This window comes from Eulemur rufifrons, chromosome 28 (assembly GCF_041146395.1).
Source record: "Eulemur rufifrons isolate Redbay chromosome 28, OSU_ERuf_1, whole genome shotgun sequence".
Classification (NCBI taxonomy): Eukaryota; Metazoa; Chordata; class Mammalia; order Primates; family Lemuridae; genus Eulemur; species Eulemur rufifrons.
In genome coordinates, this window is record NC_091010.1 from 3,109,273 (window position 1) to 3,181,361 (window position 72,089).

Genomic DNA, 72,089 nt, shown 5'->3' on the forward strand with positions numbered 1-72,089 from the left:
TTTTGCATCATTATGTTAGGGCACTTACAAAGCCTGCTAATTAATGGCGGAGTGGAAGAAGAGTACTAGAAGAGAGTCCCTGCACCACAAAGTAAACTGTGATGGTTCTCTGAGGAGCAGGGCAGCAGTACAGTGAGGAAAAGAACTAGGCCACACTGCAGGACTTGTTCAATTTGAATTTCACTTCCTGTGTTGGCACTTTTCTTTCTTTGCTGCAATTTCATCTTTTTTTTGGCCAATTCTCTCTTAGAATTATTCATTTTTTGTACATTTAAGTGTGACTTTTATATACTAGAGAGTCTGATAACATATTTGACAGTTGACTACTTTTTTTTTTTTTTGAGACAGAGTCTCACTCTGTTGCCCGGGCTAGAGTACCGTGGCATCAGCCTAGCTCACAGCAACCTCAAACTCCTGGGCTCAAGCAATCCTTCTGCCTCAGCCTCCTGAGTAGCTGGGACTACAGGCATGCGCCACCATACCCGGCTAAGTTTTTCTGTACATATTTTTAGTTGTCCAGCTAATTACTTTCTATTTTTAGTAGAGACGGGATCTCGCTCTTGCTCAGGTACTGGTCTTGAACTCCTGAGCTTGAGTGATCAGCCCACCTCGGCCTCCCAGAGTGCTAGGATTACAGGCGTGAGCCACTGCGTGCCCGGCCTGACATTTGACTACTGACAGCTCTCAAGTCCCACGTGTGGGCAGCTGTTTTGAAAACCCAGGTGCTTCCTCTTTTGACCCTAAAGGGAAGTTCAAGCCACACAGGCCCTGGCATGTGCACTGGAGACCTCACTTCCACCCCACCCCTTAACCATAACAACACCTGGAAGCCAGACTCTTTTCCCTGCTCTCAAGTCATTTCTTTTTTTTTTTTTTCTTAAAGTCCAGTCTTATCAAGTCATTTTTGAACTTGTTTGGGAGCCATCACTTTTCTCCTCAGCCTCATCTTGTGAGTCATAAACCGTTACATATTCTCTTTGTGCGTGTAGGACCGTCATCAGATTTGAAAATCCAACCAAGTTTTGGGTGGGGAATCCAGATCATATCTTCAGGGTAATATCGAAGATAAACACAGTGGACATTAGTAAAAGTGGTGAAACATTTTATTCAGTAACCCCTAACAGTACAGGAAAGAGCTGAGCTCCATTCCAGTTTGTGCAGAGGTTATTGGGTATTTTTTTCTGTGTGTGTGATTAGGCATTTTAAAGGGAGAATGAAGGAGTAGGGAGAGGAAGTGAAAAATTCCAGAGGGTCAGTATAAATGTGATTAGGCCAGCTGTGTTTGCCTGTTGGCAGTTATCAAAGTTAGGATTCTATCCTTCCACAGAGACTGGGAGACAGGCCTTATCTTTCCTCATGATGTAATTCCAAAGGAATGTCTCTCATGTCCTTGAGAAAAATACTTCTGAGTTGTAGGAGATATGTGTGTACACACACACACATATGCGTCACATATGCCTCTCAAAGCGACGGGAAGGATTCATAATTGTAAGTCATTTTTAGTAAATGCTCCAAGAAACAAAGATGCCAGGGACCTATGGTCGGGTGTTGGCTAGAACAAACATTAAGTTATCCTGGCAGCATTGAACTTTCTCAGGCAGGCATTTTAACAGCGCACTGGAATCATCCGAGGGACACAGGCTCTGCTGCTGGCAGCCATGCCAGAGTTTCTTTCAGTGCACTGGTTTCAGAGGGAGTTATACGGAGAGAGATCTGCAGCTCTCAGTAACCACAACAGTGTATCAACGGGAGACAAGAAGTCCATACAATTGACTTGTTGCTGTCTCTGTGTGAATTGAATAACGGATTTACAGTGACCAATCAACAGATTTTGAAAGAAGAGATGTGGCTGGTCACTGATCATGATGTGCCTTTGTAATTAATGTAGTGAAGTGTAGACTGAAGAGCTAGAGTTTGTACTTAATGGGATTACTCATGGTTAATATACCGTGGTAACTGAAATTTGAATCATGTTGGGGGACTGGTGCAATTTAACTAAACCATGGTGACTGAAATTCATGCATATCAGAACCATGCTAAACAAAGGCTACCTGTTGAGTATAGTGCTGTCACATTTTCTGGGAATTTAAATCATGCACGTTTAAAAATGTGAATATTTGAAAGTTGTATGTTATACACAAAGATTGAAGTAATGCAATCCATTTAATATTTAAAAAAATCAGGAATCAAAGAATTTTGAAACACTCTTGAACAGTAAGTTGAGGGCAGTGTTATCATTATACTTAGTCGCCTTTCACTAGCACATAAAATTTAACTTCCTCACTTGTCAGTCTCCTATAAATGCTGTGTATTTGCTTTGAAACTTTTGTGCATGGTCTGCTGACTTGTGCTGCTATTCTAATATTCAGTGTTGTTAAAGTAAAAATCTTTTTTAACCAACTAACCCAAGCATTCATTTAGTATGGTATTAATGCTTATGCTGTAAAATATGCCTGAAAATTGATAACTGGAATATTTTGATTTTTAATAAAATTTGATGTACTTGTGCAGTTAAATGGGTAGAAAATAGTCTCTGAAATGCTGAGAAAATACAAAGCAGAATTAAAACAAAAATTCTCTACCCTAATTGTAGATTTATACTAACGATGCCTTCCATTTGCACTATTCCAATGGGAAAATTAGTACTTGATTATGGAGGGAGTGAATCTTACCAAGTCTTCACTTACACATTGCTCACATCACTGCAGTGCATTGTAATATGTGGGTTTTGTTTGTTGCATCTTGGTTAAAAAACAGCTTCACATTCCAGCCTGAGCGATAGAGGGGAACCTGTCTCTTAAAAAAAAAAAAAAAAAAAAAAATAAAGAAAGAAAGAAAAGGAAGAAACAGAAAAGCTTGGAACATCTTAAAACCTCTATGATAGATATTCTTGGGATAACTGAGGAAATCTGAATGTGGACTTGATAATAGATGGCTTTTATGGAATCATGGTTAAATTTTATGGGTGTGACAATGGTATTGTTACTATGAGGAGTCTGTTCTTTTTTTTTTTTTTTTTTGAGACAGAGTCTCATTCTGTTGCCCAGGCTAGAGTGCCCTGGCATCAGCCTAGTTCATAGCAACCTCAAACTCCTGGGCTCAAGCAATCCGCCTCAGCCTCCCGAGTAGCTGGGACTACAGGCATGCGCCACCATGCCCGGCTAATTTTTTCTATATATATTTTTAGTTGTCCCTATAATTTCTTCCTATTTTTAGTAGAGACAGGGTCTCGCTCTTGCTCAGGTTGGTGTCGAACTCCTGAGCTCAAAGGATCCACCCGCCTCGGCCTCCCAAAGTGCTAGGATTACAGGTGTGAGCCACCGCGCCCGGCCCCCTGCAATTTACTTTAAAATGATTTAGCACAAATAAATACACATAGGTAATGTGAATATGGCAAAATATCAATAGCTGAGCTGTTGATTTTAAGTGAGGTCCATTTATTGAATCTTTTCAAATTTTCCATTTGACATTTTCAGTAAGAGAGCTGGCAAATATATAATACACCAAGAGAAGGTTTATATTGTTTATTGAAAATATGCTATAGTTATCCCGTTTTTGTAAAAGTCATTTCTCTAAGGGAGGTAAGGCTATGTGCGATAGTTGCTTTCTTCTTTTAGTTTGTGTGTGCTTTATTGACAAATTTTCTGTACTGCAAGTGATTTTGGGAAGTTAGCAGTATCACAGCTTACTGTCATTACTACTACGACCAAGACCACAAGCGCCAAAAATGCTTCGCTGCCCTAGGACAAACAAACCCTGCCGCCACGGGCTTCGCTTTCCTTTTCAAGGTTTGCCTCGCGGGCTTCCTCTCTGGTCTTTCGCCGGGGTCCTGGTCTGTGCTCGCAGGGACATCTGCAGCGCCCCCTCCCGGCGCGGAGGACGCCGTTCGGGGTGAGGCTCCCGCCGCGCAGCCCGACGGGAAACTGCCACTCCGGGTCGCCGGTGAGCGCCTCGCCCGAGGCCGCAACAAGCGTCCGACGCATGCGCGGCCTCGGTCCTGGCGCGCCCGGAGCGGGGCGCGGTTGGGGCGCCGCCCGGGCCAAAGAGCTAGCCGAGCCTGCGGGAGGTTGTCAGACGCCTCGGTTCTCTGCTCTCCGGCAGCTGCGGCCCTTCGCCATGTAGGAGAGGGCGCGAGAGGCGGGCAGCCGGCCCTGGCAGCTCTCCAGTGAGCTGCCGCAGGGGCGTTTGCCGCCCTCGTGCCGAGGCCGCTGCGCGTCCTAGTGGGGACTGCGGGGACTCCTGGCGCTCCGCGAGGGAGGTGGGCGCTGCCCGGCTCTGACACAGCCCGGAAGGTGGGCGTGGGCACACCGCTCCGCCTGCTCCCTAGAATCTGATGGCGCCGAAGTCCAGCGTTGTCACAGCACTGAACCCTAGGACATTGTTGTCAAGTGTAGTGTGGGCTGCATTTTATCTTGGCACACTCATAGTTCTGGGCTTGTGGTGTGTTTTCAGGGCTCTTGGGTCACGCTGCATAATGGAGGGCTCTGGGCCTGGCCTGAACTATGCAGCCATTGTGTCCTTAGTGGTCCTGACTTGGGTTTTTTGAAGGACCAACCCTAGATTCTGGGGCATAGGAAGTTCCAAGACTTGGGCCCCGATGTAAGTTTCAACTAAAATGATTTTCTCCCCTCGGCCCCGATCCTGGCTCCTAAGAGCAAAGCTGCTTTTGTGAGGTACAGAGCAGTCCCACCTGGAGGATGGCCCGTCTGAGCCAGAGCTCTCACTTCCTCTGAACAAAGGAAGACAAGGCTGAGAAAGACCTAGATTTGTACGGCTAGAAGAAGTGTGTGATCCTTGTGCTCCACAAGCCACCCTAAACTGTGAGACAACGGGAGGTGTGTGGTAGATTTCAGAAGAGAGGTGAGCTGGGGCTAAGGCAACGGGCAGGTCTGCCCAGGAAATGTCACTTCATCTGCAGGATTGAGAGAGTCTGGTCTAGGGCAAGAAATACCACCTATTGCTGAGAAAATTGTTTTAAACCCCCCAACAGCCTTTGACTTTTTTCAAATTCTCCATTCTTTCAGATCCTAAGGGACCCTCACATCATGCTCCTTACCACAGGTGGCCTTGAGAAATGTGGGTGCTTTCTCCATCCCGGTGTACACACTCAGAAAGCAGTGCAGGAAAGAACTTCCTGGAGTACCAGCTTTTGTCTAACATGAAAGATGAAAAACATGGAGCTCTGGAGGGTGAGTGTCCAGGTCATCCCATTCATTAGTATCCTAGACAATAGTCAGAATTCCTGACATAAGTTAAAATCAGTTTCTGTCAAAAGACTGAGAAACTACTGCCAAGGTAGTTAAGGGCCAAAGGGCATTCTCCTACAGGAGCACATTTTATCCAGCGGTGTGTAGAGCTTTATAGGCAGGAGAAATTCAGGAGGCTCAGGGCAGGTCAGATCTCTTGTGATCCATTCTTTCTTTCTTTCACAGCTCTACCTTCCTAGTTCTTTAAGTGTTTCCTAGCACAGCAGAAAATGATCAGATCTCAGATGAGTTGTTTATTTTTTGTTCCCTACTTGATTTACAATGTCTTAGATTAGAATGGAAATGTAGAAATAGATGAAAATCAACTTCAGGGAAAATGCACAAGAGTTGATCAATATTAGAACAAAGCGATATGCGGAATTATGTAGATTCAATGATTTTACAGCAAATTTGTTTGATCTTTCTGATGGTCATAGCAAAAATGCTGTTCTCTGTTATATGATTTCATTGGCTATTAAAAGAAATCAAGAATTCTGCATGAGATATGAACAGTTCTTGGCATTGAAGTCCAAAAAATGTTCTTTTCCTGGTTTTCCTGTAGGTAACATAGTAAATAGTCTTTTTTTTTTTTTTTTTCCGAGACAGAGTCTCACTTTGTTGCCCAGGCTAGAGTGAGTGCCGTGGCGTCAGCCTAGCTCACAGCAACCTCAAACTCCTGGGCTCAAGCAATCCTCCTGCCTCAGCCTCCCGAGTAGCTGGGACTACAGGCATGCGCCACCATGCCCGGCTAATTTTTTCTATATATATATTTAGCTGTCTATATAATTTCTTTCTATTTTTAGTAGAGATGGGGTCTCGCTCTTGCTCAGGCTGGTCTCAAACTCCTGAGCTCAAACGATCCGCCCACCTCGGCCTCCCAGGGTGCTAGGATTACAGGCGTGAGCCACCGCGCCCGGCGGTAAATAGTCTTTCAATGAGTACCGGAAATCAATGCAGCCTGCTGCCTGTGATCGTGCCTGAGGGGAAGCAGAGCACTTTGTGCTAGTGGAGTTCTCAGTCAGTACATGTTTCTAAGGGTCTGCGTGTGTCCCTTAGACCTTTTACTGATGGTTCCTGCTTGATCTAGGTGTGGAACCTGGGGTATGTGCAAGAGAGAATGGATTATATCACCTTCAGATAAACTCCTTAAATATTATGTATAGATTGGACAGCAGGTAGGTTAAAGTTGTATTTTCTAGCAAATGTCTCACCTTTTTCCTTTTGTATTTCAAACTGCCTGACTGGCTGGATCTGTCTGGTAAGGGATACCAGTGACCTTATTATGGCAAATGTCATGGATACTTTAGTGCTTGCCTGTTTTTTTTGACAGAGTCTTACTCTGTTGCCTTGGCTAGAGTGCTGTGGCGTCAGCCTAGCTCACAGCAACCTCTGACTCCTGGGCTCAAGCAATCCTTCTGCCTCAGCCTCCCAAGTAGCTGGGACTACAGGCATGCGCCACCGTGCCTGGCTAATTTTTTCTATATATATTTTTAGCTGTCCATATAATTTCTTTCTATTTTTAGTAGAGATGGGGTCTTGCTCTTGCTCAGGCTGGTATTGAACTCCTGAGCTCAAACAATCCTCCCACCTTGGCCTCCCAGAGTGCTAGGATTACAGGCGTGAGCCACTGCGCCCGGCCTAGTGCTTGCCTTAATTGAGCATTCTGTCCAGTTGATGCTCATGTCATCTCTCCCAGAATGTCTTATTGTTTGGTTTCTGATCTGGTCCTCCTTCTGTGATTATTTCTTTTCTGTCGTCCATAGAGTCTTCTTCCTCTTCCTGCTTCTTGTTATTACTGCATCTAGGGGTCCATTCTTGATCTCTTTCTATCCTCACTCTCCTGGTCTTGCTGATATGTGTCCTCTCCTTTCTGAGGTCGCACCATCTGCTGAGATGCTTGGCTCTGGGTCTCTAGCCTAGACTTCTCTACCTTAGACTCTAATGGCCAATTAGAGTGCTCGTCATCTCTGTGTAGCTCATCCAAAGGCCCCTCAAGCTCCACAGATCCAAAGAGAAAGTTGTTATTTATAGTCTCTAGTCTTCTCCTTTCTTTCCCATAGAACGTCAGCCAGTTCATCATACAAATGACAAACATTTATCTTCACTGCTGTCCTTTACCTACTACCTGCACATTGAGTCAGTGATCAAGTCTTATGACTTTCAAGTTGTTAATCTTTCTTTCTTGTTTTGAAGTTGAGGCAAAGTGCACAAATCTTAAGTGCACAACTTGATGAATTTTCATATGCCACACACCTGGATAACTGTCACCCAGCTCAAGATGAGGGGCATTTCGTTTTCTGCACTGTGGAAGGCTGCCTTGTGTTCTCTCCAAGATTGTACTTGTCCACTCTCACCTAAGAGTAACTGTTATTTTGACCTCTATCATCTGTTGAAAATCAGGGACCATATATGTGAGTATCTCTTTTTGAATTCTCAGTTGTGTTGCAGTTGTCTCTTTATCAAGCCTTGTGCTGATACCACCCTGCCCTTATTATTGTAGCATTATAAAAAGTGTTCATATCTGCGGGTATAAGTTCTCTACCTTTGTTCTTCAAGATTGTCTTGGCTACTTTAGGTCCTTTGTTTTTCAGTATAAACTTTATAATCACCTTGTCAATCCGCTTGCCTCCCCACAGCCTTAATCTGCTGGACTTCAGTATTGTATTACATCTATAGATCGATTTGGGAGAATGGTCATGTTAATACTAACTTTTTCCTTTCATGAACATGACATTCCTCTCAGTTTACTTAGGTCTTCTTTGATTTTTCTCAGCAGTGTTTGGCACTTTTCCATGTGGATGTCTTGTACTTCTTTTGTTAGCTTTATCCTAGGTATTTGAAAATTTTTTCCCCATTTGGGTGTTGCTAGTATGTAATTGGTTTTGTATATTGAACTTGTACTTAGTGATCTTACCATTTATTAACTCTAACATTTTATCTGTAGATTATTTTAGATTTTCTACCTACACATTTATTTTATATGAAAATGTCTTCCTTCTTCATCTTTAAACTTTTATTTATTTTTCTTTCTATATTGCAGTAGCCCTAGCTCTAATGTTCAATGAAATTGAGGTAGTACATGCTTATTTTCTTCCCAGTCTCAAGGGAAAATTTTCAATGTTTTATCATTTAGTATATGTTTACTATCAGTTTTTTGGTAGGTATTTTTTTGGCATTATTATTGAGATGATTATATGGTTTTCTCCTTTATTCTTTCAGTGGATTGATTGCTATTAACCTATTGATTGAGATAATTCTGTTAATGTTTTGACTTTCAAATGTTAAATCAGTCTGTTTTGGGGGGCGGGGAATCACACTTGGGGTCGATGTTCTTTCCTTTTAAAATATATTTTATGATAAATTGTTAGGGATTTTGGTGTCTTCGTTCTTGAGATAGATTATTTTCCTTTATTTCTATTTTTTTTTTTTTTTTTTTTACAAACAGGGTTTCAGTCTGTTTCCTGGGGTAGAATGTAGTGCTGTGATCATAGCTCACTGCAGCCTCAAACTTTGGGGCTCAAGTGACCCTCCTGCCTCAGCCTCCTGAGTAGCCGGGACTACAGGTGCATGCTGCCTAGACTGGCTAATTTTTCTTTTTTCTTTTTTTTTTTTTTTTTTCCACCTGAAGAAAAGCAGCAGGTATAATTTTTCTATCTTTTGTAGAGATAGGGTATTGCTATTGCCCAGGCTGGTCTTGAACTTCTGGACTCCAGTGGTCCTCCTGCCTTGGCCTTCCAAAGTACTCGTATTACAGGCATGAGCCACTGTGCCCAGCCCTAGCTAATTTTTAAAAAATTTTTTTTATAGTTATAGGGTCTTGCTATGTTGTCCAGGATGGTCCTCAGCTCCTGGCCTCAAGCAGTCCTCCTGCCTCAGCCTCTCAAAGTGCTAGGATTATAGGCATGAGCCACCACACTGCCTTCTTATAATGTCTTTGTCAGGTTTTATATCAATTTTATGCTGGCCTCAAAAAACATGTTAAGTGTTTCCTCTTTGTCTTTTCTTTGGAAATGATTGTGTAAGATGGGTGTTATTTATTCCTTAATTGCTTTTTAAAATTCAACAGCAAATTTATCTAGGTTCTGGATTTTCTTTATGGAAAGTTTTTAAATTATAGGTTTTATTTCTTTATATTAGGGAAATTATCCTTCAGATCATGATATGAGTTGTTTCTTCCTAGTTTGTCACTTATCATCATCAGGGGGGTGGCAGGTGGCATTTGTTCCAGGGCAAAGCTACACCTGACACGTACCAGTTCAGATAACCTCAGTCACACTGATCAGATACTTTGCTTTCTGTCTCTGTATCTCCAAGGCTGATCTCCAGGGAAGGAGCCAGACATCAGCATCTTGATAAGAACTTAAAGCCTTCACCCTGTCTCACCTCTTAATGTTTTAAGTCAAGGTCAACAGTGCCCTCCAGTGGTGAAGTCCTAGTCTTCCTCTTACACGACCTTTTAGCTGCATTTGGCTCTATTGATTATAGGCATATCTTGTTTTATTGGGCTTTGCAGATAATTTTTTTTTTGTAAGTTGAAGGTTTGTGGCAACCATGCTTTGATGAAGCCTGTGGATATCAATTTTCTAACAGCATGTGCCCACTTTGTGTCTCTGTGTCACGTCTTGGTAATTCTCACAATATTTCAAACTCCATTATATCTGTTATGGTGATCTGTGATCGGTGATCGTTGATGTTACTATTGTAATTGTACTACACCCATATAAGATGGCGAACTTAAGCGATAAATGTTGTGTGTGTTCTGACTGTTCCACCAACCAGCTGTTGCAGTCTCTCTCCCTTTCCTCGGTCCTCCCTATTCCCTGAGACACAATATTGAAATTAGGTCAATTAATTACCCTACAATAGCCTCTAAGTGTTCAAATGAAAGGAAGAGTTGCTTGTCTCCTAACTCTTTCAAGCTTTAAATCAAAAGTGAGGAAGGCATATTGAGAGCCAAGATAGGTCAAAAGTTAGGCTTGCCTCAAACAGGCAAGTTATAAATGCAAAGGGAAGGTTCTTGAGGAATGATAAGAAAGTGAAACGGCCTCATTTCTGATATGGAGAAAGTTTTAGTGGATGGGATAGAAGATCCAGCCAGCTACAACAACATTCCTTTAAGCCAAAGCCTAATCCAGAGCAAGGCCCTATCACTCTTCAATTCTTTGAAGGCTGAGGAAGCTACAGAAGAAAAGCTTGAAGATAGAGGGAATTGGTTTGTGAGGTTTAAGGGAAGAAGCTATTTTCATAATGTAAAAGTGCGAGATGGGCTGGGCGTAGTGGCTCATGCTCTTAGTACTTTGGGATGCTGAGGCAGGAGGATGACTTGAGCCCAGGAGTTGGAAGTTGCAGTGGGCTATGGACAAGAGTACCACTGCAGTCTAGCCTGGGCAAGAGATTGAGACCCTGTCTCAAAAAAAAAAAAAAAAAAAAAAAGTGCAAGTGCAAGATGAAGCAGCAAGTGCTGATGTAGAAGCTAAGATCATTGATGAAGGTGACTACACTAAACAACAGATTTTCAGTGTAGACAGAAAGGCCGCCTTCTGTTGGATGAAGATGCCATATAGGACTTTCATAGCTAGAGAAGAGAAGTCAATGCCAGAGTTCAAAGAGTCAAAGGACAGGCTGGCTGTCTTGTTAGGGACTAATACAGCTCATGACTTTAAGTGCAAGCCAATGCTCATTTACAATTCTGAATATCTTAGGGCCCTTAACAATTATGCTAAAACCTGTGTTCTGTAAATGGAACCACAAAGCCTAGATGACAGCTGATCTGCCTCAGCATGGTACACTGAATATTTTAAGCCCACTGTTGAGACCTACTGCTTAGAAGAAAAGATTGCTTTGCAAATATTACTACTCATTGGCAGTACACCTGGTTACCAAAGAGCTCTGATGGAGATGTCCAAGGAGATTAATGTTGTTTTCATGCTGGCTAGCATGGCTTCATTCTGCAGCCAGTTACTCCATGGATCAAGGAGTAATTTTGGCTTTCAAATCTTATTATTTAAGAAATATATTTATAAGGCTACAGCTGCTGTAGGTAGTGATTCCTCTGATGGATCTGGGCAACATAAATTGAAAACCTGAAAAGGATTCACCATTCTAGGTGCCATTAAGAACATTCATGATTCATGGGAAGAGGTGCTTTGTAATCCCAGCTATTTGGGAGGCTGAGGCAAGGAGGATCACTTGAGGCTGCAGTGAGCTATGATGGTGCCACTGCACTCCAGCCTGGGTGACAAAGCAAGATCCTGTCTTTAAAATGAATGAATAAATAAAACCATCTACATTAGCAGGAGTTTGGAAGAAATTGATTCCAACCCTTGTGGATGACTTTCAGGGGTTCAAGACTTCAGTGGACAAATTCACTGCAGATGTGATGGAAATGGCAAGAGAACTAGAATTAGAAGTACGGTCTGAAGATGTGACTGAATTGATGAAATCTCATGATAAAACTTGGATGGATGAGGAGTTGCTTCTTATGGATGAACCAAGAGAGTGGTTTCTTGAGGTGGAATCTACTCCTGGTGAAGATCCTGTGAACATTGTTGAGACAACAAAGGATTTAGATATATAAACTTAGTAAAGAAGCAGCAAAGTTTGAGAGGTTCGACTCCAATTTTGAAAGAAGTTCTACTGTGGGTAAAATGCTATCAAACAGCATCTCATGCTACAGACTACAGAGAAATCTTCTGTGAAAGGAAGAGTTAACTGATGCAGCTGACTTCATTAAGAAATTGCCACAGCCATCGCCACCTTTAGCAGCCACCACCCTGATCGGTCAGCAGTCATCAACATTGAGGCAAGACCCTGCACCGACAAAAAGATTACAACTTGCTGAAGGCTCAGATGGCCATTAACATTTTTTTTTAGCAATAAAGTATTTTTTTTCTTTCTTAATTTCTTTTTTTTCTTTAAGTCAAAACGTGTTGCCTTCATAAGGTATTTTTTTAATTAGGATTTGTACATTGGTTTTTTACATGCAATGCTGTTGTATACTTAATAGACTAACAGTAAAGTGTAAATATAACTTTTGTATGCACTGGGAAACCAAAATATCTGCATGACTCACCTTACTCCAATATTCACTTCATTGCGGTGGTCTGGTGTGCCTGTACTCTTTTCTTGTGATTGACTTTATTCATTTGGTTTATAGGACACCACATTCTTTTAACTTTCCTTCGCTCTCATTGTTTGCTGGTTTCTCCTTTTCATCCTACCTCTGAATGTTCATGTGCAGTCCTTGGTCCTTGTCCTTTCTCTAAGGTCCTTCCCCTTGGTGATGTTGTTTGCTTTCATCAGTACTTTCCTGATAACTCCTGGGGCCTGGTCATTCCCGATAATATCTCTAGCTCAGATTTCTTTTTGCACTTAGGCTGCATATATCTAACTGTCCACTCTGCGTCTCTACTGGAGTGTTTTATAGACCCAAGCTCAACATGACTAAAACTGGCTTCCTGGGCGGGGCGTGGTGGCTCACACCTGTAATCCTAGCACTCTGGGAGACCGAGGCAGGAGGACCACTCGAGGTCAGGAGTTCAAGACTAGCCTGAGCAAGAGCGAGACCCTGAATAGAAAAATAGAAAGAAATTAGCTGGACAACTAGAAATATATATAAAAAAAATTAGCCGGGCATGGTGGCGCATGCCTATAGTCCCAGCTACTCAGGAGGCTGAGGCAGAAAGATTGCTTGATCCTGGGAGTTTGAGGTTGCTGTGAGCTAGACTGACGCCACGGCACTCTAGCCTGGGGAACAGAGTGAGACTCTGTCTCAAAAAACAAAAAAACAAACTGGCTTCCTGGATTCCACCTACCAAACGTTCACCCTCTAGAGCCTTCCTTCCCCTTTTTGATAGCAGACCCCTTGGAATTGTCTTTGACCTGTTTTTCTCAATGTGCCACATCTTACTTGTCAGCAGAACTCTGGGCCATACATCCTGAATATATCCACAGAATGTGACGCCTCTTCTGGTCCTCTCTGTGACATCTCTTACCTGGATTACAGAAGAGTCACACAGCAGTTTCTCTGCTGCTCAGTCCTGGCCCCTGCCATAGCATCCCGAGTGCCCTCGAAGGACGGGAGTTGAGTTACTCTACCTTCGTCCTGTGCCTAACTTTTACATAAAAGCCAAAGTTCCCGTAGGGCTTATGTGGCCCATTACTTTTCTGACTTCACCTCTTGATCACTCTGCTCCAGCCTGACTTGCCTTTTTGCTGTACATACTAGGCACAACGCCACCTTTGTCCTTGCACCAAACGTGCCCTCTTCCTGGTATGCTTGCCCAGCCACAGGGCTCCCTCTCCCCACCTCAGGACCGTGTGTCCTCTACACAAACTCCCACCCCCTTTCCTTGGTCCACTTTGTATTTTTAACACAGCACTTCTCATCTAGCATACTCTGCAGTTTTCTTCTTATACGGTTTATTGTTTATTTTCCCCCTCTTGGGTGAATATGATCCTCCTGCAGGCTTTGTTTTTCACTGTTGTCTCCCAAGTGCCTAGCGTAGTGACTGGCACATAAAAAGTATTCAAAAGTCATTAAATGAGTGAACTTTTATGTATGTTTAGTTTTAGGCATCTCCTTTGTAAGTACCATGTAGTAATAGCTGAAGTTTTAAAATCTAATTTAAGATTTTCTACCTTTTTATAACAGGGTTAATATATTATTGCATGAGTGTTGCCTTGTTTTGTGTTTTTTATATACTGAAATACATATTTTTTAAGAGACAGAGTCTCACTCTTACCCAGGCTGGAGTGCAGTGGCACCATCATAGCTTGTCATCACCTTGCATTCCTGGGGTCAAATGATCTTCCTGCCTCAGCCTCCCAAGTAGCTGGGACTATGGATACGCACCATCATGCCCGGCTAATTTTTTTCATTTGTAGAGACAGGGTCTTGCGATGTTACACAGGCTGATCTCAAACTCCTGGCCTCAAGTGATCCTCCTGTCTCAGCCTCTCAAAGTGCTGGGATTATAGGCATGAGTCACCATACCCAGCCAGAAATGCATTTTTATATAGTGAGGTCTAGGGTTTTTTTTTAATGACAGATTACCTCATTTATAATTATGTCAACCTCATTTAATAAGTTGATCATCCTTTGCCTCATGAAATTGAAATTGTGACCTTACCATTTATTAAGAGACTCTTTCTATATATTTGAATCTATTTCTCAAGTTCTTCCTTTCTTCTGATACATTTTTCTTAGGATTAGAGGAGCTTCTTTGTAATAAATAGTAATATCTAGCAAGGCAAGCTCCCTTTATAGTTTTTGTTTTGCATATACCTTTTTTCTTCTTTGAATTAAAAATAATATCCAGTGGATCTTCTCCACCTGTTATAATAACAATTGAAAAACAACCACCAAAAATGTTGGCTTACTAAATGAAATTTCCTTAAAATTTTATGTCAATTTTGGTGGTTTGATATTTTGATAAATAAATCTTACCTCTTAGGAGCATTGTTTTACGTTCTTCCAAAACATTTTTTAAAATAACAGCTTTACTGAGTCATATACCATATAACTTACCCTTTTAAAGTATACATTTCAGTGGTTTTTAGTATGTTATATTCACAGAATATTTTCTTTGCCTCTAAGAGAAGCCCTGTACTCATTGGCAGTCCTTTCTCATTCTCCCCTCCTCCAGCCCTTGGCAATATTAACCTACTTTTTGTCTCTACATATTTGCCTATTCTGGAAATTTCATATAAATGGAACCATACAATGTGTGCCTTTTGTGACTGGCTTCTTTCACTTAGCATACACGGTTTTCAAAGTTTGTCCATGCTGTAGCATGTTTCAGTCCATCATTCTTCTTTACTGCTGAATAATATTCCATTGTGTGAATATGCCACATTTTGTCTATCCAATTATCAGTTAATGGACATTTGGGTTATTTTCACTTTTTTTTGGCTATTATTAGTAATGCTACTATGAACATTTGTGTACAAGGTTTTGTGTAGACCTATGCTTTCAGCTCTCTTGAGTTCCTAAAAGTGGAATTGCTGGGTTGTTTGGTAACTATTTTTAGCTTTTGAGGAACTATTTTCCATGGTGGCCGCACTTTGACATTTCCACCAGCAATATATGAAGATTCCAATTTCTCCACATCCTTGCCAACACTTGTCTATTCTTTTGATTGTAGACATCCTAGGGACTGTGAAGTGGTATCTCACTGTGGTTTTGATTTACATTTTCCTGATAAATAATGATGTCAAACATCTTTTTATGTGCTTATTGGCCATTTTTGTATCTTCTTTGGAGAAATATCTATTAAAATCCTTTGCCCATTTAAAGTATTGGATTATTTGTCTTTTATTGAGTTGTAGGAGATCTTTATATATTCTGAATATAAGTACCATACCAGATATATGATTTTTTCCCAGCATTTTAAATAAGTTTTGATCTGAATCATATATTTTCTAGTTATTTATAATTTTTGGTATTATTTCTAAACTGTCTTTTTTCTCCCATTTTGATGATTAAGTGGTTATTGCTAACATATTTAATATAATTAAAAACTTACATCTAATTGCTCATGAGCGAGTGGTTTTTGTCTGTGACTAAGATTAATGTATTGATGTAACAACTCATGTTGATTGGTTTCATATCATTGAACTGGCCTTACATTATTAGAAAAAGCCCTATATGATTTTTCATTTATTTGAAAAAAATTATTAAGCACCTACTATGTTTTAGGGGCATGGTCCACTAAGAAAAACAGAAAGCCACCACTTACATAGAGAGCATATTCTAATGGGTCATGATACACACACACACACACACACACACATATATATGTGTGTGTGTGTGTGTGTGTGTGCGCGCATATTTTTTTTTTTTTTGAGACAGTCTCACTTTGTTGCCAGGGCTGGAGTGCCATGACATCAGCCTAACTCACAGCAACCTCAAACTCCTGGATTCAAGTGATCCTTCTGCCTCAGCCTCCTAAGTAGCTGGGACTACAGGCATGCACCACCATGCCTGGCTAACGTTTTTCTATATATTTTTAGTTGTCTGGTTAATTTCTTTCTTTCTTTCTTTTTTTTTTTTTTTTTGAGACAGAGTCTTGCTTTGTTGCCCGGACTAGAGTGCTGTGGCGTCAAGCTCACAGTAACCTCAAACTCCTGGGCTTAAGCAATCCTTCTGCCTCAGCCTCCCAAGTAGCTGGGACTACAGGCATGCACCACCATGCCCAGCTAATTTTTTTCTCTATATATTTTTAGCTGTCCAGATCGTTTCTTTCTGGGTTTTTTTTTTTTTTTTTTTTTGTAGAGATGGGGTCTCGCTCTTGCTCAAGCTGGTCTCGAACTCCTGACCTCGAGTGATCCTCCTGCCTTGGCCTCCCAGAGTGCTAGGATTACAGGTGTGAGCCATCATGCCTGGCCATATTATTAATATTTAAAAAAATATACTCCTGGCTGGGTGCGGTGACTCATGACTCATCATTAACAGATTTGCGAATGTCATTTTTTATTATTGGTCTGATTATGTTCTTTAGGAATTGATTTTATTAAAATTTTATTCCTAAACAACCTGCTTCTTCCTCTATATTCTGAAAATTTTTTTGCTGTGAAGTGTCATGTATGATTTTCCTGTAATTTACTACTCTTCCATCTTTGTGGCTAGATGCCTGTATATATTTATCAGCTCTGTATATTTTGGCTTCTCCTTTTCCCCCCTAATTTTGCCCATTTGGTATGTAATCTCTTTTATGGGACATACTGAAAAAAAAATGCTTTTGGTTTTATTTAGCCTTCCTTATTTATTTTGGCTTTATTTTAATTTTATTAACTTTAGATTTTATCCTTAGTTTTTCATGCTTTCTTTGGTTTATTTTTTTAATTCATGGCCAAATATAAAGCATGTAGGTTTATTTTGTTTTTATCTTTCATTTTTAAGGTAAATATAGAGTTTATAATTACTTTCAATCTTTATTTTCAAAACAAGTTAAAGACAAGTTTTCTCTGATAGCTTTAGTTGTGGCTTTTAAGTTTTCTTGTAATGTAGTCCCCCACCCCCCCCCTTTTTTTTCTTTTTTAGACAGGGTCTCACTCTGTCCCACAGGCTGGAGTGCAGTAGTGTCATCATAGCTCACTGAAACCTCCAATTCTTGGGCTCAAGCAGTCCTCTTGGTTCAGCCTCCTAAGTAGCTAGGACTACAGGGGCAGGCCACCATGCCTGGATAATTTTTTATTTTTTTGTAAAGACAGGGTTCTTGCTTTTGCTCAGGCCGATCTTGAACTCCTGGACTCAAGCCGCCATGGCTTGGCCTCCCACAGTGCTGGGATTACAGGTGTGAGCCACCATGCTGGCCCCAACCCTTCATTTCTTTCTGGGAAATTAGTAATTTGCATGTTGATTACTTTTCTTTCATCTAAAGGTTTTATTTAGAAACTCTTTTATGAGTCAGTGACTTTTTGGTGAGATTATTTTTTTCATTTTGGTATTATAGCAGTAATCAGGCAACGTAGCTTATAAATGCTGTGATTTGTAGAAGTCAGTAATATTTTCTCTAAGAGGAGAGCATAACGTAATGGTGATAAGTGGGGCTTTGTCGTCAGATGACAACCACTCACATTTTCTGTGATAATTTGTATCTTTGGTTTTATATATCCATCTTAGTTTACTACATATATTAGATGAGATTGGGTGCATTCAGGGTAGTATGGCCATAGACAGTTTACTAAATATATTTGAATCTAACATGATAAAATTTATGTCATAATTTATATTATTGATTATAGTTTTTCAGAAGTTTTACTTTGGCTTGTTCAGGTTTCTTTTTTTTTTTTCTTTTAGAGACAGAGTCTCACTCTGTTACCTGGGCTAGAGTGCTGTGGCATCAGCCTAGCTCACAGCAACCTCAAACTCCTGGGTTCCAGCCATCCTCCTGCCTCAGCCTCCTAAATAGCTGGGACTACAAGCATGCACCACCATGCCTGGCTAATTTTTTCCATATATTTTTAGTTGTCCAGATAATTTATTTCTATTTTTAGTAGAGATGGGGTCTGGCTCTTGCTCAGTCTGGTCTCAAACTCCTGACCTCGAGTGATCCTCCCGCCTCGGCCTCCCAGAGTGCTAGGATTACAGGCGTGAGCCACCACCCCCGGCCTATCTGTCCATTTTTGAAAGTCACATTTTTGAAGTACCAAATTAAGGGGTTTTGTTGTCAGATTTCCTAGTCATTTTCTACTAATACAAGTTATTTGATTTTTCTAAACCTGTGGGAGTGAGGAAGTATACCCTTGGGATTTCTTTCATACCAAAAGACCAGTGTATTATAAAGCATGTGAATATATGTCCTTTTCATAAGAAATATGTCAACATTTATAAATGGTGGTAACTTAATCTTATTTCTAGACTTCTGCATAGTTGATGACCTGATGGAGAAGAGCCAGGGAAACCAAGACCAGCATTTGTGGAAAATTGATTTTGTCAACAGCAAAACACTGACTAAGGAAAGAAATAGCGTATTAGGAAAAAACATTTTATCTGTACACAAATCCTGTTCTATTAAGAAAAATACCTGGTAACTATGACTCATATGGAATGAGTTTGAATTATATTTCAGAATTAATTATTAGCAATAGAAACTCCTTGGTAAGGCACATGGGAAATTTCTCCTTTGTAGAAAGCATGAGACTGCTCATACCAGAGGGAAACCGTTTGAACATGATACAAATGGGAAAGCCATCAGTCAGAATGAGGACCTATTTCAGCATGAGGACATGCAAACTCTGAAGCAGTGTTTTGAGTATAATGAGTGTGGGACAGCTTTCCACGAGGAGGCAGCCTTCATTACCCAGAAGAGAGCGTGCTCATGGGAGAAGCCCTGTGAATATAATGAACATGTGAAAGCCTTTTCTGATAGACCAGTATTTATTGTTCGTCAGCAAACTCACACAGGGGAGAATCACTATGAATTTAAAGATTGTGGGAGGAGGTGTGTTGGTGAGACATCAGCTCTAACTAAACACCATAGAGTTATCATGGGGAAGAAATACTGTGAGTGTAATGAGAGTGAGAATAGTTGTGTCAAGAAGGCACTCCTCACTCATCAACAAATTTATAAAGGAGGGAAAACTTTTGATTGTAATAAAGATTGGGAAGTGTTCTGCAAGAAGCCAAATTTCACTCAGCATCAAGAAACACATATAGGAAAGAAAACCTATAAAACTAATCAGTATGCTAGTACATTTTGCAGTAAGCCAAAGCTTCCTATATATCACAAAACACATAGAGGAGAAAAACTGTATGAATGTAGTGAATGTGGGAAAACCTTGAGCCAATAAATCCTCTCTCATTCTGCATCAGAAGATACACAGAGGAGAAAAACCCTATGAATGAACTGAATGTGGGAAATCCTTTGGATATAGTTCAGGCCTTGCAGTAAATAAGAGAACACACACAGAAGAGAAACCCTATGAATGTAATGAATGTGGAAAAAGTTTCTGTGAGAAGTCAAATCGTCGTGTACATCAGAGAACTCACACAAAGGAGAAACCCTATGGATGTAATGAATGTCAGAAAGCCTTCAATGATAGGTCAGCTCTCACAGTACATCAGAGAAAACATACTGGGGAGAAACCCTATGAGTGTAAGGAATGTGGGAAAACCTTCTCCCAGAAGCCAAACTTCATTAATCATCAGAGAACTCACGCAGGAGAGAAACCCTATGAATGTAATGAATTGGAAAATCCTTTCTGTGAAGTCAAAACTTAGAGAACATCATACAATTCACACAGGGGAGAAACGCTATGAATGTAACGAATGTGAGAAAACTTTCTACCACACATCATCTCTCACAGTACATCAGAGAACCCACACAGGAGAGAAACTCTATGAATGTGATGAATGTGGGAAAATTTTCCATCAGAAGTCATCTCTCGCAACACATCAGAGAACACACACCAAGTAGGGAGCAACCCTATGAATGTAATGAAACTTTTTACCAGAATCCTGACTTCACCAAACATCAGAGAGACAACACAGAAGAAATTCCTGCCAACATCCTAAAGGCTCAGAAACCTTCACCCTTTTGTCGGACTCATTGCACAGCAGAAACAACCCAGGGTGGGGATGGAGCACCCAATAAATATGAGAAATCTTTTGCCAAGAATTGACATTGCATTGAACAGCAAATAGTTGATATTGGAAACCTTAGTAATATTTTGAAGCTGTTACAGTGTCAACTTTCAAAGGTTTATACCCTATATCAGCAAGTCTGTACTGAATAGAACTATATCAGTTTGGGATTTGTGAATTTAAATTTAAAAATTTATTTATTAAAATTTTTTTTTTTTTTTTTTAGAGATAGCATCTTGTTCCATTGCCCAGGCTGGAGTGCAGTGGTACAATCATAGCTCATTGTAGCCTCAAACTTCTTGGGTTCAAGCAATCCTCCTGCCTCAGACTCCTTAGTAGCTGGGACTACAGGTGTGCACCACCATGCCTGGCTAATTTTTTCTATATATTTTTAGTTGTCCAGCTAATTTCTTTCTATTTTTTGGTAGAGACGGGGTCTTGCTCTTGCTCAGGCTGGTCTCGAACTCCTGACTTCGAGCAGTCCGGCTTCGGCCTCCCAGAGTGCTAGGATTACAGGTGTGAGCCACCGCACCCGGCCTGTAATTTTTTATTGAAAGCCAGACATGATATGCTTGATAAAGGGAACTGAGGTAAGTAGGCCTTTAGTGTGATGTCTTATGTAGGGTTATACTGAGTTTGCTGTAGTTGTAGGTGTCAGTTTTCATAGTGGTTGCTCTAAGTATAATATTATATTGACTTTAACACAGTTGACTCATGAACATTTTACTACTTTGCATGAAATATGGAAACCTTACTTCCATTTAGGGGCTTTTAACTTCCCACTTTTTTCTTTTTTTTGAGACAGGGTCTCTCTCTGTCACCCAGGCTGGACTGCAGTGGCACAATCATAGCTCACTGCAGCCTTGAACTCCTGGGCTTAAGCAATCCTCTTGCCTCAGCCTCCTGAGTAGCTAGAACTACAGGCATGCGCCACCACGCCCAGGTAATTTTTCTTATTTTTTGTAGGGACAGGATCTCGCTATGGTTGCCCAGGCTGGTCTCAAACTTTGGGCTTCAAGCAATCCCCGCACTTTGCCCTCCCCAAATGCTGGGATTACAGGCATGAGCTGCCACACCTGGCCCTTCCCACTTTTAAATATCATTATCTTGAGTATCAGATGGTGTTTTAATTTTTGTTTCAATCATGAAACATGATTTATAAAACTCATGAGGTAAGGGTAGCTTACTTTATGCACTCATATTCTTGTTCTTTCTGTTATTCTTTCTTACTTTCTGATGCTTCTTTTATCATTTCTTTTTGTTGGAAGAACTGTAGCCATTCTTTAAGGGTAAGTATCCTCATGACAAATTCTTTTAGCTTTTTTTCATCTGAGAGTATCTTTATTTCCTCTTTTTTCCTGAAGGATAATTTCACTGGATAAAAAAATTTCCAGTTAACAATACTTCCCTTCAGCAGTTGAAAAACGTTTCATTTTTTTCTGGCCTCTAAGACATTAGATGAGAAATCCACTGTCATTCAGGTTGGCATTCTTCCATGGGAAATGGTGGTTTCTCTCTAGTTGCTTTTTTACTTTGTTTTTAGTTTTCAGACGATTAACATGATACATCTAGATCTGGATTTCTTTAGGGTTTGGTTAGCTTCTTCAGTCTGTTGGTTTGTACTTTTCATCAAAATTGGGACGTTTTCAGCCATTATTTTTTTGAATATACTTCTAGTTTCATTCTGTCCTCTTTTGGGACCATGATGATACAAATGTTGGATCCTTTGTTACTGCCCCAGAGGTCCCTGAGATTCTGTTGTTTTCTCTTTCTTTTTTCCCTCTGTTGTTCAAATAGGTAAATTCTATTGATCTGTCCTCATGTTCGCTGACTCTGTTTTCTTTTTCTATTTTTTCTTTTTTTTTTTTTTTGAGACGGAGTCTCACTCTGTTGCCCAGGCTAGAGTGAGTGCCGTGGCATCAGCCTAGCTCACAGCAACCTCAAACTCTTGGGCTCAAGCAATCCTCCTGCCTCAGCCTCCTGAGTGGCTGGGACTACAGGCATGTGCCACCATGCCTGGCTAATTTTTTCTATATATATTTTTAGTTGTCCAGATAATTTCTTTCTATTTTTAGTAGAGACGGGGGTCTTGCTCTTGCTCAGGCTGGTCTCGAACTCCTGAGCTCAAACGATCCACCTGCCTCGGCCTCCCAGAGTGCTAAGATTACAGGCGTGAGCCACCGCACCCGGCCTGATTCTGTTTTTGTCACCTATAATTGTTATGAGTTGAATAGTGTTCCCCCAAAAGATAGGATGAAGTCCCAACCTCTGGTACCTGTGAATGTGACCTTATTTAGAAATAGGGTCTTTGCAGATGTAATTAAGTTCAGATGCAGGCAATAGAGTGGGCCCTAATCCAATATGACAGGTGTCCTTAGAAGAAGAGAGAACAGACACAGACACACAGAGGGACAATGATTTGAAGATGGAGACAGAGATTGGGAGTAATGTTGCCACAAGCTAAGGAATGCTTGGGACTGTCAGAAGCTGGAAGAGGCAAGGAAGCATCCTCTGGCCCTGGCAGCACTTTGAGACTCCAGAAACGTGAGGGAATACATTTCTGTTTGAAGCCACCCAGTTTGTGGTACTTTGCTATGGCCGCCCTAGGAAACTAATAAACCAGTTTGTTGAGCTCATCCAGCAAGTTTTTTTATTTCTGTTATTGCATTTTTCAGTTTTATAATTTCCGTTTAGGTCATTGGTATAATTTCAATTTCTTAACTATTTTTTTCATTTGTTTCAAGAGAATTTGTAGTTTTTTGAAGCGTTTTTATTATGGCTGCTTTAAAATTGGGACATCTGATTTACTTCTGTTGAAATCAGTTGATTGTCTTTTCTCATTGGTGATTTTATTTGATGTGCGATTTTCAGTTGTATTTTTTGCTATCCTCTTGGGAGACTCTGAGTCTTTAAATCTTTTATTGCAGCAGACAGTCCTCTGCTTAGGTTTCCCATGCTGGTCCTGGCCCACTATGTGGGTGATAGTTCCAAGGACAGACCCTTGGTCTGTTTGGTTGCACTGGGGCTTCTGTTGGTCCCTGGTGGTACTGCTTGAGGGTAAAGGGCTTTCCTTGGGTGGGAGCGCCAAGCATTTTAGTGCTGGAGGGGAGTCTTGGCCCCCCAGGAGGATGAGGGTTCTCACTGTGCAGATGCCCTTTGCTAGTGCTGCCCAGCTGCCCTGGTGTTTCTCAGTGGGAAAGGGGAGTCTTTGGCCCATGAGGGAAAGGAAGTTTCCCATGTGGGGTTGCTTGTGGGGTCCTCTTGTTGCTGCCCAACTACCCTGGTATGTCTAGGTGGGGAAGGAGATCAGAGGCCCACAGAGACTAAAGAGGTTTCCAAGATGGTGCTTCTTGTGGTGGTGGAGTCCCTCTTTCTAGTGCAACCCAGCTGCCCCAATAACTCTTGGGGAAGGAGGGAAGTCTCAGGTGGGGAACAGGAGTGCTTCCCCTGGTCATTTGTTGTTGGTGGTGCTCTGGACTGCCAATCCTTGCTAATGGTACTGGCTCACCTGGTGGTGTCAGGGGAGGCCAGTCTGGGGCAGGGGCGAGCCCACCTGGGCTTCCTTCTGTTGCTAGTGTTGGGGAGAGAAGCACTGGGCCTGGGCACGCACTGTTGTGTGTGGCAATCTAAGACTCCCTGCCATGTGTCACTCCTCCAGTCCTGGATCCCAAGCCAGTTTGTCTTACCACCTTTCAGAGGTCTCCTTTGGTAATTCCCAGAGTTCACAGTTATGTTTAGCAGGGAGGAGCAGGGAGAAATGAGTCTATGCCATCTTGTCTGGACTGCAAGTAGCTGTGTATTTTTATAGTACAAAAACACAAAATATACTTTAAATAAAAATATTTCTGAAACAAATACTTCTGAAGTTTGAGTTACTGTGTACAAATCTTCATTTCTGTTCTCTTGGCATATATAAAGGGGTATGACCATTTTTACTAAAGTCTTCAATACGGAAGTTAGTTTGTATTTTGGTAAATGTTTCAACTAAGCATCAGCCTCATGGAGTAATAAAATACACAAAGGTTAGGTACAAATTTATTACTAGGAATTTGTCTTGCACCCATGAAGAAGTAACTCCTATGGACTTGTGCCCCTGCCACAGACAACAAGACACAGTGAACAATATGTGGAACAACTAGAAAACTAGTTGGCTGTGCATGTGAGGGTAAAGATACATGCTGAGGGAGAAACAGTTACTGGGAAGCTCTAAGCTGAATAATCCTAGAGGGCTACAAAGAGGTTGGAAACCATTTCGGTTCTCAGCGACCAGAGTGGAGAGAACCATCAGTAGGCTTCTCTAGTTGTGGAGGAAGTCTCCTGTAGATTGGCCCTAAAAAAGGCTAAAAACAAGGCCTGAAAGAATTAAACTGATCTACAAATAATTGTTTCGAAGGCCAAATAAAAAGAAAAAAAGCATTGTAACATCCAGCATTCAACAATATAATCACAGTGTCTGACATGCAGTAAATATTACTGGTCTTATAGAGAATCTGTAAAATGTGACTCAAAGCACATGAATAGTCAGCCAGTAGAAACAGACTCATAACCCACAGAAAATGATCTTAAAAGAGGTATTACATATTTTAAATATACTCAAATTTGTACATTATCAAATGAGAAAGATTGAAGATATTAAAAAGACCTGATGGAATTCTAGAGATGGAGAATACATCAGATAGGACTTACAGTAGATTAGGCACTGCAGAAAAGAGGCTCAGTGAATAGCAATAGAAGCTGCCTAACGTAAAGCACAAAAAAGGTCATTCTGTAACAAAGACACATGTACCCGAATGTTTATAGCAGCACAATTCACAATTGCAAAGATGTGGAAACAACCCAAATGCCCATCAGTACATGATTGGATTAGTAAGCTGTGGTATATGTATACCATGGAATATTACTCAGCTATAAGGAATAATGAAGATACGACATCTCTATGGTTCTCCTGGAGAGAGTTGGAACCCATTATATTAAGTGAAGTATCCCAAGAATGGAAAAACAAGCATCACATGTACTCACCAGAAAATTGGTTTTCCTGAACATCACCTAAATACACATCTAGGAATGACACCAATCGGATATCAGACTGAGCTGGGGGGCGGGGGAGGGGATGGGGGTATGCCTACACAATGAGTGCATTGCACACCGTTTGGGGAATGGTAACACTTGAAGGTGCTGACTCGGGAAGGGAGGGTGGGGAAGGGAGGGATATATACCTACATGATGGGTGCAACGCGCACTACCTGGGGAACAGACACGCCTGGAGCTCTGACTTAGGGGGAAAGGCGGTACATGGGCAACGTATGTAACCTGCAATTCTGTATCCCCCATAACAATAAGATGAAAAAAAAATTTATATATTACAAAGTAAAAAAATAAAAAAATTAAAAAAAAAAAAAAAAGAAAGAAGTCTAGGGGAAGCACCTGCATTTCCTGGCAAGGTCAAATCTGCAGAATAAAGAGGGGTCTCAGATCTTACTACTGTATATTAACACTTCTACTGAGGTCACTGTTGCAATCATGCCCTCTTGTCTCCCAGCAACATTCTGTGAAAAAGAAAAAGGAACTTGGGAGAAGATTAGGAGCTATGGCCAATCTCCAAGGGAGCGCAGGGCCTTCACAGCATTGCTGGGGTTGGGTGACAATCCTGTGCCTGTGTCATCTGTTCATACGAGGAAGGAGAGGAGATACAGATCCCCTGTAGAGAATGCCTGTGAGGGGAATAAGTGGGAAATAGAGACTCGATTGTTGCTGGATGACTGAGCAACTCACTTTTTGTCTCTGCTTTGCATGGATGTTTACACTTAAAATCATACTTAAAATTACTTAAATATCATAAAAATCATACTTAAAATTAATATTTCATTGTGGTAAGCTTTATGGCCCCTGTGATAAAGACGAAGAGGGAAGACTCCAAGTCTTAGAATCTCTAATTATGATTGTGGATTTGTCATTTTCTCAGTTTAGTTTTGTCAACTTAGACATCATTTTTTTTTTTTCTTGCCCTGACACCTGGGCTGGAGTGCAGTGGTGCAATCATAGATCACTGCAACCTCAAATTCCTGTGTTCAAGCAATCCTCCTGGCTCAGCCTCTGTGTAGCTGGGACTACAGGCATGTGCCACCATGCCTGGCTAAATTCTATTTTTTTTATTTTTGTGGAGACAGGGAGTCTCGTTGTGTTGTTCAGGCTGGTTTTGAACTCCTGATCTGAAGTGATCTTCCTGCCCCGGCTTCCCAAAGTGCTAGAATTATAGGTGCGAGCCACCATGCTCAGCCTAGACATGATGTATTTTGAATCCGTGTTAAGTGCATGTACATGTAGAATTGTTACATCTTTTATTATCATAAAATGTTGCAGTAGTTTATCTCTGGTAATCTTCCTTGTTTTAAAGTCTGCTTTGTTTGACACTAATGTAGCCACATCAGTTTTCTTATGCTTAACGTTTGCATAGTACATCTTTTCCCATTCTTGTACTTTCAACACATCTACCTTTATATTTAAGCATACCTTTTTGTACACAGCATATTATTAGGTCTAGCTTTTTCATCCAGTTTGAAAATCTGTCTTTTATTTAGAGCACTTAATCCATTTATACTTTTTTTTTTTTTTTTTTTTTTTTGAGACAGAGTCTCACTCTCTTGCCTGGGATAGAGTGCCGTGGCATCAGCCTAGCTCACAGCAACCTCAAACTCCTGGGCTTAAGCAATCCTTCTGCCTCAGCCTCCCAAGTAGCTGGGACTACAGGCACGTGCCACCATGCCCAGCTAATTTTTTCTATTTTTAGTTGTTTGGCTAATTTCTTTCTATTTTTAATAGAGATGGGGTCTCGCTGTTGCTCAGGCTGGTGTCGAACTCCTGAGCTCAAGCAATCCTCCCGCCTCTGCCTTCCAGAGTGCTAGGATTACAGGCATGAGCTACCTCGGCCGGCCCATTTATACTTTTTGTTAACTTTTTATTTTTTATTAATAAAATTTTTAGAAATATTTAGTGAATTTACTCAGAGGAAATTTAAATAATACAGAAATAAAGAAATAAATACAGAAATAAAAAATATTAGAAATCTATATACAATAAAAAGTGAATATACATTAGCCAACTTCATGGACATTTCCAGTTAAACATTTATACAAATACATGTTCAGGTTTTCTTTATATAGGGATGATACATACATACATGATTCTGGCCAAAAAAATTAGATGCTGAAAATATTCTTATTTTGAAAATGATGTGGAATACATTTCAACAACAGCATTTTACATGAATGTAAACTCCTGATTTAATTCCATGACTTTTTTCATGCCAGAAATATGGTTGGTTTTAATTTTTTAAAACAGACATTGGTATAAAAAGACATTGGCTTAATAATAATAAAGGCATTTACATATACAGTATCTCAGTGTGGACAGAAAATTTTTAATATTGATTATTTGCTGTGATGTTTTAAACTTTCAAAATCTTTTCAACATAAGAAAATAGCTACACACATTTGAGTTTTTTAATAAAACACAATCTTAAAAAATTAATGATTGGTGTTTATAGTTCCTATCTAAAAAGTCCTGTTTTATTTTTTCATATAGTATAAACTATATTCTTATGCAGGATTGAATTAAAACATAATAATTTTTAAACAATGTTACCAAATAACCATTAAATTCTAAATGCAGCAAAGATGAACAGTCTTCATGGTGAACTTATACCTCATTGCAGTTGAGCTTGCTCCTTTGGATATTTTTCCAATTCGATGTGAAGTAGATTGTTAGGGTTTCATTATGTGGCTTCTAAAAGAAAAAAATGGTTTTGGTTTCTTCCACAGTTCACAGTTCTCAGATGAGATCTTATTTTAGAAATCATGGCCGGGCGCGGTGGCTCACGCCTATAATCCTAGCACTCTGGGAGGCCAAGGTGGGCGGATCGTTTGAGCTCAGGAGTTCGAGACCAGCCTGAGCAAGAGCGAGACCCCATCTCTACTAAAAATACAAAGAAATTATATGGACAGCTAAAAAAAATATATATATAGAAAAAATTAGCCAGGCATGGTGGTGCATGCCTGTAGTCCCAGCTACTTGGGAGGCTGAGACAGTAGGATCGCTTGAGCTCAGGAGTTTGAGGTTGCTGTGAGCTAGGGTGACGCCACGGCACTCACTCTAGCCTGGGCAACAGAGTGAGACTCTGTCTCAAAAAAAAAAAAAAAAAAAAAAGAAATCATATGGCCAAGAGATGTTTTGAATAACCACATGCTCTTTAGAAGACAAAATCTCTCCATAGAATTGTAATAAGTATGCATCTACATCCTTTTCTATGTTACCACTATATCCTACTCAGAGTAAGATGGTATTCCTGTTCCTATAGTCCACTTAATTAAAATATGAATTTTTTCATCATTGATAATTTCTGTTCTGGATCATAATTCTGACCACCACCTTTTAATGACTGCTTGAAGCCAGTTGTTTTTGGTTTTTTTGGAAGAGGCAAAGTCGTTTTATTTTTCTCCTTAGTAAATCATTTAAATTTCCTGTGGGCGTTCTTTCATTTGCCAACTAGAATGGTAAATGGAAGGTACTTGGCACATAACTTAAAATTCATTTTAATTTTAATAAATAGGGAATGGACATTCTTTGTTCTTAGCCACACATACTCCTTACTAAAACATGCAGTCTGGTAACGGACTAAAACACTATTTCTAGAGGACACATAAAATACAAACACATTGGAAGCCAATGTAAACCAACTATTACATATTCTTCAAATTTGCTTTTAAGTAGTGACTTTATTAGAGGGAACAAATCTACACAGCAGCCAAGTGAGGTATATTGTTTTTCTTCCTGTAAATTATCGGTGAGCACGGGAAGGCAATCTATGTAACTCCAAAGTCTTCTGTCCTCACCAAATAACCTACAAGTTCACTTATACTTCTCTTTCTCTAGAAAGTTAAAGCTACATTCAGTTTCAAATCCCCGCTGAACAAAGCTTGGGCCATTGTTTCACGGCCCTGAGGAACCTCAGGAAAAAACCCACTGTATTTTCATGGTGGGCTTTCTGTTTTGCCGAGCTCACTTGGGCTTTTCACAGCTTGTCCAGAGCTGCTCTGTTTATGTAAGCAGCCAACTGTTTTGGAGATTTCTTAACTTCCTTCATGTTCTTGTTAGTGAAATTAGAGATCTTTTTTCTAGAAAGATCAATGGGATGGTCCTCAGTATTATTACAAAAAATCTGTTTTTTAACATTGTGGGTTACAGATGCCATAATCTCTTGAACACCGGCCCTCAGCGTACCACAGTGCCTTGCCCAGCGCAGCAGCCTAGGGCATCCCTCCCTTGGAGGCCTCACTCTGGCCATTCAAATGCTGCTGCTCCTGCCCTGCAAGTTGCTGGAATAGCAGAGGTAACACCCACGTAGTCGTTACTCAGATTCACCAGTTGTTTTTGTGATGCCCCATTTGCTTTATCAGACTCTCTGGAGACACACACACACACACACACACGCGTACCTTTTTATAGATGCATGTAAATATGTGTATGTATACATGCATATGTATGTGTGCTTTTTATATATGTATGTGTCCTATATATGTATATAAATTTTTTCTGAACCATTTTAGACTTAGTTCTTGACATCTTGATCTTTTACCTCTGAACACTTCATTATTTCCTGAAAAACAAGGACATTTGCTTATATAATTATAGTTAGTTAATTAATCAATTATAGTTAATTAATCAATCAATTAATTATTTTTGAGACAGAGTCTCACTCTCTTGCCCTGAATAGAGCGCCGTGGCATCAGCCTAGCTCACAGCAACCTCAGACTCCTGGGTTCAAGTGATCCTCCTGTCTCAACTTCCCGAGTAGCTGGGACTACAGGCTTGTAGTCCTGGCTAATTTTTCTATATTTAGCAGAAATGGTGTCTTGCTCTTGCTCAGGCTGAGCTTGAACTCCTGAGCTCAACTGATCCTCCCTCCTCAGCCTCCCAGAGTGATGGAATTATAGGCATGAGCCACCACCCAGCCTATAGTTAATTATTTAACAGTACAATTATCAAAATCAGGAAAATTAACATTGATTTATTATCTAATCCATTTCTATATTCAGATATTGTCAATTTTCCCAATAGTGTCTTTTCTACCTATCCTTATTTTTTCAATCCAGGATTATGTATTATATTAGTATTTGTCATGTCTCTTTAGTCTCCTTTAATTTGCTTTTCTTTGTCTTTTTTGACCTTAGCTTTTAAGAACAGTACAGGTCAGTTGTTTTGTAAAATGCCTTTCAGTTTAGGTTTTCTGGTTTCTTAACTGATTGGATACAAATTATGAATTCTTTGAATAAACATTATAAAGTGACATTTTATCTCAACACATTACATCAGGAGGCACGTGGTTGTGGCTTTGTACTGATATTGGTGATGCTTGCTTTCGCCACTTGTTTAACCTCTATCTACCAGCTTTTTCCACTATAAAAGCTACTTTTCCCCCCTTTTATAATGAATGCATAATTTGTGGAATAATTCTTTGACAAAATATAAATATCTCCTATTTGCATACAATTTTTAACCATGAGTTTAAATATCCATTGCAGAGTTTCTAACTTTATTATGTAATCTGTATTTACTTGTCAGCAACTAAGAATTTTTTATTCTCCCCACTTATTAATAACAGTTGATCCTCATTATTTACAGATTCCATATTTGTGAATTCACCTATTCACCAAAATCTGTAACTGCAAAATCAGTACTTGTAGTACTTTCACTGTCATTCATAGACATGCAAAGTTGTGAAAAATTTGAGTTGCCTGATGCATATGATTCTAGCTGAGGTCAAATAAGGCGATGCTCTGCCTTGTTTCAGCTCCTCGTACTGGAAACAATGTCCTTTCCCCATAGTTTAGTGCCACCTGTTTTGTAGTTTTGTACCTTTTGTCTGGTGTTCCTAAGTGCAAGAAGTTGTGATGTGCCTTATAGAGAAATACCCGTGCTGGATATGCTTTTCTTAGGCATGAGTTATGGTGCTGTTGGCTATAAATTCAATGTTAATGGATCAATAAAATATAAATAAGGTGTCTTTATACAGAAACCCACATAAAACAAGATTGTGTATTGATTAGTTAACAGGGTTTTTGTTTTTGTTTTGTTTTGTTTTTTCCAGAGTGAAAGCTTTTAATTTTGAAGTGTGAATCAGCTTCTGGGTTCTCTGTTTTGTTCCATTAATATGTGTCTGTCTCCATTAATACTATACAGTCTTGATTACTCAAGCAGAATGGTTCCTCCCACTGTATTTTTTTCAAAATAGTTTTAGTTATTTGTGATCTTTTGCTTTTCATTCATAGACTGAAATTTTAGGCTGTTGAGGCAGAAATAATTTTTTTTTCAAGACACGGTCTTGCTCTGTCACCCAGGCTAGAGTGCAGTGGCAGGATCATAGCTTACTGCAACCTTCAACTCCTGGGCTCAAACAATCCTCCCGCCTCAGCCTCCCGAGTGGCACACCCAGCTAATTTTCAAAAATCTTTTAGAGATAGGGGCTCACTATGTTGCCCAGACTGGCTTCAAACTCCTGAGCTCAAACAATCCTCCCTCCTTAACCTCCCTGCATTAATCGGTACATCAAAAATTTGAGGGCCTGGCACAGTGGCTCATGGCTGTAATCCTAGCACTCTGGGAGGCCAAGGTGGGCGGATTGTTTGAACTCAGGAGTTAGAGACCAGCCTGAGCAAGAGCGAGACCCCGTCTCCACTAAAAAAAATAGAAAGCAATAGCTGGACAACTAAAAATATATACAGAAAAAAATTAGCCGGGCATGGTGGCGCATGCCTGTAGTCCGAGCTACTCGGGAGGCTGAAGCAGAAGGATTGCTTGAGCTCAGGAGTTTGAGGTTGCTGTGAGCTAGGCTAACGCCACAGCACTCTAGCCCAGGCAAAAGAGTGAGATTCTGTCTCGAAAAAAAAACAACAAAAAAAAAAAAACGTTTTTTTTTTTTTTCTCTTAGAGTAAGGTTACAACGTCCTGTTGAGTAAGGCAGTACAAAATAAGAAGCAAAGATAAAACTGGCACAAAAACTTGTTTGTTTGGAATATTGTTAAAGATTCTGAGAAAGTCCTAGGAATCTCTACCTATTCAATTCTTTCAAATGTCATATACTACAAAATGTCATTTTCTTTAGCTTTTCCTCTTTTATTAGCCTGAATAATAAATATTTTGTACATTTTTTGATGCTGTAATATTGTGAATGGAGCTTATTTTTTTTATTATCACTGGGGAAAATTGGTGTTATATTTTCCAAGAAAATGTTTTTGAAAAGATAGTTATAAATATTACGAATATATATGTTCGCATTGCTGTAAACTCTCAGAAGGTGGTGGTGCGTCTATTGATTAAACACATGAATCTCAGTGAGCCAGGGATTACGCTGTGTCTAACGTTCTTTTCTTTCGGTTTGTGTCCATTTTCTGATTTTCCTAAGTTTTCGTGTATTACTGTGTAATTCTCAGATGCTAGCCTGGCAAAAGATATGATAATGAAATATTCATTAGGAGAAACCAGGAGGTTCGGGCATGTTTTCCTAGCAGAGCGGGGCTCCAGTCGGTCTTGCAGGCAGCGCCGCGTCCCCGGCGCCAGCGGCGCACCTGCTGCGCCCCGGCTCCCGCCCCGCCTGCCGACCGTGGAGGCGCCCTCCCTCGCGGGGGCTGATGGGAAGTTGCGCGCTCCGCTATCTGTGCGCATGTGCGCTGCGCGGCGGGTGCCTCACGGCCGGCACTGCTGTTTCCGGTGTGCGATTATGGCTTGTCCAGATCTGGCCGCTGAGCTGCGCGCTCGACGTGCCGTGGGGTTTGCGGGGTTGCGTGGAGGTAGGAGCACGAGTAGCGGGGAGCCCGTGTGGACCGGAGCTGGCGGGCTCCAACCAGGCGTCGGGGGCGGCTAGGCCGGGCCATGGGGAAAGCGCGGCCGTACGCCGCAGACCCCCGGCGCTGTCCCCGCGGAGGGCCGCCCCCAGCGGGCTCCCTGAAGAGGACCCGGCTCCCGGCCGGCTTCTCTGCCCTCTGAATGATGCCATGTGTGAAGCATTTAGCCTCGTATCTGGTAGTTAATGGTTAAGCGGGTGTTGTTTTCATTTGGTATCTCGGTGAATTTTCACAGCCACCTGTTTTAGCAAATAAAACAGGCACGGAGAGGTGGATCATTTACCCAAGTTCACATAGCTAGCGGGCGAGGGAGTTGAAGTCCAGATCTGTTGGCCCAATCTGATGCTGCTGGTAAGATACTGTGCCCAGAAGCCAGCCAGCGTCGGGTCATTCACAGCCCCAGGTGGCACAGGTCTGACTCCTCTCAGAAGCCCAAGGGTCTTATCTTGCTTCGAGCTTATAGAAGAGCTAGCCCGGGATTCTAGGGGACAGCGACCTCCCAGAGAGCCAGACCGGGACCCTATCTGAAGATTCCTGCTAAATGATTTTGTCCTCTAGGCCAGGGTCCTATCTCCCTTGGAACAAAGCAGTTCTAGAGAATTGAGAGGGAAGGTATCCCACCTGGGAGAAACCCCCTGAAACATTAGACCTCTCACCAGAGCTTCAGAGCGGAAGTGGAAGGGACCTGTCTCCAAAGGAACAGATTTTAGATTTGCAAGGCCAGAAACTATTTTTGATTCACCTGCCCTAAGTGAGCATGACTTCAGACTTCAGACTTGACATCTCCATGCCTGGAGAGCAGGAGAGGGGTGAATTAGGGGCAGGTTGCACAGGAAGCGTCCCTTCTCTGTGGTTCTTGGCCTGGGGGAAGGGATCACTCACCAGAGCTGAGGAAGTTTAATTTAACCTCTCTGAACAGCCCACATTTCTTTTGTTCTCCACTGACATTTTTTCAGAGTCTGAGCTCACATGTGATGTCTATCCATGTATTTGACATCTGGATACTTTGATTCTTTATTCTGATCTTAGAATCACAAAATGCTAGTGCAAGAAGAGTGTAGAGGTTTGTCTATTTCTGCTTCATTTGAAAGATAAAACGCAGAGCCTGAGAGAGTCAATGGATTGTTACAGGTCACTCCTTTGTTACTGATACAGACAAGAGTTTCTTGTTTCCTTTGCACAGTTAAAACAAGTCTTATCAAAAGATTATGAAATTGCAATCAAGATAGGACAACAAATATTTTTTAAAAATCTTATACTAAAGTAATCATTCTGTTTTCCAGAGTTTCTGTGAATTGTTTAACAATATTCCCAGTATTCATAGAAAAACAGATAAACAATGTGAACAGTATTTCCTACCACATTACTTTTAATGAAGACATTGTTTCTATATTAGTATTGTGTAATTTATTAATTGGTTGTATTTAAAATTTTTTATGTGCCTCAGAGAGGGACATAAATTGTTAATAATCATTGGGATACATGTGTTTACTTTCACCCAGTGAAAAATTGGACATCTGAGCTCAATATGATCTGGTCATATATATGTCTCCACATCGTTCAAACTGCTTCTTCTGTGGAGCATTTTAGGAAGTTGAATCCAGGAGCTGCAAGGCAGGCCAGATTCCTCCTGACTTCATTCTTACTTCCTTCTTCCCCAGCATTACCTTCACACTTCTCCACCTTTTTCCAAGACCAGCAGAAAATGGGCAGATCCCAGGTGAGTTATTTGTTATTACCAACTTTATTTATAATGTCTTGTGTGAGGCTTTTAAGGGTCACTAGAGTGGAAATATAGAAATAGATATCAATAGAGAAAATACATAGTAGCAGATCAATAGCAAGATAATTTAGCACTCTGGGAGGCCAAGGCGGGCGGATCCTTTGAGCTCAGGAGTTCGAGACCAGCCTGAGCAAGAGCGAGACCCTGTCTCTACTAAAAAAATAGAAAGAAATTAGCTGGACAACTAAAAATATATAGAAAAGATTAGCCGGGCATGGTGGCGCTACTCGGGAGGCTGAGGCGGAAGGATTGCTTGAGCCCAGGAGTTTGAGGTTGCTGTGAGCCAGGCTGATGCCATGGCACTCTAGGCTGGGCAACAAAGTGAGACTCTGTCTCAAAAAAAAGAAAACAAGATAATTTAATGTATAGGTAAGTATGCGTTTTATGATCTTCCAGAGTTTTCACAATTGAGCTGCAAATTTGTCTCTGATCTCTTTAATAGCCATGACAAAATGTAGACGTCTATTACATGATTTACGTATTCCATAATGAAAAACCATATTGACTGTTAATGGGGCATGAAGACTTCCTGGGATTGAAGTCTAAATAAAAATGTTCCTTTCTTATACTCTGGGTAATGAACTGTACAACCTTCCAATAACTTCAATAAAAGAAATGTGGCCTCTTTCATTGAGTAGTTCTTCAGTGGGAATAGAGGACTCTAGCACTAAGGAAAACTAGGTGGATATAGGTTTTCAGAGAATCAAAATATTGTAGTCCAGTATAGTATGCCACGCAGTAGAGTAGCCACTAACCATGTGTGGATATTGAAATTTAATTAAAAATAAATGTATTTCCTAGGTTACATAGCAACATTTTGAGTGCTTAGTTGTTACGTATGGCTCATGGCTACCAAATTGGACAGCACTGCTTTACACCATTTTCTGATGTTGCTGCTTGATATAGGGATAAAATGTAGAGTATCTGGAGGAAGAAGTTGAGTGTATCTGCAGGCTGTTTCAGTAAATGATTTTTTTTTTCCTCTTTAGGCTGTATTTATGAGGCGGTTCAGACAGTTCAGAGTTATGCCCTCTGGCATTTGTGTCTGTAATGCTAATTCACATTTCAGCCCTTTCTTTTCTGAACAAGTCAGAAAAAGTAAAGAAACAGAAAAAATGTGTTAATGGTATAAATTAAAATGCATATATTATGTTATACTCAAATATAATAGTTGATAAACCAAGATGTAGAACAAAAACAAAATATAAATTATCACAAAAAATATGAATGGGTGAATTTCTTATCTAAGGTAATCATAATGGTTTAAAAAAACAAAATCCAGCCATATTATGTTTTTAAGAAATAGATCTAAAACAGAAATGAAGGAAGTAAAACAAAGAAGTGGGCAAAACATTTCAGGCAAAAGCAATAAAAGGGAAGCAAGAGCAGCCTTATTGATATCAAAGTGGAACTTACAGTCTTAACCTTGACCTTAATGGTATGAAAATAGGTATCACACAATGCTAAATAGCAAAATTGGCCAAGAGGGTAAAAGCATTTTTTATAGCCAAATACAGAAGCAAGTGCTACCTTGGTTACAAAAAACATACTATTGAGAGGGGTAAGATACCTCTTTCAACTTCTGACACATCAAGGAGATAAAAATCAACAAAGAAAGCTATCATGTGGTCTTCTACACAAACAGAATATTTTACTCTTTTGTCCAGAGAAAATTTACAGAAATTGTTGAAATAATAAAAGCTAAAATGTAGTGGTGTTTATTTTATGCCAGATAGTCTTCTAAATATCTTAAATGTTTATAATCATACTAACAAAGTACCTTATGTAAAAAAAAAAAAAAAAAAAAGAAACCCCGGGAGACAGTTTCTCCATCTTTGTTTTTGCACCATGAATGTGGGATAAAAATCTCTTATTGTCTTATTTTGTTGGATCAATTCTTCTTTCCAGGTGTTAGCAAACATTTTTTGTAAAGAGCCAGATAGCAAATATTTTAGGCTTTTTGCCAAAAAATAAAATCAAAGATATTATGTAGGACTTAATGAGCAAGAGACAAAACAAAACTTGCACCAATTTTTTAGTGGTGAGATTCAAAATATAATAATGATTGGATATAATGTTTTATAATACAGGTCTACTAATGAGAAAAATGGAATTCCTTTGGAGTGGTTCACATTTTGCTTAATTTGGATTCTTCATTAGTATTCCCTATCATCAAAATCTGTTGCAGATTGTCATCTGGTAATGTTCAACTTCAATGAGCTTTTACATAGTTTATCTTTGAAAAAATGTTTCACACAGATTGGTACTACCAATTACTGATACCAGTCCACAGGATATGATTTTATTTTATTTTTCAAAATACATTTTATTGTATATATTCAAGGTTTACAACATGATGTTATGGGTATACATATAGGTGGTAAAATGATTACTGTAGTGAAGCAGATTAACATATCTACCATCTCACATAGTTACTTTTTTGTGTGACAGGAGCAGCTAAAATATACTTACTTAGCAAAAATCCCTTATATAATTTTATTAACTTGTATGTTAGATCTCTAAACGTGTTCATCCTATGTATGTGCTATTTTGTATTCTTTCATCTACATCTCCCCATTTCCTCCTCCTTCCAGAACCCTGACCTGTGGTAACCACTGTGTCGTTCTCTATATCTGTGTATTTGAGCTTTTAAAAAATATATATATTCCTTATATAAGTGAGATCATGTAATATTTTTCTTTCTGTGTCTGCTTATTTCACTTAGTATGATATCCTCTAGGTCCATCTGTGTTGTGGCAAATGGCAGGACATAATATTCCATCGTGTATGTATTCCACATTTTCTTTATTTGTCCATCAGTGGACATTTAGGTTGTTTCTGCATCTTGGCTATTGTGAATAATGCTGTAATGAACAGGGGAGTACAGATAACTTTATGAGGTGGTAATTTCATCTCCTTTGGGTATATATCCAGAAGAAGGATTCCTGGGTTGTATGGTAGTTCTAGTGACAAGCACATGATTTTAATTGAGCATATTCCTTACTTGTAAGTCATTTATAGAATTATTTCTGATTCTTCTGTTGGTTTTTTGCCTTTTAGCATGTCGTTACATTGCAGATTAATCACTTCCAACTGAAGGTTAGGTGGAATCTCCTTAATTGTACAGTTAAATGGATTTTAAAATGTGGAAGTATCATATGATTTGCAGCGAGGTCCAGAAAATTCTGCTGGAATTGTAGTTGGAGCTTTGAAAATATATCCACTATAATTTGGAAATGGAGACCTCACTTCTATCTTTTAACTTTTGACGCATGAGATATGCTGCTTGACCTTACTTGTGTTTCTAATAATGTTAGTTGTTGAAATGATTTTATCATAGTATAAGCTTTGTATAAGTGTTGTTTTGCTTTGTAATTTTAGGTTGAATTCAGTAAGAGACAAAATTAAGTCTTCAGCAAAGGATAATTAGAAATGTTCAGTGTTTGATATAATAGATGTTGAAGGACATTCTCATTCAGAAAATTTTGAATTTCAACCCCAAGCTAAAAAAAGTCACAATAAAATTTTACTATTGTTAAGCTACTGGACTATTGTATGGAAAGACAAGTCAAGATATTCATCTTCTATTTCTGACTGTATTTCATGGAAATGATGATAGTTAAGTCCATGAGAATGTATGAAGCTCACCATTGCCACTGCTGGTTCAATTACACGTGAAGTTCAAAGATTTTCTGCAAAGTGCCTATTGATGAATAATACAATGAATAATCATAGGCTTTAGACACCTTACATTTTCATAGACTTTATAAATTTGTCCCACTAAAATGTTCTGCACATATTTTCATTACCATTATTTGTGACACATCTTATATATTCTGCTTCAGGATTTACTGAATTAATGTTTTTTCAACTTGTTTGAAAATATTCTTTCTTTAGTTCCATGCAGACTAGTTATAGGGACTAATTCCAGTTGCATCAGGCTCACTATTAACACTCAGAATAAACGATAGCAACTGAACAGTATTAGTAACATCTTTTGACTCATTAAGAATTGAGGAAGGCCGGGCGCGGTGGCTCACGCCTGTAATCCTAGCACTCTGGGAGGCCGAGGCGGGTGGATCGCTCGAGGTCAGGAGTTCGAGACCAGCCTGAGCAAGAGCGAGACCCCGTCTCTACTAAAAATAGAAAGAAATTATATGGACAACTAAAATATATATATACAAAAAAAAATTAGCCGGGCATGGTGGCTCATGCCTGTAGTCCCAGCTACTCGGGAGGCTGAGGCGGTAGGATCACTTAAGCCCAGGAGTTTGAGGTTGCTGTGAGCTAGGCTGACGCCACGGCACTCACTCTAGCCCGGGCAACAGAGTGAGACTCTGTCTCAAAAAAAAAAAAAAAGAATTGAGGAAAACCACTTGATCATATGCTTTGTTTTTGAACTTTTTTTTTTTTTTTTTTGAGACAGAGTCTCACTCTGTTGCCCGGGCTAGAGTGAGTGCCGTGGCGTCAGCCTAGCTCACAGCAACCTCAAACTCCTGGGCTCAAGCGATCCTCCTGTCTCAGCCTCTCGAGTAGCTGGGACTACAGGCATCCGCCACCATGCCCGGCTAATTTTTTTCTATATGTATTTTAGCTGTCCATATAATTTCTTTCTGTTTTTAGTAGAGACGGGGTCTCGCTCTTGCTCAGGCTGGTCTCGAACTCCTGAGCTCAAACGATCCGCCCACCTTGGCCTCCCAGAGTGCCAGGATTACAGGCGTGAGCCACCGCGCCCGGCCTGTTTTTGAACTATTGATGTTGCTTCCAGTGTCTTCAACCCTTTGAGCAACTTTTCTCACTGAGAGGCTAATTGTCCTAAACAAGTTTATTTTTTTCTAGACTCATTTAGTTAGCTATTTTAATCAAATGTGATTTAATTAACTCACCATTGGTAAGTGGCTTTCCTTGCTTGGCTAACAAATAAAACATTCAGAAATTCTGCTGTGATGAAATACTGTGTTTCAAATTTTCTAATTTTTCTGACTGGTACTTTCCTGAGAGTTGGAAATAGTGCTAAATGCTTAGTATGGTAATGTCAACCCATATGTTGTTTTTTGTAGCACAGTTATGGTGTCATTGCATAATAAACACAATACTTTGCTATCTAATTAGATAAGAAAATAATGCACACTCCACTGTGCCTCAAAATGTGACATTCAAAGTTACTTTTCTTGTTTTGACACGATATGCACTGGTAATAAAAAATAAAATGTCACAGTATGGCTTTGGGCCCAGCACTCGCAATGCAGTGAAGTCATAAGTGCATCCTTGTCTGTGATTTGTGGTGTGCCAGGCAGCAGTGAGAGTGCCCCATAGGGTCTGTGGCAACCACTCACCCCTGCTGTTGTATCATGAAAGCACCCACCTGTAGACAGTACACAAACAAACATGCTTGTGTTCCAATAAAATTGTATTTATGGACACTGAAATTCAAATTTTTAAATAATGGTTACATATATAGTATGTCACAAAACATTCTTTTGGTTTTTTTGTCAGCCATTTAAAAATGTAGCGCAGTGGCTCATGCCTATGATCCTAGCACTTTGGAAGGCTGCGGCCAGGAGTTTGAGACCAGCCTGAGCAAGAGCAAGACCCTGTCTCTACAAAAAAATAGAAAAATTAGCTGGGCATGGCTGAGACTGGAGGATTGCTGGAACCCAGGAGTTTGAGGGTGCAATGAACTATGATCGTGCCACTGCATTCTAGCCCGGCTGACAGAGAGAGACCCTGTCTTAAAAACAAACAAACAAACAAATGTAAAAAACAAAGATTATTTTTAGCTCACAGTCTGTACAAAATGGTGCAGGCTGGTTTCCTACTCCAGCCCATTGTTAGCACCTTTCTATAGGTGGTCATCTTGCCCTCTCGTTTTTGCCCTGAGTTTCCTCTTAAGCCATTCTCCACTCTTTCCAGCATTCCCTCGAAAATGCAAATTTGGACATATACATCCAGGACTTACTTTACCTTTTCTTTGGCTCCTCTGTAATGCAGTTGTGATCTTGAAGTGGCCAGTATATACCTTAGGGCAGCAGTCCCCAACATTTTTGGCACAAGGGCCCAGTTTCATGGAAGATGGTTTTTCCATGGCCCTGGGGGAGGGAGAGTGGGGAGACTCCTTTGGGGATGATTCAAGCGCATTACATTTATTGTGCAGACAAATCTCTGCTAATGATAATCTGTATTTGCAGCTGCTTCTCAGGCCAGCATCACTGCCCCAGCTCCACCTCACATCATCAGGCGTTAGAGTCTCATAAGGAGTGCACCACCTAGATCTCTCACATGCAGTTTGAGCTCCTAGGAGAATCCTGATCTGACAGGAGGCAGGAGGTGGAGCTTATGCTGTGATGACGGTGATAGGAGAGCAGGCTGTAAATACAGAAGCTTCCCTCCAGGCTGCTAACCTCCTGCTGCTAACAGGCCACATACTGGTCTGTGGCCCTGGGGTTGGGGACCGCAGCCTTAGGGAGTACTTAAGAAAATCAGCATGTCAAGAGAAAAGAACTAGCATATCTGTATGTAACTTATAAAACGTTGTGGGGAAGGAGTTAGTCCTAGATTACTTAAAATCTTGCTCCTGATTTTGCTTGTGGATCTGTATCTTGATTATAGCTCAGTCCTTTCACCACCAAACTGTCTATTTGTAGTTCCACTGACTTGCCATGTGTTTTCAGTGCCGCTAGGCGTTTGCTTTGTTATTGGTCCTTAGTCATGAGAACACATGACAGATTTGTCTGGACTCAAAGCTTTACTTCTTTAAGGTGGCTCAGTCTCATATACAAAATAGAATTTGACACTTCTCTGTACAACCACTGTCTTTTAGATTCTTCTAGCATTTCTTCTGCAAAACCTTATTGCAGGAATATATTTTTATTTTTTTTTTCTTTATTTTTTTTTCTTTTTTTTTTCTCCCATGGGACAGTAGAGTTAGTATGGAATATATTTTTAAATATGTCTCTCAATGATACGATGAGTAAGGTTTTTAAAAATTCATTTTTATGTCCCTAGAAAGGCAGTTCCAGACACATTGGGGAACCTCAGATTTTTTTTTTTTTTTTGTGAATCAAGATATTAATACATGGTTAGGCTACTTCTGTGATTTGTTCTCCTACAACATATAATGCCAAATAAAGTACACTGTAGGTGTACTGTGTGACCTTTTCTCTTTAGATGTCACAGTGAATATGACAAGGTATTAGATCCCAAACATTGCATGCTGTCTGTTCAGGTCACTGTAAAATGAACACAAATATACTTTTTTAGGTATTAGTGTCATTCAAGGATGTGACCGTGAGCTTCACCCAGGAGGAGTGGCAGCACCTGGACCCTGCTCAGAGGACCCTGTACAGGGATGTGATGCTGGAGAACTACAGCCACCTCGTCTCAGTGGGTGAGGATTGTGTTTTATGTAATTCCAAATAGCATTCATTTCTTTTTTGGCTGCTGATAATATGTGATCTTTGGAGAGATTAATGATATTCATCGTTGAAATTTAGGGTTCAAACATGACCCTTGGGCTGTGGCTATTATGTGATTTGATCCTTTTTGGTCACTATAAACATTTTTCCCCCTCTCCCAGTGAAAAGCTTAAATGGCCCTATTGTCGTACAGCTCCCGAAGCTGTGCCTTTTTTCTTCAGAGGCCCTGAAACCCATAAGTCTGGCCCAAGTCCTGAGTCATTTCCATTCACAGGGTGTTGCATTACCAAGCCAGAGGTGGTCTTCAAGTTGGAGCAAGGAGAGGAGCCATGGATAGTAGAGGAAGAGTCCCCATGCCAGAGCCACCCGGGTGAGTTAGTAACAGCTGTAAGCCAAGTAATGTTAGATCTGGTCCATTCAGTTGTTGGCCCTTTGAGGTTTTTTTAGGAATTTTTTTTTTTTTTTTTTTTTTTTTTTTTTTAGAGGCACTACTTTCAAAGTGTCCTAGAATGACTGGCTTGTTTTCCTTTGCTAAATAAAACATACTTGTGGGTAATGCTCTCACAGCTGAGTGAGCTTGGGTTTTCACTTGAGTTTTTTAGACTAATTTAACATTCTTAGAGTTTACAAAAATCTAATTCTTGCCTATCTCATTTTAGATCTTTTATTTATTCTCTCCCTATTAGTTTTCTTTTTTTTTTTAATTTATTTTTATTTTTATTTTTAAGACCAGTCAAGTGCAGTAGTGAGGAGGGGGGAAAGTAGTAGAACAAGGAGTTCAATCTGTAACTGACTGTGAACAATCAAGTGAGATAACTCACTACCTTTGGACCAGCCCCTATTAGTTTTCTTCTTTTAATTATTTATCATTTTAATTGAATATCATTTATTCATTGAGGTATTAGTTTATTAATTTCATAATAGTTATGACTATGAGTTGTGGACATACAATGATCCTGCTATTATGATTATATTTTTGTTTTGGAAGAGAGTAAAATTGGTATGATATTTTAGCAAATGTTTTTAGAAAGACCCTTTTGCGGTCAAAAATCAGAACACAAATTTAGGTGAATTGAGGGAGTATATGAGCCATGTGATCTCTGAATATTCCAGGCATTGGAGATTTTGAGCAAAGAAGTGACAGGATCTGCTGTAAAGAGAAAATGTCACTGAGGGAGGTAGCAGAATGGGAGGGTGGGCAACAGTGGTCCATCATTGCTGGGTGAGGCGGCCTACACTAGCTTGGGAGTTATGGAGTATATGGTTTCTGGATATATTTTGAAGGTGTTCCCCAAATAGGATTTGTTAGATTGTTTTGGAGTATAAGAAAAAGTAGCACTTGATACCTAGAGACATAATTTATTCAGTTGGGAGAAAATGGGGAGAAATAGTGTGGGGTTAAGGATATAGGTAAATCTAAAATGTTTTCTGTATAAAGTAATACTGGTTGGATATAAAAAGGGCAAAAACAAAATACTGGAAAACAACATGTAGCTCAATTTGTGGTTAATTAGACTTCTGTTCTAAAATCCTTTTATTTTTCTGAAGGCATGTTAAATATGCATAGTGGGAATTTAATGGGTAAATACCAAAATGTGCAGCACAATAACTGTAACTTTCAAACTTGTGAAGCGGAGAAAATAGAAAATAAAAAACAATCATTTTAAAAAAAAGGAAAAATTGAATCAGACCCCAAAATGGTAACAAAGCAGCAGGGAGTAAAGGATAGTAAGTGTAGAACATACAAAAGCCACAGAGAAAAAAAAAAGAAATAACTCTGTATATTTCAATAATTACAGTAAGTGAAAGTGGACTAAATTCTCCTGATAAAAGACAGAAATAATCAAGTTGGATTTTTAAAAAGCTAGCTGTAGGCTTTTTGTGAGTTATACCTAAAACATTTAAACATGAAACACCAGAATTTAAAAGGAGTAAATATACGGAGTCAAATACTAAAGAAAATAGAATTAGGATATCTAAATGGATATCAGACAAAATCAGTTTAAGACAAGAATCTCTACTGGGATAAAAATGGTCACTATGTAATGACAGATGTTTCATCACCAAAGGAAGAAATAACAATTAGATCTATTTTTTTTTTTTTCTTTTGAGACAGAGTCTCACTCTGTTGCCCGGGCTAGAGTGCTGTGGCGTTAGCCTCGCTCACAGCAACCTCAAACTCCTGGGCTCAAGCAATCCTTCTGCCTCAGCCTCCCGAGTAGCTGGGACTATAGGTATGTGCCACCATGCCCGGCTAATTTTTTTCTCTCTATATTTTTAGCTGTCCAAGTCATTTCTTTCTATTTTTAGTAGAGATGGGGTCTCCCTCTTGCTCAGGCTGGTCTTGAACTCCTGACCTCGAGCGATCCTCCTGCCTCAGCCTCTCAGAGTGCTAGGATTACAGGTGTGAGCCACCGCGCCCAGCCACAATTAGATCTAAAACAATAGATTCAGCCAGGTGTGGCGGCTCACGCCTGTAATCCCAGCACTTTTGGAGGCAGAGGCAGGAGGATTGCTTGAGGCCAGGATTTGAGATCAGCTTGAGCAACAGAGCGAGACCTCGTCTCTACAAAAAGTAAAAAAAAAAATTAGCTGGGCATACTGGTGCTTGCTTGTAGTCCCAGCTACTCTGGAGTCTGAGGTGGGAGGATTGCTTGAGCCCGGTGGTTTGAGGTTGCAGTGAGCTATGATAGTGCCACTGCATTCTGCCCTGAGTGACAGAGTGAGACCCTGTCTCTAAATGGGGAAAAAAAAAATAGCTTCAAAGAAAATTTGATAGAACTATAGAGAGAACTGCCAAATATACCATTCTTATGGGAGATTGCAGTATATCCCTTTCCATTATTGATAAATCAAGCATAAAATTCTTTATAAAAACTTAGAAAATTTGAAACACAAATAATTTTAGAACAATAAAAGGATATAGAGTTCAGCATGCAGTAACAATTAAATGCATTGGAAAATATTAATAATGTACCAATTTTAATAAATATCATTCTCTCATGTGTGCTGGGATATTTAGGATAAATTGCTGAATTGTACGAAATTTGCTATAATGTTTCCCCACCATTCATGCATGTGTGTGTGTGTGTGTGTGTGTGTGTGAATTGATATGTGAAACACAGGTTACAAAATAGGGATAATTGTTGAAAGCAGATGAGGGGTACATGAGCATTCTTTATACTGTTATCTTTAGTTTCATTTATGTTTAAAAATGTTTCATAATAGATTATAAAATACTAGGAATAGAAAAAAAGAACATAACTGCAATGTCAGTACATATTTTAACAGTTTATATGAGAACATTATGAACCTCATGCTAATAAATTTGAAAACTTAGAATGAAAAAATTTCTAGGAAAATAGAATTTACCTAAACGGAAGAAAAGCAATACAATGTCAGAATAATTTCAAAATCATTGTAGTAATTGACTCAGTTGTTAAAAATCTTTCAAGAAAGAAAACAAATTATGAGATTGTTTTCTAGGCAACTTCTATCAAATCTTTAAGAATCAGATCATTTTAATGTCATACAAGTTCTTCTAGAGATTCAGATAAGTTAAGGAACACTCCCCAGAATTTACTATGAAACCAATATAATGTTGATTAAAAAATCTTACAAGGTGAGAAAAAGAAAGGATAGTTACAAAATTAGGAATTCTAAACAAAGTATTAGGAAATTGTACCCAGTAATGACTTTAAAACAACCCACTTGATTTAACATTAGCATGTATTTGGTTGTAATTTACCTCATTAATACTTTAAAGAATAAATACCCTCATCATCCTAACAAATGTAGGAACAACTGATGAAAAATCAGCTCTATTTTTGATAAAAACATCTATTAAAATAGGATAGGAGGAAACTTCCTCAGTCTTAGAAAGGGCAACTGACTGGAGCCTGTGTCAAATATCATTCCCCTTCAAATCAGGGAAAAGTCAGTTTTTTCACTTTGATCACTACTATTTAATACTGTTCTGGGGACCCTAACTAAAGTAATGAGATAAAGCATGAAGTTAATAAAAGTTACAAACATTGGAAGCCAAATTGATTATGGATGCTGTGGTTGTCCTATGGAAAAAATAAGGTTATCTACAGACAGATGATTAAAAATAGTCTGAGTATGTAGCAAGTTGGCTAAATACAAGATTGATATATACAATCTATTATTACCTTTCTAAGTACCAGTAATCTTTAGAAAACACAATTCAAACAATTCAAACCACTTACAATAGCAAGGCCTTGAATGGAGAAAATAAGAAAAATGTAAGGCCGGGGACGGTGGCTCACGCCTGTAATCCTAGCACTTTGGGAGGCCGAGGCGGGTGGATCGCTCGAGGTCAGGAGTTCGAGACCAGCCTGAGCAAGAGTGAGACCCCGTCTCTACTAAAAATAGAAAGAAATTATATGGACAACTAAAATATATATATAGAAAAAATTAGCCAGGCATGGTGGCACATGCCTGTAGTCCCAGCTACTCAGGAGGCTGAGGCAGTAGGATCTCTTAAGCCCAGGAGTTTGAGGTTGCTGTGAGCTAGGCTGACGCCACGGCACTCACTCTAGCCTGGGCAACAGAGTGAGACTCTGTCTCAAAAAAAAAAGAAAAATGTATAGAACATTAAAGAAATCATAAATATGGAGATAGGGAACACTTAGTATCATCAAGTTCCTGACTTTTGTATTTATCTACGTAGTTTGCTTTACCAGTGTTCTTTACTTCTTCCTTTGGATCTGAGTTATGTCTAGTGTACTTTGACTTCGTTGTGCAGGGTTTTTAGCATTTCTTGTCAGGCATGTCTCTTTATGATGGAGGAACTGTAAGTTCTCTTCCTCACTCTGCCCCTGCAAATGAGGTCCCTGAGCCAAACAGCCTTCCTTATCAAGAGGACCAGGCACAGTTCTTGCTCATCGCTGAGTAGTGCATTTCAGTTTCCTGCCTCCCCTGGGAGTTATTCAAACAAGCCAATCACATCCTGCCACAGGAACTAGGGCATCCCGCTCTCTTGATAGTACAAAGCCTGCCTCCCCTAGCCCTTGGTTGTTCACTTATTTCCAAGTGAAATCCCATGTGGCTTTGCCTCAGGCATTGTCCCACTCTCCTGGGCTGTGAGTATATGTGACTAATAAACTGCTGTCAATCTCATCTATTAGGTGTTGAGTGTGTTCCAGCCATCCCCTAACTTGAGGGTGGGAATTCCTCCCTCACCAATGGGGTGAAGAGGAGGCGATTAAAACAACTGGCATCATGAACAGGATGGTCCAACAATGACCAAGAGCACCTGGTGAGCTTTAATTAACTGCTGTTGGCTAATTAATGGGTTCTGTGATATAGCAAAGGCCACCTGTGACCCAACTGCCAATTGCTGATGGGCTTATGCTTTGGCCTACATAGCTCTGTGTTGTCTTTGTCAGTTGTTATCGTCTCTTCCCACTCTAGAAGGCTCTTGTCCCCAACATGAGAATTGTTTTTATTGGCCATACCACGGTATGCTGTCCTCTCAGGTTTGGCCTGTGTTTGGAGGTGGTTTCTGAAGCTCCCTCCTGTAAAGGCAGCAACAGCACAGCTCCCTACTCAGTTGGTGGCTGAGTTTACCTTACCAAGAGTCAGGCCAGATCTCTCTTGTTACTGTCTATTCTGTTAACTGTCACTGGCTGCTTGGGGCAGCCATACAGGTGATATCTGTGATTATGCCCCCTCCCCCCGCCCAGGACAGGTCTGGCCCTTTGTGAAGTTTGTGGAAAGGAAGAAGACCACTGCTCCAGGAAGAATTTAACGTGGCACTCTGGTTGCCTAATGAGAATTGTTCAGGCAGGAGTAGTGGCCTTGCCTGTTCCTGTGCTGTTGCTTCCCTTGCTGCTGTTGAGCGTGCTCTCCTGACCTCCAAGGGTATCACGTTGGACATCCATGGTAGCCCATGGTGCAGGGGCTGATGAAAGAAGAAAGGAGAAAGGAGCGTTGTTACCAGCCCCTTCCACTGGAGGAGGTAACTCAACTGCTGTCCTCATGCAGAACTCCTAGCTAGGGCACTTGGGCTTTGCTTAGCACTGATGCTTATCAGCAAGACAAAGGGATAATCTTGTAATGGCAGGCCTTGTTGGCTCCCACCCAGGCCATACACAAAGTGACCTTCCTGAGTCTGGATCCTCACCCTGGGGCGATTGACTGGCCCTCCCTGTCAGAAGAGGCAGCTGTCTATAAGGTGGGCCATTGGGCTCCTGTACCTTCCCCTGTTACCACCCAGGATGTACACATTGTGAGAGGACAGAGACCAAAACTGAAAGCCAAAACTTTTATGTGTTAGAAATCCAAAAGATTCTGAAGAAGTTTATACAGAAAGAGGAATAAAAAAACCTTCGTTGTAGAAAAGGGGGGACTGTTGCCAAAGACAGTGTCAGTCCACCCACCTCTGGGCTGTGGGCCTGGCGTGTTTCCGCTGCACCACTCTGCTGCCTGTGCCTCTGTTGCAACAATATTGATCTTCAGGGTCACCCTGTGGCACAGTGAAGTGGTTAATTGAAGGTCCACCTTAACCCTGGGGTCCTTAAACCCTGTAAAGCAACCGTTGTTTTGGGAGGAAGGGGAGACCCCTAGTCCTGGTGATAGTGATTTGAGGCTCTCTGGAGGAGGAAATTTACAAATATGAGCAGGATAAAAAGGACCCGCATTCCTGAAGTATATTCAGTGATGGGGGGAGGAGTAAAGAAAGAATGCTGGACACAGGGAAGCAAACAATATAATATAAAATATACATTATATTTTATAAGGTAGGAAGGAAATAATATAAAATAATATAAACTCCCTAAAACAAAGATCCAGAGTTTGGTCCAATTATAATTTCATAATTTCCTAAAAGAATTTGTGCAATAAAAAGATAAAATGGCTCTCATTGGTTTTTGTACCTCTACAATTTCAGTTCTGAACTAACCAGAACATGTGCTGAGGTTTGCCAACTGGCATACCTTCATGGCCTTAATAAGTGCGGCTCAAATTACAATTGTAACTGGGATGCCACTAAATTTAAATGAGGTAGTATAGTATTAGGGGAGTTTGTGAGTATTAAGTAGAGACTAAACAGGTGTGCCTCAGCTTAACTATCATCTTGCCTAAATTCCCCATGGTTGTAGTACCCATTGCCTTAAAATATCCCATAGTGGAATCAGTGAGTAATAAATTAAAATGAAATTAAGTCTTTGGCAGTTAACAACTTGGCTTAACAAAATTGGACCCTGCAGAAACTTTAGTTAAAATAGTTAATAGGGCAAATGTAAATTAAAACAAGGCCTTATTATATAAAATCTAATGTGTGAAAGGGTGATCATCCTCACTACATCTGCATTTAACAGCTCAATTTGGCCTCTTAAACCTGGAAGAATGAATGGCCCCTCATGGTGGATTACTGTAGCCTTAATTCTCTGGATTGAGGCCCCCATACCCAACACCCAATATTATTGAAATTACTCCATCTAATCAGCAGTTGACACATATTTTGCTAATATGTTCTATTCAGTGCCCATTTCAACAGCCTGTCAGCCATAGTTACCCGTGGGGTACCTCAGCAGCCCTGTCATCACTCACAGTCTCTGCAGTTAGGATCTTAACTGCATTCAAATTTCTCTATGAGTACAGCTGCAGTGTTACATTGATGACATCTTCCTCTGAGAAGAATCATTTGACACACTCATTCAGGACATAGAAATACTGAAAAAGGAGCTCACAAAAAGGGGTCCCCACACATAGTGCAAGGACCTGCCACCTCTGTTAAATTCCTGAAAATTATTTGGTAAACCAAGGCCCATTCCATTCCTGACACTGTTAATAGCCATTGACCTTCTCAGCACCCACATTAATACAAGTATCTTTCAGTTCTCTTTGGGGTCTGGAGCAACATATTCCCCAGTTACAAGTTTTACTTAATTTCATTGATGCTGTTATTTGCAAGCTGGCCCACCTTGAATGGGTTCATTTCAACAAAAGGCTCTAGAATCTGTCCACATTGTAAAGCAACAGGAGTCCCATTAGTGCCCTCAGACTCCTTTGCTGAAGGGGCTTTAACAGCTTCCTCTCATGCCCCATGAGGTCCTTAAATTGCTCCCGAGCTTCTGATGCCAGAAACTGCCCTCCTTGGCACTGCTCCATGCACCATTAGAATAGCAATTGCTTCCTAGATACTGAGCTCTCTTGGAAATAGAGGCTCTTAGGGGTCCTGAGCTTGTGACCCTCCGTACCGAGCTGCCCATTATGCCACACTTGGGCCCTGTGGCACACCTCACCTGCAGGAGGGAGTGCCTTCCTTTGTCCTCAGTCTCTTGCCAGATGCACTGGTATTAGAGGAGGTCCTCCCTCTCCCAAACTTCTGGGTTACCTGGGGAGCCCCTTGAGATTAATTGAGTGAACAGAAATGGGATTTTCTAGACTTTTTAGATGGCATTACCACCATTACACATGGTGAAGCTCAGTGGAATGTTGCTGCTTTCCACCGTTTAACTGGGATGCCCCTGATCAAGCGCAAGATCAGAGCTCAGCACCAGTGGCCATGTTCAGGCAGTCTTCCTAGCACCGGATGCTCTGGCCAGCAAATGGCTCTATGGGTACATTTTTACAATCTCTTGGGCCATTGCCTAAGAATTGACCCCTTTGGGGTAAAGACCTCTGGGATTCTCTTGTCTCACAGATACTTATAATCTAAATCAAAGTAACAAGTTGCCTATACATATACTTAGGCCGAATACAAGGCCTCACCAGGGCACACCTTACTGACCCGACATTTCTGATAGTGACCAAGGCACTTCTCAGAATACTCAATGGTGAGGTTTTGAAAGGATATTAAATGTAAATTTTACCTCCCATCTAGGCCCCAGGCAGCTGGTTTAATTAGGAGGTATAATGGGCTCCTCAAAGAATTCTGATTTCAGAAACAAAGTAGTAAGTGGACCCCCTTCTGGGTGTTACTGTTGCCACAGGCATTGATTAAATTTATGTCCCCTGAGTACATCACTACCCACACCAATGCCATGCAGGTTTCTCAATTGTCTTCAGTGGCCATAAAGGGGGACACCTAAATTTTATGTTTTTGGTGACCACCTTTCCCTGTGGCCCTCTTTTTCCTGGTCAAGTGCTTTCTTCACGTCCCAGGGGGAGGCATTTCTGTATCCTAGAGGTCTCAGTCAGCACCTGGTTTAAACTGATGTCAATTTAACCTCCATGAAGTACATATTCACATCTTGTCTGCCGTGCTTAGATTTCTGTACTCTGTACCTGGAACAAAGCTCGGCATGTAATTGTCCCATTTTAACAGAGTATCTGTTGGATGGATGAATGGTGATTCCCAGGACTCTTTCTTTTCCTTCTATGCATCTTTAAAAATTCTCTCATGCACCTTCTGTTCTTCTGTCATGTAGTAATTCTCTAAGTGCATTATCCATGGCTCTCTTATACGTTCACAAGACTTGAAGCTTATCACTCCCAAATTACATCACTGTCTCATTTGTCCTGTTTGCTCTAGAGTCCTACAGTATTTTACCTACCTACATTAAATCCCTCTTGAGTTCTAGTCCCATTGTCTCAATATAGCAAAAGCTAAAAAATAAAATTATACTTCACAAATCTTAAATTTTCACTTCCCATTTTTTTTATTCATTAGGTCTACTGTAACTGATAGAAATAAAATCCCTTTAAAATTTTTAGTTTCAGCTCTATCACACTCTTATTGTTCTCTTGCAGTTCTTGTTTCACTTTTGTAAAGTGTCTTTTAAATTTCCTCATATTCTTACTTTCCACTGACATCACTCACACGCTGAGGGTGCTTAGGTTCATGCTTTGATTGATCTACTTTATAATACGGATCAGACTTTTTTAAAATTTAAAGCATCTGATTTACCTTGATACTAGCCTGACAGGATAAACCTATGATTGCTCCTGTTACCCAATATCTAAAATGTAAGTTCCTCCTTAATGAGCATCAAATATGGCCACATTTAGCCTGACCAAAATAATTTTTCTCTATTTGTCTCCTAGATGTTCCTCAAACCATAGCGCTTCCTGCCTTCTTTGCACTTTTCATTCCAGTGTGTATCTTCTTGGTCCAGATGGTTAAATGAATCAATAGGTGAAAAGTGCTTGAAACAGTGCTGCTGTTCTTGTTACATACATTTTAGGTTTGAACTCAGGTTTTCTGGTTTTTCTCATGAAATATCCATCGACTACATTATTCCTATATACTTAAAGACTGTAGTTAAGATTTGGTCATATATTCTGATACCCGACCAGATTTAGTTCTTGACTGAGTTTTCTTTTTCTAGCTAGATTTTGATACCCCCAATGACTCCTCTTTTACTCTTCCTCTGCTACGTAACGTACAATAGATACTTGATGATTATTTTGTTGATTGTATAACCTGGAAGGAGAGAACTCTCATATTGATTCATTCAAAAAACCAAGGAACTCTTTATGGGTAGAAATGATCAAGTCAAAATCTTCAGCTTCTTAATTATTAGATTAAATTGGCAGGGAGTCTGTGTTTTGAAATAGCTTTTGAAGAAATTGTGATATATACCACTTACTAGTATATGTTCATGAATTTACTATCCGTTCAGATAATTTAAAGGAAATTGGGGCTGTCGTGATACCTGCCAGGAGATTAGGTTGTATTTGTGACAAAAGAATAAAAGTAGCATTAAAATATGTTAAAATTCATTTAGAAGGAATATTTGTTACAGAGTAATGCTATATCAAGTGATACAGTTAACCTTTTAACTGGAAAGGTTTAAGAAGAATTTTCTTGATATTATGGGATAGTTGCCATTTCTTGAAGGCCATCCAGCTTCCAGGTAAGGCTAATATTGAAAGGTGTGGTACCCAAGTGGGTGGATATAAATGCAGGTCTGTGGTTGGGGATGAACAACTCATAGGAGACACATTTTCTGGGTTGTGGAAAGCAGAGGATAGTGATTGTGGCCATGAAGAATGACTGGTTGCCAACAGCAAATAGAATCCACTTGTCAGGTTTGGTCTGTAAGAGTGAGGACATTATCCGTTTTATTTCTTGGTACTTTGGGACAGTAGGCTCAGGGATGTTGTAGGTTTTGAGCATAGAATTGGTAATATTGTATCAAATGTGGGTAGCAACAGGATGATAGCTGTCACAGTCAAAACTTTTCATGATAAAAAGATACAGTTGATTCTCATGATTCACAGTAATTATGTTCTAGAAAGTCACCACAAGCACTGAATTACTGAGTACTGAACCATTGCTTCTAGGAGAAGTATAAGGTTAAGTTCCTTCCAGCCTCTGCCCACAACATTTTTTTGGTCAGCTGATCAATACATAATCTTGCTTTATGTGAGTTTCTTTTTAAAGGTACCTTATTTAATATATATTGTTGATTTATTAACATTGAACTCATGGACAATAACACTACAACTTATGCCTGAATAAAGCTTATTTAACACACATATTTTCTCCATAAGGTACCCCCCGGCCTTCTCATGCTTAGGAACACTAGAGACAGTACTTCAGCCCTATACTAGGGAGCCATTTTAAACAGTGAAAACAGTTGTAGTATGAGAAATGAAACGAGAAGGTAGAGCATTGCCTTGTTCACAACTGGGAACGTGTGTCAGGGCGACTGAAATTTTTTTGTGCTCTGTGCATGTCCTGTGACCACAAAAGCACCGAGAGTCTTGATTTTGGGTTTACAAGTAAATTTTAATGAGTAGATGAATTTGCAGTTATGCAATCCATGAATCATGAGGATTAACTGTGTTTAGATTAATCAAGATTCTAAGACTAGGTTGAAAATTATGATCTTTAAAGTTCACACAGGACAGAGAAACCAGAAATGCTGAAATAAATAAATAATATATAGTTTTTACGTATAGGAAAAGTGAAGGATTAGGGTCCTGGGAGGGGCAAGACTTTGTGAAATAAGCAAATTGACAAAAATAGGGCTTTAACAAGTTCATTAATGAACAACTGTGGTAGAAGAAAAGGAAGACACAACAGCAAAATAAAACTATGCAGCTGGTCTTGCTTCCGTAGCCTAAATGTATGCTATTTTTTTGACACCGGCTTTCCATGTGAGTCAGCTAGAATGAGAATTACAGTCTGGGCAATAGGATTTTTCTTTTGAACGTGGGAAATTATTGCTTTCACATATTGTAATTTGGTGTTGGTGAATAGAACAGAAAAGAGTAGTGAGAGATTGGAAGCATGTGTGTTAGTGAGGATTCTGTGGCAGGAGGTGGGACCTAGATATTTATTTTCTTCCTCAAAACTTAAATTTTCCTTTGCTATTGACCCTCAACACTGTTGCCTACTAATTTTTCTTGCAATTCTACCTACTATTCATTGCTTTTTTTTTTTGTTTCCCTCTTCATTCCTCAAACATTCATTCAAAAGTACCTTGTTTGTTGTATTTTGTTTATTTCACTTTATCCGGTTTTCGAAAGTGCCAAATTACTGTGCTTTTATTTGCAGATTCATCTCCTGTTTTCCACTACTGCAGGTTATTTGTTGTGTCCAATACTAAGGGAGCGGGGTATACACCCTCAGGGTTACTTTCAGACCAGAAGACTGGGCTATGCTGGGGCATTTGTATATTAAGTCCCCTTCTACATGAAATGTATTAACATTTGTAAGGTATGGTAAATTATTCTCATTTCTAGAATTCTGGAAAGCTGATGACCTGATGGAGAAGAGCCAGGAAAACCAAGACCAGCATTTGTGGAAAGTCGATTTTGTCAACAATAGAACACTGACTAAGGAGAGAAATAGTGTATTAGGAGAAACATTTAGTGTGGACACAAACCCTGTTCCAATGAGAAAAATACCTGATAAATATGACTCATGTATAATGAATTTGAATATTTCAGAATTAATCATTAGTAACAGAAACTCCTTTGTAAGGAAACTTGCGTTCAGTGCACATGATAAATTGCCGCTCTGTGCAAGGCATGAGACTCTCCATGCCAGAGAGAAACCGTCTGAACATGATAGAAGTGGGAAAGCCATCAGTCAGAGTGAGGACCTATTTCAGCATCAGGACATTCAAACTCTGAAGCAGGTTTTTGAATATAATGAGCGTGGGAAAGCTTTCCATGAAGAGGCAGCCTTCATTACCCAAAAGAGGACATGCTTATGGGAGAAGCCCTGTGAATGTAATGAACACGAGAAAGCCTTTTCTGATGATTTGAACCTTCTTGTCCATCAGAGGATTCACACAAAGAAGAATCACTATGAATTTAATGACTGTGGGAGGAGGTGTGTTGGTGAGAAGCCAACTCTAAATAAATACAATAGAGTTATCACGGGGAAGAAATACTATGAGTGTAGCAATAATTTTGGCAAGAAGTCACTCCCCACTCATACTGAAAGAACTCACAAAGGAGAAACAAACTTTGAATGTAATGAGGGTGGGGAAATCTTTGAGAAACCAAATCATTCTCCCCAAAAAACACATGGAGAAAAGAAAACCTTTGATGATAGCCAGTATGGGAATTCCTTTTGGCATATATCAGTTCTTCCTAAACATCAGCAGACACACATAGGAGAAAAACTCTATGAATGTAATGAGTGTGGGAAAACTCTCAGCCACAGGTCATCACTCATAGTACATAATAGGATACACAGAGGGGAGAAACCTTATGAATGTACCGAATGTGGAAAAACCTTCACAAATAGGTCAGGACTGAAAGTTCATCAGCGGATACACACAGGACAGAAACCCTATGAATGTATTGAATGTAGGAAAGCCTTCAGATATAAGTCAGGCCTCACAGTACATCAGAGAACACACACAGGCGAGAAACCCTATGAATGTGATGAATGTGGAAAAAAATTCTGTGAGAAGTCAAATCTGCGTGTGCATCAGAGAACTCACACAGGGGAGAAACCCTATGAGTGTAAAGAATGTGGAAAAACCTTTGTTTACAATTCATTCCTGATGGTACATCAAAGGATACACACAGGTATACGACCCTATGAATGTAATGAATGTGGGAAAACATTCTCCCAAAAGCCAAACTTTACTTATCATCAGAGAACTCATACTGGAGAAAAACCTTACGAATGTAAGGAATGTGGGAAATCTTTCTCAGTGAAGTCAAAACTCACTGTGCATCAGAGAACTCACACAGGGGAAAAACCCTTTGAATGTAATGAGTGTGAGAAAACCTTCTTCCAGAAGTCATCTCTCATAGTACATCAGAGAACACACTCAGGGGAGAAACCATATGAATGTAATGAATGTAGGAAAACTTTTTCCCAGAAGTCATCCCTTACTGTACATCAGAAAAGACACAAATTGGAGAAACCATATAAATGTATTCAATGCAGCAAAACATTTAGTCAGGCATCAGCTCTTACTAAACATCAAAGAACTCATGCAGGAGAGAAACTATATACATGTAATGAATGTGGTAAAACTTTCTTCCACAAATCATCCCTCACAGTACATCAGAGAACCCACACAGGGGAGAAACCCTACAGGTGTAATGAATGTGGGAAAACCTTCCACCAGAAGTCATGTCTCACAGCACATCAGAAAACACACAGAAGGCAGAAATCCTGTGAATCTACAAATGTGGAAAAGCCTCTTACCAGAATTCACTAATCTGAGATAGTGCAGAGAGATGAAATCCCTGTCGACATCCTGAAAGTCAAGGTACCTTTTCTTACTTGACTTACTCAGTTTACATTAGATGTAGTGAAGGGAAGAAATTGGATAAATAGGAAACACACCTTGCCCAGAAATAAAGTACCATTCTCAATGAGCAGCAGATATTTGATATTAGAAATATCTTATGAATATTTTGACTATATTATAGCTTTCAAAATAATTTATTCTTGATTGTATATCAGAGGTTTTAGCTGACTAGAAATATACCCATTTGGGAATTGAGAATAAAAAATCCCTTCTAGAAATATACTATATGTTTGTTTCTGATATGATACGAAAATTTTACTGTAAGTATTATGTACACATAATCATTGTGTAGTAGGAAGGTAATTGAAAAGCACATTTAAGTTGAGTAATTGTAAATACTGTAGTAAACACAAATGCAAAGGGCCGCTGAGTTACATGAGTGTGCTTTATAAGAGAAATACTGTGTGTGTTGATTTTCTTACTGGAACTCATAGTCTTATGTAAATGTACATGTAGTTTAATATTTTTTATGGTGTGTTTAAAATTTCCCACACTAATATTTGTCTTTTTCAGCCACAAGAACAAAATGTATATTTTAAATAAAATATTTGTGGAGTGTAAATTTGTGTACTAAAATTTTTCTTGCTACTCTCTTGGTATGTATATATATGTGTTGCCATTATTACTAAACCACCTCCCCAATAAAGAATCCAGACAGTGTGTTTGTAAACTCACACTCAGCTAAATGGAATAGTAGACTGTACAACAGTTAAACAGAAAATTTATTTAAAAGAATTTTGCTTCCACCCATGAACTTCTGTAGCATTTGCTGTCTTAATGTAAACAATTAGGAAACTGGGCAAGATATATGAAATAATTGGAAAAATGAAATAATATATGAAATAGCTGTTTCAAGCCATTGGACATTAGGAATTGTACAACCACAATTCCTGAGAGGAGGCAGCAAATGTGGTCATCCCTATGATTGCTCCATCCTTCCTGTCAAGAGGAAATTCTCAAGACTATAGCATAGGTAGGGATAATTCCAAAATACCCTTGCTGAACAAAGCATAGATATTTCAGACTCTAGGAATCTTAAAGCAGCTGTAAGATGTTGAGTAGCATACTGGCAAGGGAGCTAGTGGAGAAAGCTTAAGCAATGTGAGTACCAATCTGCATATGCAAAGGGAGAGGCTCTTTATGGCCTGGCAAAGAATACCTGCTGCTGAAGGAACAGTTATTGGGGAACTCAAAGACAAACACTTCCCAGAGTTCACTAGCCAAGACCCTTCCTCCTTCAGATCCTAAGGTCACAGTCTCTTCCCCCATTGGTATGTTTTTTGAAGACCCTATGTGAGTGGGAGTGAGCAAGAGTTGGAGCTGTTTGTGATGCTGTATTAGTCTTCTTGGGGTGCCGTAACTAAATAACACACACTTGTTGGGTGACTTAAACAACAGACATTTATTATCTCACAAATTATAGAGGCTAGAAATCCGTGATCCAGGTGTTGGCAAACTCCATTTTGGGTCAGGGCTTCCTGGGTTTCAGGCAGCCAGTTTCTCACTATAGTCTCACATGGCCTTTCGTTGGTGCATGCATGTAGAGAGTGCATGAGCTCTCTCATACCTCTTCTTATAAAGACACTAATTCTATTGGATCAGGGCTCCCCTCTTATAACCTCATTTAACCTTCCCTGCTTCCTTAGAGGTCCTGTCTCCAAATAAAGCCACACTTGGGATTAGGACTTCAACATACGAATTTTGGAGGCACACACTTAGTTTATAACATTCTGCCCCAGCCCCTCAAAATCCATGTCCTTCTTGCATTCAAAATACATTTCATTCCATCCCAGCAGCTCCAAAAGTCTTAGCTCATTCCAGCATCATCTCTATATGTCTAAAGTCCAGTATTTTATCTAAATATCATCTAAAGCATAACTTCGAGGTATGATTCTTTCCAAGTCAAAATTCCCCTACAACTATGAATCTGTGAAAACAGACAAGCCATGTACTTCCATAATACAGTGGTGGTACAGGTATAGGATAGGCATTTTCATTCCAAAAGAGAGAAATCAGAAAGTAGAAAGAGGTGATGGTCCCAAACACGTCCAAAACCTAGTAAGACAAATTCCATTAGACCTAAGGCTTGAGAATAATCCCCTTTGGTTCAATGCCCTGCCTTGCTGGGGCAGTGGCCTCACCCCCATGACCCCAGGCAGCAGTCCTACCCTCACATCTCTGTGGGGTGGCCCTGCCCCCAGGCTGCAGGCTGTAGCAGCCTGGCCTGTGTTTAAAATGAAGGCGGTGTGGCCCTACTCTTTGAAACCAAGGAGGCAACCCTCATGATCTCTGAGATGCCTTCAGGGCTATTCTTCCCTCTTGTTGGAGAATAGTATGTGTCCCAAATAGCTCTATTGTTTCATCTTGCAAAATCCAAGAAGTCTGACAGCCTTCCCTTCTCTGTGCCCCTTCAATTCAAACTGGCAGTGTTTCTTCTTATGATATAATCCCTAATCTCTTTATCCAGTGGTAGGTGTTGTCTTCAGAACATGCTTTCTCATTTTTTTTTTTTTTTTTAGACAGAGTCTCACTCTGTTGCCCAGGCTAGAGTGCTGTGGCATCAGCCTAGCTCACAGCAACCTCAAACTCCTGGGCTCAAGCAATCCTGCCTCAGCCTCCTGAGTAGCTGGGACTACAGGCATGCACCACCATGCCCGGCTAATTTTTCTATGTATACTTTTAGCTGTCTATATAATTTCTTTCTATTTTTAGTAGAGATGGGGTCTCGCTCTTGCTCAGGCTGGTCTCAAACTCCTGAGCTCAAACAATCTGCCCGTCTCGGCCTCCCAGAGTTCTAGGATTACAGGTGTGAGCCACCGTGCCTGGCCTGCTTTCTCATTTTTTTGCAATGTGGACAGGCTGAAAATTTTACACATCTTTTAAGTTCTAGTTCTTTTTTGCTTAATCATTTCTTCAGCTCATCTCTCTCCCCTCAGGTTTTACTAGTAGTCAGAAGGACTCAGGCCACACCTTGAACATTTTGCTTAGAAATCTCAGCTAAATATCCAATTTCATCACTTGCAAGTTCTACCTTCCACAGAACAGTAGAACACGATTCAGCCAGCTTCTTTGCCACTTTATAATAAGGATTGCTTTTCCTCCAGTTTCCAAAAATGCATTCCTCACTTCTGTCTGAGACCTCGCCAGCATGGCCGTTAACATCCATGTTTCTGCTGATTTGCGTTCATGACGAGATGTGTATTCTCTAAAGATGAAAGAGGCTTTTTCTGTTTCTCCTGTTTTCTTTCTGAGGTCTCACCACAGTTGCCTTTTAGGTCCATATTTCTACCAACAGTCCCTCTAAGGCAACCTAGGCTTTTTTTTGGCATATACGTCAAAACTCTTCTGGTCTCTGCTCATCAAAGGCACTTCCACATTTTTAGGGGTTTAGTATATTAATAACAGCACTCCATGGTACCAAAATCTGTATTAGTCTTGGTGCTGCCATAACAAAATACCGCAGAAGGGATGGCTTAAATAACAGAAACATATTTTCTCATAGTTCAGGAGGCCAGAAGTCCCAGATCGAGGGACTGGAAGATTCAGTTTCTGGTAAGGGCTCTATTCCTGGCTCACAGATTGACACCTTCTTGCTATGTCCTCTCATGGCCTTTCCTTGGTACCTGGGTTGAGAGAGAGAGAGAGAGAATGAGAGAGCTCTCTGGTGTCTTTCCACAGAAGTACACTAATACTACCTGATCAGGACCCCACACTTATGAACCTCGTTTTACCTTAATTACATCAGTTGATGCCACATCTCAAAATACAGCCATACTGGGGGGTTAGGGCTTCAATATATGAATTTTGGGGGATACAAACATTAAGCCCCATAACAGATACTTAAAATGAGCCTTCCAGGCTCTGGAATATTTGATTACTCACCCTCCTCCCCTTTCATTGGACTCTTAATCTCTTCTATAAATGGGTAGAATTATCCACATGTGGAAGAGTGGAACTAACCCTTGAACAGGCCCTCATTATTGCACTAAGAACATACTCCCCTACTACCCAGGAAGTCCAGGAGTGGAGGCTCAGATGTTGTAGCTCTGCAATCCTAACTCAGTGCATGGATGCAGCATGCTCTGCAGCCTTAGTGTAACATTCTATTAGAGAGAAAGGGAAATTGGGAGAGATTAGGAACCATGCTCAGTCTCCATGGGGTGTTAGGGCCCTCATATCTTCCTTACCATTGGCAGTTCTTGGGTTCGTGGTTCTGAGCTCAGGATTAACAAGACTGCTAGTTCCAACTGTTCACACTGGAAGGGAGAGCAGTTTTGGTTCCCCTGTGGAGGATGCAATTGAGAGGAAAGTCTTCTAGACTTGCAGTCATTGCTGGAGGACCCTAGGCAACTCATTTCCATCTCGGTGCTACCAGCTCCCTCTGTGTGGTGGGTGTATTTCCTGAGTACCTACTGTGCACAAGACCTGTGCTCAGAATGCTCAAATTTAGATTTTACTTAGCAGTACATAGTAAATAATGGTGTCTCTGTGATGAAGAGAATGAGGATTACAGATAGGATCTCACTTGTACAGCATTCCACAGGGAGAAGAAGAAAATCGCTCAAATTTGCTTTTTATATAACATCATTTTCATAGTCTAAAATAAATATAAAATAAACAGCAAGTAATAAGTCAGCAAAAAAACATAAAGCAAGAAATGTGTTAAAATGATGTATAACATAACCACATTTATTTAAGAATGTATTCCAGTATCAAATGGCAAATTTCAACAATGCTAAAGCTGCAATTACTTCTGCACCAACCTAATAGATTTATACCTATGTATTTTTTTTGTTGTGGTTGAGTGATTGTAAATGATAGTTGATTTTTAATTTCAGTTTTCACATGATCATTGCTAGTATATGTAAATGCAATTGATATTGGTATGTTGATTTTGTATTGTGATCTTGACGAACTCACTTATTCTAGTAGTGTGTGTGTATTCCTTTGAATTTTCTATATAGACAATCATGTCATTTGAAAATAGTGGTGGTTTTATTTCCTATATCTTCTATTTCCTTTTTATTACTTTATTGCAGTGACTAGGACTTCTTGTACTATGTTGGTTAAGGGTCGCGAGAGTGGAGTCCTTGCCTTGTTCCCAATCTTAAGAAGAATGTAATAGTCTTTTTTCATTAAGTATGATAATAACTGTAGGTATTTTTGGGTGCTCTTTGTCAAGTTGAAGAGGTTTCTCTCTGTTCTTAACTTTCTGAGAGTTTATTATACAAATGGGTGTTGAATTTTGTCCAGTGTTTTTTCTGCATCATTTGATATGATGCAATTTTGCTTCATTAGCCTATTAATATGGTGGATTAATATACTGAACCAGTCTTTCATTCCTGGAATAAGCCTCACTTGGTCATGGTGCATGATTCTGTTTATATATTTCTGTATTCAATTTGCTAGTGTTTTTATTTTTGAGGCTTTTTTTGGTGTGTGTCTATGTTCATGAAGAATATCAATCCATAGTTTTCCTTATATTATCTGAAAGTTTTGGTATTAGCATAATACTGGCATCATAAAATGAATCAGAAAGTATTCCCTCATACATTTTCTAGAAGAGAATGTGTAGAATTGAAGTAAATATTGATACAAATGCTTTAAACATTTGGTAGAATTCTCCAACAAAGCTATCTGGACCTGGAGATGTATTTTCAGGGAAGTTTGTGTGTAATTACAAATTCACTTCCTTTAATAGTTAGGGAACTATTCAGAGTATTTTTATTTCATATTAGGTTGATTTTGGTAGTTTGTACTTTCCAAGGAATTGTTCTGGTTTATTTAAGTTGTTGAATTTATGTGTGAAGAGTTGTTCATAATATACACTTATAATTCTTTTAATGTGGAGTCTGTAATGATATCCTTTATGTCATCTCTGGTGTTGGTAATTTGTGTGTTCTCAATTTTTTCCTTTATTAGCTTTGCTAGAGGTTTATCAGTTTTATGAATTTCTTCAAAGAACCAGCTTTTTGTTTCATTGATTTATCTCTATTGTTTTTCTCTTTTCGATTTTCTTTGTACAATTTATTATTTCTTTCCTTCAGCTTTCCAACCAGCTATGCAGGTTCCTTCTCACCCCTTAGGTTTGGGCAGACAGGTTTGCAGTGCACTGTTGTCCCTTGCTGGAAACTCTCCTACTTAGTGAGAAGGAGGAGAGTTCCCTAGATAGTGCTTTTGTGTCCTCCTCTGGATGGCTGACCTGGCAGGAGAAGGGCAGATGCAGTGACAGTATGTAATGCAGCCGGTGGCCTGCATCATCCTGTACTCCTGTGGTTGTCACAGTCCAAGCCAGTGCTTGGGGATATTTGTTTAGATTCATGGGTTGGTCCCCAGGCCATTGTTGGAACTTCTTGCTGGGAACTGGGCAAGTCCCTCTTTATGGAGTTGGGTGGTGTGATCTTGGCTGGCACCTGGGTGGATTGTGGAACCATAGTGGGCACCTGGGTACATCACAGGACTGCAGCCAGCAGTAGGGCTGGTCATGGGACCTTGTTGGATGCCTGGGCATATTGCAGGACCTTGTCCAGTGCCTGGGTGCATTGTGGAAACTTGGCAGGTGCCGGGGAGGGTTGCAGGACTTTGGTGGGTGCAAAAGTCCGTTTGGTTGTGGGACCTTGGCTGGTGCCTGGGCAGGTTGCGGGACTGTGGAGAGTGGTGGGGTGGCTCATTGGGCTGTGGCAGCTGGGTCACCCACAGTTGGTTGGGTCAAAGACGTGGCTCCCTGCAGTTGCAGCGGCTGGGACTCTCTGTCCACACAGGTCTGACTGTGGTAGCTGCTGCAGTACTGCCTGGGTGGCAGTGGTGGCGCTATAAAGATGGTGAGACGGTGGTAGCAGATACTGAGGGCCAGTGGGTGCCTGCTGTGCTCAGATCTTTGGGAGGCTGCTGGTGGGGGGTGGTGTATGGTACCCAGTCACAGTGCGTGTGAGAGTGCCTTCCCTCCCTGCTCCCTCCCTGGCCTGGCAGGGGTGAGTGGGGTACTAGTGGAGCTGACCCCTCTGCAGACCGGGTGCTCTGGGGCTGAGAGTGCAGAGTGGCATCTGTTGTAGTGACCTGAGACCAGAAGCTGGTGGGACCCCACTCTGTGGTGCAATGCTGCTGCAGTCTCCAAGCAGCTCCCTGATCAGTTTGGAGGCCTGCTGTGATGGGGGATTCCCCTTGCAGCTTGGGTTGCAGTGTCCACTGGGGGAGTGTGGAGCTCTAGGGATCTCTCCCCTAACCCTTCCCCATGTGTGGACACTTCCCCTAGGTACCTTCTGATCTTATTGAGTGGATCACCCTGCCTCTTTCTCCCCCACTTTGTGTGTCTCTGGTCACTTTTCTGATGATTCATAATGCTCTGAGATGGCTCATCCACAGGTGAACCTCTACCCACAACCTTTGATCCTCTCCTTGAGAGTGGGAAGTGCAGGCTGCTTCTAGCAAAAGGCAGAGGTCCACAGAAAATGACAATTGATTAGCACAAACTTAATCAGCAAGTAATAGCCATCACAGTGATGTTTTTCTGATATAGTGTCTTCTGCAAAGGAAATTGGCACAGCCCGTGACATCCGAACAAAACAAATGATTTTTTCCCCGTTCGAATGGGTAAGGAAAATCAGGAGCAGTTTGCATTGATGTGAGGGGACAGTCTACCTTTTGTTTTTCGTCAGTGTCCTGAGAGTTTTTGATAGTCTGGCCACAGGTGTCCCTGGCCTTTTACATTACTGACATCTTGGTGAGCAGACCTGCCAAGGAAGGAGCAGGTCCCCAAGATACCGAGCCAGAAATGTGCAAACCAGAAGGTGAGAGAGAAACCCTATGAAATACCAGCCTGGTCACCTCAGTGAGTTCTCTCAGGGTCACCTGCTCTGGGATATGTTGGAACACACCTTCTAAAGTGAGCGACAAGTATGATATTCCACTAGTGTCTGAAAAGGTACATGGTATAATTTCTGTTTTTTGTGAATTTGTTGAGACATGTTTTGTGGCTTAAGATGTGATCAATCTTAGAGAATGTTCCATGTGTTGATGAGAAGAATATATACATTCAGTAGTTTTGGGGTAGAATGTTCTGTAAATGTGTAATGTGTATTAGGCCCATTTGCTCTAGAGTCTCATTTAAGTCCGGTGTTTCTTTGTTTATTTTCCGCTTGGAGATTGTCCTCTTCTGTCAGTGGGGTGTCGATGTTCCCAGCTATTATGATGCTATTGTTTATTACTTTGTTTTAGATTTAGTAGGGTTTGCTTTATGAATCTGGGTGCAACTGTGTTAGATGCATAAATATTTAGGACTGTTATGTCTTCTTGTTGAATTGCTCCCTTTACTATTATATAATGACCATCTTTGTCTTTATTTACTATTGTTGATTTGAAGTCTATGTTATCTGACAATACAATAGCTACACCTGCTTTCTTTTGCTTTCCATTTGCATTGAATATTTTTTTCCATTCCTTCACCTTGATTCTGAATAAGTCCTTGTGGATTAGCTGTGTTTTCTGGAGACAGTAGGTACTTGGCTTTATTTTTACATGCGTTCTGGCAGCCTATGTCTCTTGCTTGGGGAATTCAAGCCATTTACATTTATTGAAAGAATTGATAAGTGGGATGCATTTTTGTTCATCCTGTTGAGTAGAAAGAACCCTATTGCTTTGTTATACCTCTTGAGCTATTATTATATATGGGCTCTGAGCTTTAACTTTTGGGTGCTTTTACACTGGTGGGAGACTATTGTGCTGATCTGCTAATGCAGATCTGAGTACTTCCTGCAGGGCCAGTCTGGTTTTGACAAATTCCCTCAGTGTTTGCTTGTCCAAAAAAGTCTTTATTTCTCCCTCATATAAGAAACTTAATTTTGCAAGATAGAAAATTCTAGGCTAGCCATTATTCTGTTTAAGAAGGCTGAGGATGGCTTCTGGCTTGTATGGTCTCAGTTGAGAAGTCCGCAGTTATCCTCATGGGTTTTCCTTTGTACATTACCTGATGTTTTCACCTTATGGCTTGCAGGAGTTCCTCCTCTGTGTTAACTTTGGCCAGTCTGATGACTATGTGTCATGGTGACTGCCTCTTTGCAATGAATCTCCCAGGTATTTTTGAGCTTCTTGTACCTTTATATATAAATTTCTAGCAAGACCAGGGAAGTTTTCCTCAATTATTCCCTCAAATTGCTTTTCCAACCTGTGTGTGTTTTCTTCTTCACCCTCCTGGCTGCCTATGCTTCTTATGTTTGGACTCTTTATATAATCCCATATTTCTTGTAGGTTTTTTTTTGGTCCTCTTATTTCTCTGCTCTATCTCTTTGACTGACTTGTTTAATTCAAAGATGTTGTCTTCAAGCTCTGAGATTCTTTCTTCTGTATGGTGTAGTCTATTCTTACAACTTTCCACTGTGTTTTGGATTTCCTTGAATAAATTTTTCATTTCCAGAAGTTCTACTTGACTTTTAAAATAATTTGATTTCTTTAGTGAATTTTTCATTCATTTCTTACGTTGTTTGGGTTGTTTCTTTGTGTTGGTTTTCATTTTGTCTTGTATTTTGTTGAGCTTCCTTATAATCCAAATTTGGACTTCTTTATCTGTCATTTTGATATTTTCATTTTGGTTGGTATCTATTGATAGAGAGTTGTTTCCTTTTGGGGGTAACCTTTTGCTCTGATTTTTCATACTTCTGGAGTTCTTTCACTGATTCCTTCTCTTCTGGCCTCTTTTTTTTTTTTTTTTTTTTTTTGAGACAGAGTCTCGCTCTGTTGCCCGGGCTAGAGTGAGTGCCGTGGCGTCAGCCTAGCTCACAGCAACCTCAAACTCCTGGGCTTAAGCGATCCTACTGCCTCAGCCTCCCTAGTAGCTGGGACTACAGGCATGCGCCACCATGCCCGGCTAATTTTTTGTATATATATATTTTAGTTGTCCATATAATTTCTTTCTATTTTTGGTAGAGACGGGGTCTCGCTCTTGCTCAGGCTGGTCTCGAACTCCTGACCTTGAGCGATCCACCCGCCTCGGCCTCCCAGAGTGCTAGGATTACAGGCGTGAGCCACCGCGCCCGGCCTCTTCTGGCCTCTTGATGAGTCCTGGGGATATTGGGCTGGGCTTGTGGGCCTGTCCCCACCATCAGTTCCTGACCATGCCTGGGAGAAGTGTGCTGGTCCCAAGTTGCCTGTGGGGTGATCAAGCAGGTTTGATGATCCTCTCAGGTTGCTTCTGTCCTGCTGTTGTCACCTCATCCCAGCAGTGTAAATTGCGTTCGGTCCTGCAGCTTAATCTCCGACATGGGGGGAGGTACTTGTGAGTACAAATCAGCCACACCCCATTTGCTTGAGTTTGACAACCCTATGATGATCTATAGAGTTGTTCTCCCTGTTATTGGTTGATGTTTGTGTGAAAGATCCGGCTGCTGAAATGTTCTTTTGTGCCTGTGGTGCAGCCTGGTTCCCCTGGTGGAATACTTGAGTGCCCCAAGCTTTAGGAGGGATTCTGTAGTTCTCCTAAGATGGCGGGAGGAGCTACGCAGTTCATGGCTAGGTTGCAGGAGCCTGCCTGAAAGGCTTTGCAAAGCCTGGGTGTGGCTCAGAAGTTGCTTTTCTGGCCACTAGGGGGAGCCAATGGTATGAGAGTGAGGACAAGCTCTCCAAACAAGGAAGGCTTTTCATGGGGGAGGGGCCTAAATGAATGCTAAGACCCTGGGGCTGGGATCTTTCTGCCCTTATCCAGTAAGGGAGTTTTTTGTGGGAGGGGTGGGCTCTCCACCAAATTGCCACTCTTTGGACCCCCACAGCACACTCCCATCAGTTCAGTCGTGTGCTCTTTCACCGTCCAAGTCCAGCTCTCAAACCTCACCCCAGTCTGTGTGTCTGACCCACTAGCGTGCCTGTCCATGAAATGCCTGCAGGTAGGGAGGTCCAAAGTTGTGCACCCCTCTTCTACTACCAGTCCCAGAGGGAGAGGAGTGGGTCCCACCATCTGTGGGGCCCTCAACCTATGGCAGGTGCCTGCTGGAGAGACACAGCCACTCGAGAACTTCTTGGCTCAAACCACACTCCCTATTGTATATGAGTGGGGGAGGGGCTGCAGCACCCAGCTGGTGTACCTGAGTACATGGTGTTTGGCTGCTATGGACCCAGGGGCTAGGCTATTCCTCTCAGAATGCCACACTCATATCCAATATGGTGGTTCTCCAGTGGGGGGCATTGTGTGCTCCCAGATTCCTGTTCCTCAGCACCCCAATACAGTCCCCCATTGCATATGTCTTGTGGGCTTCCTTGCCACCTGAGTCCGGCTCCCAGACTTTTCCCCCCGCATCCCTCTGCACCCGCCTCCTGTCTCGGGTGCACTGAGACTGGCTTGCTTACCTGAACTGCCAGCTGCCAGCGTGTGACCCTGTGAAAGGCCAGTGGGCAGGAAGTTCCCAAATCGTATACCCCTGTTCCGCCACAGTTCCTCAAGGGGAAGAAGTGTGGGTCTCACTCTTTGTGGAGACCTCAGCCTGGGATGTGTACCCACTAGAGAGAAGTGGCCATTCGCAAACAACTTGGCTCAGACTATGCTGGAGGTTGTAATGGGTGGAAGAGGAGTCGCAGCTTCTGGTCAGCCCGAGCTCAATCTGCTTTCTCAGTTGCAGGGTGCTGGGGAGGAAGTGCCTGGAGGGGAGAAAGCCAGTGCTCTGTCCCCTCGTGGCCCTCTCCTGGGGGGGTGCCCTCGTGGACTGCCCAAACTCCTGGGGCTGGCTAGTTTACCCCATTATTCCATATTTGCTGTCATGCCTGGGCTTGGGGAGGGTAGAAAACCCTTCAGTAAATTTAGTGGCCGCTGTTACTGAGGCACATATGAGGGGGAGGGGAGTCCCCCCTTCTCCTTTCACTGGGCTCCGAGCCTCTCTGGGTTTGATCCTCACTGATATCTTCCCCTCTTTATCTTCTTCCTTCTCAGCTTCGCAGATTTCTCTGTGGGATCCCAGCTGTCACAGACGTCTCTCTCTGTGATCCATACCTGAGCTGTGAGTCTTCTCCCCCCTCCTTTATCTGATATCCTGCCTTCCCACTGGGGCAACCCCACAAGCGATGTCTCTAGTTGGCCATCTTGCCAGAGTTCTCCACAAGCTTTCGATTTGTGAAAAAAATGCAATATCTGCAAGTTGCAATAAAATGCACTTCAATAAACTGAGGCTTGCCTGTATTGTGCATACTTTCATCCAGGATGAACCAGCAGAGCTCCTGAGACCCCTAGCAGTACAAAGACTGTCTCCCTAGTGCTCTGATCACTGCCCTCTTCACCTTTTCTTTTCTTTTTCTTTCTTTTTTTTTTTTTTTTTTTTGAGACAAAGTCTCGCTCTGTCATCCTGGGTAGAGTGCAGTGGCGTCATAGCTCACTGCAACTTCAAACTCCTGGGCTCAAGCAATCTTCCTGCCTCAGCTTCCCGAGTAGCTGGTACTACAGGTGCACACCACCACGCCCAGCCAATTTTTCTATTTTTAGTAGAGACGGGTTCTCGCTCTTGCTTACGTTGGTCTTGAACCCCTGAGCTCAAGAGATCCTCTTGCTTCAGCCTCCCAGAGTGCTAGAATTACGGGCGTGGGCCACTGCACCCAGCCACCCCGCCCCCCGACCTTTTCATTCCTTGGGCTGCAAATGATCAGGTTCAGGGTGCTGTGAGGACAGTGTTGACCATGGAGAGGAGATGGACTTAGGCCTCAAATATGTGAAGATGGTGGTGAAATAAAAGAGAGCAACAGCATTCACGTGGGATCTGCAGGTGGACAGAGCACCCTGCTGAGCCACAGGGGACCTGGTCTTCAGTACAGCCACCCACGCAAGCATAAGTGAGCAGGAAAACAAAGACGGGCGCCAGCATCACTAACACACGCACCGCAAAGATCTCCAGCTCACTGAGGCTGTCCCAGCACTGGCCTGAGGCTTGTCCACATGGCAGAGGTGGAGTGAGGGCCATGTGTGGTGGAGAACAAGCAGCCTGGCCTCGCGCCCCCAGCAACCCCAGCACTCAGGTCCACTCATCAGGGTGGGGCAGTAGAAGGGGCGGGCAGGTGGCCAGGTAGCAGTCTATGGCCAGGACAGCCAGGAAGGCTCAGAGCCAGCAACATGTGTATTCATGCACAGAACCTAGGGACCATGTCCAGGAGGCAGTGGAGGGGCCAGGGCTGGACGCTGTAGGTATAGCTCATCTCAAGGAATGAGGTCCCGCAGGGAGAAGCACGTGGGGCCTGTAGCAGGGTCCAGCCACATCGAGGTGCTAGTGAGCCCCATGCCCAGAAGTGTGGCTGAATATCACAGCGGCATGGAGCCAAAGAGAGTAGACTCAGCTGAGGCTGGACAGACAGCCGAGAGACAACTGTCACCACACCACTGTCCCTGAGCCCAGGTCAAAGGGAGGTGGCTGTGAAGAGCTGCAGACAAAGCTGCTGGAAGGCTGACAGACTGGGGCAATGTTTCTTAAGAGTGCCACAGGGTCTCGGGCATGACAAAGCCTTTTCCACGTTTTATTTAATTCTCACTAATAGTTTGACAGGTGAGGAAAATGAACTTTAGAATAAAAGAGTGATAGACCCAGGTAAGCAGCACTAATAAGTTACTAACAGGAGGTTAAAACCAAGGTTTTCTATTTCCCGTGAAGCACCACATTTTCCTCAGGTTGAGCACGTGCTGAAGGTGCTTTTTGGGAAGGCTTCTCTTGGCTTGAGGACTGTCTGCCTCTCCGTTTACCTTCTTCCAAGACAGCAGAATGGAGGCAAAGCAAGCCGCAGGGTGGGCAGGCCGGCTCTGCTCCCGCCCCACCCCTCGCACTTTCTGCACTGCCCTTCTCTCCGCCAAGGCCCAGGAAAGGAAGTGTTTCCTGACAAAGTCAGAAGGGAAGCATCAGGCCACAGCTCCCACGTCTTGTAATATGCCCTCCTCGTAAGTAATCTATCCTTCTTGTAAATAGTGACTGCATTTTCACTTTATTCTTCTTTTATTCTTAACTCCATGAAGTGCAAAACTGGGCCTCCTTTTCTTCCTGCTGCAAACACCTCCACTGTGCTCCACGCCCACAGGAACAGCAGTGGCTGTCAGTGGACATGGGGAGGGAACACGCTGGGAGCTGAGGGCCTTGGCAACAGTAGCCGCCATCTTCCCTTGGAGGGAGGGAAGACATGTGAGATATGGAGGAAGCGTTTTAGGCTCCCCAAATGGAAGCCTTAGCTGAACATAGTTGCTGGCCGCTCAGTCCACGATTACTGGAGATGGGGAAAGAACATTTATTTAAGCAAAAGACATGTAGAGGCCGGGCGCCGTGGCTCACGCCTGTAATCCTAGCACTTGGGAGGCTGAGGCCGGTGGATCGCTCGAGGTCAGGGGTTCGAGACCAGCCTGAGCAAGAGCAAGACCCTGTCTCTACCTAAAAATAGAAAGAAATTATCTGGACAGCTAAAAATATATATAGAAAAAATTAGCCGGGCATGGTGGCGCGTGCCTGTAGTCCCAGCTACTCGGGAGGCTGAGGCAGTAGGATCGCTTGAGCTCAGGAGTTTGAGGTTGCTGTGAGCGAGGCTGATGCCACAGTACTCTAGCCCAGGCAACAGAGCGAGACTCTGTCTCCAAAAAAAAAGACATGTAGAGAATAAGATGTAGTAGCAGGAAGTAAGAAAAATCAATTATCAGTATCCAAGGATAATTCAAATAGATATTTTCTCTCAGCTCCCAACCCTTTTCTCACCCATCTCCCAACACACGTGTACACAAACACCCCACTACCACCATCACTACCCCAAGTGTTAGCAAATAGTTGTGACTAATTGCTACTTGTTTTTTCAGCACTGTCCTTCGTTTTCTCCTGACTCTTCTGAGCAGGTGGTACAGTACTTGAGAATTGAAATAAACCAAAAAGCATAAGTGTATTTACTTTTTCAATAAGAACTAAAACAATACTGAATATTAAAGCAAATTTACACATTTTTGATTATGGAGAATTATCACAGCAATGAAGTC

The 72,089-nt window shown here is 41.0% G+C and overlaps 2 protein-coding genes and 1 pseudogene across 2 annotated transcripts; 2 read left to right on the top strand and 1 right to left on the bottom strand.

Moving 5' to 3' along the window:
* Positions 1-18,566: 18,566 nt before the first annotated feature.
* On the top strand, positions 18,567-23,389 carry ZNF487 (zinc finger protein 487). Its single transcript, XM_069460944.1, is given in 4 exon segments — positions 18,567-18,728; positions 18,730-18,856; positions 18,859-19,083; positions 23,262-23,389. Coding segments are annotated over 4 exon segments (642 nt in total).
* Positions 23,390-23,824: 435 nt separating this feature from the next.
* Positions 23,825-33,051, bottom strand: LOC138376566 (KATNB1-like protein 1; annotated as a pseudogene).
* A 65-nt stretch (positions 33,052-33,116) lies between these two features.
* LOC138376216 (zinc finger protein 33B-like) lies at positions 33,117-57,164 on the top strand. Its single transcript, XM_069460312.1, has 5 exons — positions 33,117-33,176; positions 34,892-34,950; positions 42,274-42,400; positions 42,703-42,798; positions 55,092-57,164. The coding sequence occupies exons 2-5, from the start codon at positions 34,936-34,938 to the stop codon at positions 57,035-57,037; spliced, it is 2,184 nt and encodes a 727-aa protein (XP_069316413.1). The 5' UTR covers positions 33,117-33,176; positions 34,892-34,935; the 3' UTR covers positions 57,038-57,164.
* The last annotated feature ends 14,925 nt before the right edge of the window (positions 57,165-72,089 follow it).

Excerpts from the sequence above, each read along its gene's own strand:
- LOC138376216 (XM_069460312.1), top strand. Across the intron at positions 42,401-42,702 it reads CAGCCACCTCGTCTCAGTGG|GGTGTTGCATTACCAAGCCA; the intron begins GTGAGGATTGTG and ends TTCCATTCACAG. Across the intron at positions 42,799-55,091 it reads CCCATGCCAGAGCCACCCGG|AATTCTGGAAAGCTGATGAC; the intron begins GTGAGTTAGTAA and ends TCTCATTTCTAG.